A 72,089-nucleotide genomic window follows, 5' to 3' on the forward strand; every position below is an offset into this window, starting at 1 on the left:
TAACACAGTCTTTTATTTCAGAAATTTGTTTACAGTTCAAATTCGAATGGAATTCGATGTAAAATTTGATTCAAATTTGAATTTTGGAAATTCGGACAAATTTGTTTTATGCTGAACATTCGGTAAACTTTGTTTATACTGTAATTCGGGTATATCTGAATCTCCGAATAATGAAAAATTTGTCCGAATATTAACTCGGAACTAAACAAACCACACGTCTAAATATCATCCCACAGGGTGACACCACGGTAAAAGGGGAATCGATTATTCCATTATTACAACTTATTGGTGTGGGTCAGCATACTCAACACTGACCCTGAAAAAAGTAGGTACTTAATGCAACCACAAATTGTAATATTGTAAAATATTCTTTATTATGGATTTCAAAATTAGAAAAAAAGCACAAAAAGGCTCTTTACACCTCTACCCAACATTAAAATCGACGATGTGTCATTTCTACATTAGAGTTTGGGATACACAGTACGATATACTGTTAAGTACATTTTAAAGTATAAATCCACTTTTTTGAGAAAAAACTCCCCTCTGGGTGATCTACAGTATGTACAGTACATTGCAGGGATTTTAACAAACTTTGTTGCAGATTCCTAAATGTTATTCTGAAGAAATCACTTTGTTTCTCTGTGCCCCTGTGCTACGTGAGTCTAATGGGAGTGGTTTCATAATTATCAACCAGCTTCTGCTGCAGCTTGTTGTGAATTCATGAAGAAATATATTTTATATTTCTTGGCAGAAAACATGAGATGCTTAGGCCTCAAAAAGCAGATGAACTGTTGCCCTTTCGTCAACCTTTAGAACAAATTAGACGCTCTCATGTTTTTCCAAGTTTTACTACTACTTCAAATATTGAAGACTTTTACAAGCATGTATTGTAAGGAAAACTGTTGGAACAAAAAAAACTGCTTTTGTCACAAAACAAGGAGATATTTACATGGTATTGTGAATAAACAAAAACTGCCACAGGACACAAGGTTATGCAGACAATTCTCGCCTAGAGATAGCCTCACTTGGCTAACCTATTGTGTGCAAGTGGTGGACTGTTTAAATAGCTAACACTTTGGCTAACAAAACTCATTGTATGAACTTTTAGGATGGTTTAGACAAACAAGTCATTTCTAAACATCCAGTGAGACTGTTCACGGTCCCTCTCAACACGTTCGAGAAAGTTGAATATTGTGCCAGTCAAAAATATTTTAAGGCATCAATAAGGTTATAAGTCATTTTAAACTATCTCTGACATTGTAGGTCACAGAGACATTATAATGTTGGCGTCTGCGGACCCAACAACTTTGCTATGAAGAAAATGTATATGAAAGTGTGATTTTATAAGTAGAAGTGTTTTAAGTAACAAATTAGTACTAGGAAAAACATATAATCATGATTATAATTATATAAGAGTGTAACCTATACTTAGATAAACAAATGTTCAGTGGAGATACCAGAAGTTATACAGGTATCCATATAGATAATCATTTTTATGTAGTATTGATGAAAAATATAACAATGTGTGTATTTCCTAGATAGACCAGTTTTACAGATATACAGTTATATAACCAAGTTATGTAATGATGATTAATCAAACTTATACTGAGTGTATTTTACATTAGACCGATTACCAGAATATTTAAAGGTATATACTTATCCTTACCATTATACACCTTATGAAAATAGAACGTATTAATTTAAAAGGATGGACTCAAAACATGTGAGACACCTGGTGGTTGAAGGTGGTATTATTTGAACTCACTAAATTTCCAGAGGAAGTTAATATTTAAGTCTCCTAACCCAATGGGAATTGAGCCACGTCCTTTTGGGCAGAGCCATTATAATTTTTATGGTCTTATTATCTGAAATGGTATTTAGAGGCAAGTAAGAAAAGAACGGGAGGAGGAAGGAGAGAGCTCAGGGGGAGAGCTCAGGGATCCACCCTGAAGGGGGCACACTGGGGGAGACACACACACTCCCAGACTAACACTCATGCACCATGCATGAATTCATATCTTTACATTCATGAAGATTCCTCAACACCTAATACTTAGAACTCGGAGGTCATAAGAAGTAAATCCTCTGGAATCCTGGAATGGGTAATTATATCATGTTGATTTTATCTTGCATGTTCTCTCAAATATTGATATGTTCTCACAAATATTGATGTATTGAATATTATTCAACTGATAATCATTCTCCCGAATCAATAACCGACTGGTAGATTTTTCTCTAAAGATTCAAATTTTTCATTATATTTTTCTTTTTTGCATAGTTGCCACATTTATTGACAAAACAAACGTCTAATTTATTTCACAATTTTAATCACTTACTTACCTGCAGTATAGTAACGGTTGCACGTGTGAAATACAGATGTTCTGTTTAATTGTCAAGTTCACAAGGTTATTGATTCTACCGAGAAGTTATTATGGTGGTATTATGTCAAATGGACGGTACGCCCATTTTTGCAAGTGTTTTTATTGATTTTCAAGACGTTCATGTAACCCAATCGGTATCGTAATTTCATGTGATTATTTGTGTTTGTTTACCAATAAATTTCTATTTTGTATGACCACACGTCTCCGTGAATAAGTTTCACAAGCATAGACTGTGTCATATTGATTGATTTTGTATCTTAAAAATATCTTCGTTAAAAATTACTCAAGGATAATTATTGTGCGGGAAACCTGTCCTTTAAAAAGGCACAACTTATTCTGACTGAATATTCACTACAAGCTGTAGGGCTCTAATGAGGAAAACGGGGTCTGCATCCCTTTAGATGTGATTTCCTATTGGGAGTATCTTACCAGAAATAAAATTTTTGTTGCAGAGGATGGCAAAAATGTGACTTGTATCTTAGAGTAGACTTCTGAGAAAATCAGTGAGCCACTCGCACAAGTAGGAAATTACGTTTCTGGGGGGCGTTCTGTACACATTCTGTGTACAGAACGCCTCCAGGTAGCCATATTGCATTGCATTTTACAGAAATTTACTGCGGCTGCAAGTTGAAAAGGAAAGGTCATTTTTATTAACATTCATTTGCAATATAACTTGTGTCGCAATTGTATATTTGTTTACCCCATGAAAGTGGAGTCGCCCTTTAGGCTATACAGTGGGCTAACATCAACTAAACATGTGTCAATCTGTGCTGCTGGAGCAGGAGTGGATTGGTGAAACACCTGCTGTGCAGTGGTATACTACCAAGACATGGCGCCTCCCACTACAAGTGACTTGGATACACTGACCCGGTATCAACCAATGGACAAGTGAGTTTGTATGCCCCTGTGAGTAGCAAAGCTCGCAGTTTATGCTTTCCTTATGACAAGCTTAATCAGCCAACCTATCACACACGTGGGCAGCATGTTTGTTTAACCTGAGCCTATAGGACTAATGGCATCCTGATTTATCACTGGGAAGCATCCCTGATCCAGGACTGCACAGCTCATATGTTTCTATCTCAGTGCTGCTATAGTGACTTAACTGGCTGTGAGAATTAACAGTGTTGAATAGTGTATACAGTATGTACACAATGTTTTTGGGACTGTCATATCAATGCTAATGTTGCGACTGTTGAATTGAATTACCCTGGCTGTCATATACCTGGATTGACCTTCAGCAACTTTCGGGGGGAAGGAATACCTCTGTTTAAATGGCTATGTTCCTGTGCAGTTATCTTACCATCTGTTCACTTATTCTTGTGATGCTCCCTGGGGAGCAATAAGCCTGCCCTTATAGCTCCAGTGCTTACAGTTAATGCACCTTTTGCTCATTAGCGATTAACTACATAGGTGTTGTACCAATAGCTATTTGTAAATTCTTTCATAAGAATGTGCTGGCAGTCACTGTTACTTCACCACCTCATGCAGTCCCATTTTATATTGCATGCATTTTGATACACAAATACAGTATATACTCTGTTGTGAGCTTGGAAACATTGATGGTGGTTGTTGTGATATGGTGACCATACATTTTGCTGAGTTAAGACTCTGATTTTGGTTTTAGAATTGACAGTGTTGGCATTGTTAGTGTTGGGTGGAGGTGTAGATTCCCCTTTTGTGCTTTTTTCTGATTTTGAAGTCCATAATACAGAATATTTTTACAATATTACAATTTGTGGTCGCATAAAGTGCCTACTTTTTTCGGGGTCTTTCCCCCTATGTCTTACTTTACGTTTTTACATTTTCGGGCCTCAATAAATGAGATCTGGTGTCAGCACATCAGGATTGATCAATATTTAGATATACAGTATATACAATAGTTTGTGGACTCTATAACTTGACTAATAAACACGGATTTGGGTTATTTTCACCATGGAAATGTAACAGATTGCTTTTTGACCTACATTTATGAAGAAGATTATTTATTTGTACAATTTTTTAACAGAAACCAAGAAAGGCACTTTTTTCCTTTTATTTAGCAAAAAATAAAAACCCAGTAGTGATTAAATACCACCAAAAGAAAGCTCTATTTGTGTAAAAAAAAAAAAAAAAAAAAAAAAAAAAAAAGCTAACAATTTCCTGTGGGTACATTGTTGCATGACTGTGCAACTGTCATTCAAAGAATGACAGCGCTGGACTCTGGAAATTGGCCTGGGCAGGAAGGGGGTAAAAGTGCCCGGTATTGAAGTGGTTAAACCTCTCCCTCTTGCCCAGTTGATACATTTCCACAGGGTTAGAGAATTTCTTATATAAATGATCATAGGATAAAAGCAGTAGAAATCTCCATAGTTTACATTTTTAATATTTTATTGGTAGAATAGAAAAAAATTACACTTACAACTAATCAGGCAGGAGGAGCCACCCTTCAGTGAGTAAGTATGTTCCAAGCAGGCGGGACTGTACAAACACACAGAGGCACTGGGTATGGGTGGAGGTGGACAGAATCACAGGGGGATGCAGGCAAGGGTTTGTGGATCACTGAAGTATGTTGACAAGGCGTGCAATGGTGTTAGCAACAAGTAGCTGGCTAAAGTACTCAAGGAATCACACGGGTGCTAAAAAGGAACACAAAAAACACAATGGAAGCACATAGAAAATTATTCAATCCCTTGCAGCCCTGGGATGAATGAATCACAAGGCAGTAGATAACACAGTCCAATGAGGTAGGAGTGCACAGGAACACACAAAGGCATAGATGAGGAAACAGACTTAGGTGCTGGTGATGAGAGGCTGGCTGGAACATACAGAGAGACAAGTGATGATAAGTGGAGATTGGAGTAAAGAGGGCTGGTTGCAGGCTGGAGTACACAAGGATCAAAGAACCGAATGCATGTTGGAGTACACAAGAATCAAAAGTATGGATGCACAGGAACTTAAAGACTAAATGTAGGCTGGGATACACTGGGAACACACAGCTGAACAGACATTGAGGACTCTGGAGATCATAGAGGCAACACTGGGAGACACAGAAGTCCCTTGGGAACACTGGGTGTCCTGCTGTTAGCATGTGATTGCGTTCCAAGTGGCATGGTAGAAAAGACCAGCTGGTGGTAAAGTTTGAAAAATAACAAATAATAATAATAAGAATGAATTAAGATTGCTTTATATGACAGACCTTCCTCTTGCCAGCTGCTCACAGAAATAGTTTGTGCTCTGTAAATTATTTCAGGAAGAACAAATGTATTAGTCACTGGACAAATCAATTTAACATGCACACTTTTCTTAACTAATGATCTCTTGAGAAGTGTTTCATAAAACATATTCTGACGGTGACAGAACAAGAGATCCACTGTGTTTGCATTCGATATGTGGCAATTACAGACATTTTTTTTCTCTGATATATAATTATGTCATTTGCTTCTTGCATATGGTGGATAGTTCTTTGCTTATAAGTCTACTTGTATTATTGTTTTATTCATATCACTTTTAACAAGCCAGCAAGCAGATATGACTGGGAAAAGCTACCTCTAATTACAGTTCTTGCATGACCCCTACTGACTTTCAGGATGTATATTCTACTGATTCAGCACTGACAAATGTGTTTAATGATTGCAATTGCCTGCTATGTTGAAAGGTCATTTGTGCTTGTGTGTCTCCTTGACCTTTTTACTGAATTTGACAGTGTCCATCAACTATTTGTACAAGACAATTAGTATTTTGACAGTTGTAGTGTGTCTGTCTCACTAACCACGCCACTCCTTCTTTCTTGTCTTTCAACATACTGCACCTATTGATAAACAAATGTTACACAGGTTTTAATGCACTGCAAATATTGTTGACATGACATATTGTTCATTGTATGTAAAAGATTACATACTTTGGGGTCAAGTCACTAAGAGTTAAATAACGGCAAATAAAATGCAGTAAAATAGCTCTTGCATTAAATCAGTTTTGAAAGTGCAATTCGCTAAGAATTTTGCGTTAAATAACGAATGCGGTATTTGTTCAATTGAGCGATAATTACTGCATTTTTTCATGCAAAAATGTATCGCACGTGTCAGTGGTTAAGGTCATTTCTTGTGGGCGGAGCATAACTTCTACAGCTATGTCAGACTAAAGGAGAGAGAGACAGGATAGGAGGAGAAGACAAACATAGTGGAACACATGGTAAGTCTTCACAAGCACACTGTCCGCTTGCAAGCTTTGCATTAAAGATCCACCTTGTACACCACCACTAACAAAGTCTGCATGCACTTTGTGCAGCAATGCCTCCTCCATGCACACCACATCTATCAAACTCTCCATGCACACCACAGCTAGAAAACTCTGCATGCACCATTTCTGCAATACTGCCTTCTCCATGCATGCCACCTCTAGCAAACGCTGCATGCACTACATGCAGCAATGCCTCCTCAATGCACACCACAGATAGCAAACTCTGCATGCACCATTGCTGTAATGCCTCCTCCATGCATTCCACCACTAGCAAACTCTGCATGTACCATGTGCATCAATGCCTCCTCCATGCACACCACAGCTAGCAAACTCTGCATGCAGCAATGCCTCCTCCATGCACACCACAGATAGCTATCACTTCATGCACCATTGCTGTAATACTGCCTCCTATATGCATACCACCACTAGCAAACTCTGCATGCACCATTGCTGTAATACTGCCTCCTCCACGCACACCACAGCTAGCAAACTCTGGGGTGGGGCAATTGCATACAAGTATCTTGAGCCCACATAATTAATATCATTGACAAAATGCTTAACATTTTTGTTTAGAGGTTCCAATGCCGATCCAGGCACATTGCTACTTATGTCCGATAAGGAAGACTCTCAATTCCAACATGAATCATCAGACAATAAACTTGTTGCACCGTTTCCTCCTACAACACTGATCAAGTATAAAAACGCAGTGCATGGTGATGTTTTCATGACATAAAGCACAAGTATAGAGACCATTGCAGTTCCAACAATACCAGGAAGACCTGAAAGGGAGCAGAGAGAAGGAGAAGCCAAACCGTCTCCAGAACAAGAAATCTAGACAAGGAACAGTTACTATTTGATCAGGAACAAAGTCAACGTTTCCACCAAGCTCAGGAGAAACATAGGTGAATGCCTAAACATAATTTGATCTGTATAACAGATCAGCTCAAGGGTATAAATGTTGTTCTAAAAGATTTTCAAAACACCACTTTTGAGTAACCTAAAGAAAAAAATGGTGTTTTTCAAGCAGTCTAAGATGACATGTGCCTACTGTTAGACGTATTATTCCAGTGACAGCTGTAATAAGAATGATTCAGGTGTTAAAAATCTATCCTTGGTACAGCCTATTTTTTTTTTTTTTTTTTCTCTGATTTAATTTTTTTTATTTTAAATTGTTACTCTTTCATCTTTGAAAGTTATTTTGAGATTTATTATAACATTTTACGTTATAGCAATTTTATATGTTGTCCTGAAAATTCTTTATTTCTGCTATCACAAAGAATATTTATTTTAATTTTACATGTTTCAGTAATCTGTACATGGAGGCATTGAAATTTGAACTAGATTTTCAAATTTATGTCTCCTTAAATTGATGCTTGGGAATACAAACTCTGTCTTTTTCGTGTGAAATTGATGCGACTGAAAAATGCAGGCCTACTGGTCCACTCCTTTGCAAAATATATTTTCTCTTAATTCACCCATACAGCTATAAAAATTAAGCAAAGATGAACACTTATTTTTTTTTTCTAAATGAATGGCGTACTAGTGCAGTTTTATCTGCTCTGTACTGGATTCTTCTCTGGTTTTGGCCAAATTCCATCCTGCTGCCTGGGTAAATATTATCAAAGCTAAGGAGCACTTGACTGTCTCTGTTTTTGTGTGTGTTTTTTTTTTTTTTTTTTTTTTTTTTTTTTATTGTCAATTTAGTAACTTTTTATTGAAATGCTCTGTGTTATCCAATATTAAAGTGGTTGAATCTAGAGGGAAAATAAAGCTGGAGTAATTATCATGGTTGGTATACTCCATTGTTGCACTTTTTTGCAAACAACGTTTACTTTAAAAAAAGTTCAGTTTCAGCCAATGTTTTAAATATATTTGTGCTGCATGTCATGCCTTTTCCTTTTATTTTAAGGAACAATACTAGTGTACTTTGGAGGAATAATGCCCCATTTTGGCGGTTCTACTGTGGGTGGAATTGTGCCCCTTTCTTTGGGTGTCCTGCATTGAACAGTGTCCCATTTTGGTGGGTTGACTTGGCAAAGTTATGTTCCTTTCTGTGGGTATAATTGTGCCCCTTTCTGTGGCTGGATTAGTGCCCCTTTCTGTGGGTCTTCTGTGGGTAGAATTGTGCCGCTTTCTGTGGGTTAATTAGGGCCCCTTTCTGTGGGTAGAATTGTGCCCCTCTCTGTGGGTGGAATAGTGCCCCATTTTTTGCTGGGTCTCCTTCTTGTGTTCCATATTTGTGGGTCTATTGGGGAGGAACAGTGCCCAGTTTATGTGGGTCTCCTTGGGTGGTATAGTGCACCATTTGTGTGGGTGTCCAGGGGTAGAATAGTGCCCATTTGTGTGGGTGTCTAGGGGTGAAAGAGTGCCCCTTTTTGAGCGTGTCAGAGTCTGAAATAGTGCTGCAAAGTACCTTTTAAACATAATATAAATAACTGCTGTTTGAAGACCACTGTTTTATGGTTGGAAATGTGTCATATATCACATGCTGTTGCATTTGTTAAAATGGCTGATAACAAATATTTTTTTCTTCTTTTAATTTTTATAGTAAGTGTAGTTTACTATTATTTAAACGTGTTTTGTGTAATAACTGTTGGCATCAGAAAATCATACAGAAAAGTTGAAGAGGTGTGCTATTAACACCCATAGGGGAAGGTTTGAAAAGTTTCACTTTACCAGACATGTAAAAATAAATGTTATAGTCATATCTAAAATGTTACTCACCTGGTGAAGTACTTGTCAAGCAGTTGCTGCCAAAATACATAACCGCCAGGATTTTGAGACACTTTGGGTGTGATTATGTGCTCTTTGTCCTACATTAGCTCCAGATCAATGCCCTGCAGTGGACCAGCATGCCAGGCAATGTTGTGGAGGATGCAGCAGGCTAGGAACATATCCCCAACTTTATCCGAAACATATCTAAGGAAACCTCCGGATAGTGATATTCAGCAGAATCTGCTCTTCAGCACACCGAATGTCTGCTCAATGACTATTCTAATTCTCGAGTGGGCTGCATTGTACCTCAATTGGGCATGAGAGGTGCAATATGGGATGGATGTGAACAGCTAGGGCAAAAAAGGATATCAAGATTTACCTAGCATATAGAAAAAAAGGAAAGTTTGGCAGATTACAGAATTTGGAAAGATGTGCACATTAATGAAGAGTCACAGGTAAGAGCGTTGCAGAGGTGAGACAAAAAATTATCTTGCAGGTATGTAAACAATAAACATGCATAAATGAAAACATATATGAGAATTTTACACTACTTACCAAATAGCAAACCAACATCAAATGTTTTCTTTTCAAAATTCTCCAATGGTTGAGACTGCTGAAGGATATGGGCGTCATGTACTAAGACGGGGAATCCAGGCACCACATCCCAGAACAAAATACGGGCATCACACACCCACCTGTATGTTCATTGAATGATAGTCCTTGTGGTTCCTATAGATATGTTCCTTGTGGCTGGGTAGAAAGAGTGGAAAATGGGTGCAAGCAATTGCGACCATTACGTTTGGGATGGATGCCATGCTGTAAAATCCACTTTTAATACATTCCCACTCCTGGCGAGATGATGGCATATAGGTCAATGCAATCACATGGAAGCACTCATCCAAGGATTTGGGAAAACGACACCTTTGACATCCCAACAACATCACTGGCAACCATCTGGTAGGATGCCTTGCTGAGGAAATGTAGCTTGGCAAGCAAATTTGTCATGCCCAGTAAAACATGACTCCGCTGGGTGGTGGCCTCCAGTATGACGCATAGCCTCACGTACAGGAGAAGAATCGGCTCCTTGATCAGGTGAAACTTCTGAAATCATCCAGAAGGGTCCTCTCAGCAAAATGATGTGGAGTCATTGCAACGACCCTTCTTCTTCTCATACACCTTCTGAGCAGGTCAAACTGCAATAAATTGGACTTAAAAACCTCCATCAGTGTTTCTGCTGCAAATCGAACTCTCCCTCTCACAAGCAGGAAATACCGCACTTGATACCTCTATCAAAACATTGGTGTTAAATATTATGGGTCTTTATACTTCCTGTTCTATTTGTGAATTGGACCTTTTTTTGTTACTGCATGCAATAATTTTTGCAAATGAGTCATGTGACCGTATCGCATGCGATAAACCTTAGTGAATTGACCCCTTTGTTTAATATTTCATATACTTTCATACCTAAATAGTTTTCTTCACTAACCCATGTATATAACACATTGTGCATGGTATGATGGTTGAGAACAGACAATTAATGATAGACTAATAATATCACACACAGAGCAAATATTTAAAAAAAAAAACATAAACCAAACAGAAAAGACTGTCAAATTCAAATGGTACCTTTCGACAGAGGATAATTCTTGACAAGTACCTGCAACTTTATAAAACTCAATTTGTCTCTAGGGTAACAATGGATTATTATAGATGCCTTGGAGTAGACTATCACCCAAAAAATTCAAAGCAAGTGCAGAAAAATGTCTTTAGCTAACCCAGGGGTCTCCAAACTTTCCAAGCAAGGGGCCAGTTTACTGTCCTGCAGACTATATGAGGGTCAGACTGTGGTCATTGGGTGTAGAAAAGGTCCCATCAGTGGGGGAAAAAAGAATGCCCCATCTGTGGAGTCAGTGGGAGGAATTGTACCCCATCTTTGGTGTCATTGGGCCCAATTGTTGGTGTCATTGGAAGGAATTGTGCCCCATTGTTGGGTGTCATTGGGAGGAACTGTAACCCTTCATTGAGGTCAGTGGGAGGAATAGTGCCCCATCGTTGGTGTCATTAGGAGGAATTGTGCCTCTTCACTGGGGTCAGTGGGGGGAATTATGCCCCATTGTTGGTTTCAGTGGAGTAACTAGTGCCCCAAGGGCTGTATAAAAGCAAGCAACGTGCCACATCTAAGCCTCTGGGCCGCAGTTTGGAGACCACTGGGCTAACCTAATGATGCTATACAAGTATGTATGTTTATATGACAATAAGGGTAGACAAAGTTCTTTTAGCAGTGAGAATATTTGCTAACTTCTAAATGCTACTTTTTTATGACTAGCTTAAGGCTATAGATGGGTGAACAGTTCGAGCCAAGTGAAAGATCAGCCTGAACTTTGCATGTTCGCCTATTCGCCGAACATCCAAAATTGCAGGGCAGCTCGACGGGATCTTGACCACCGAGCTCCCCACAATCCACTGCTCACTTCACAGTGCATTCTAGGGCACCTGGTCAGGTGCAAGGCTTCACCAATTAGCACTGTCAGAGCCCTGATTGGACAAAGTGATAATTACTTTCTCCAATCACGGCTCAGTGCTCATAGTCCCACCCCACACTATAAAAGGTAACGTCCCATAGAAATCTCTTGTAGTGTGTTGGTGTGGAGATAGAGCAGGGCTCATTTTGCTACTAGCAGTTAGTGTTTTCACTTATTGTGACTCTGAGTGTAGAGTGTTTAGTTTAGTGTTAGTATAGTGTGTGAGAATAGTATGTTAGTGTAGTGTGTTCATGTAGTGCAGTGTTTAACCACTTGCAGACTGTACATTTAATGTGGCAGGGCAGCTGCTCTGCGCCAGATTACGTACCTAGTATGTGATCTGACATGCCTAGCTCTGGGAGGTGCGCCCAGCATCGGGTACCACGTACTCAATGTCCACTGACACCTGCCCATTACACAGGACACAGGCAGAATGGCAATCTGCCTATGTAAACAAGGCAGATTGTTGTTTTGTCAGAAGGGAAGGTATTGATCCTGTGTTTCTGCAAAGCAGGAACACCGATCTCTGCCTCCTCCTAGTCAAAGCACCTTTCCCCACAGTGAGTAAGCACAACCTAGTCACACAGTTAACCTTTTGATCGCCCCTGATGTTAACCTCCTTAGTACAGTGACAGTGCATATTTTTAGCACTGATCACTGTAATAATGTCACTGGTCCCCAAAAGGTGTTAAAAGTATCAGGTGTCCGATTTGTCCTCCGCAATATTGAAGTCACACTTATAAGTCGCTTATTGCCACCATTACTAGTAAAAAATAAAAGCAAAAAAAAAAATACCCCATAGTTTGTAGACACTAACTTTTGCACAAATCAATAAAATATACACTTATTGGGATTTTATTTTTACCAAAAATATGTAGCAGAATACATATTGGCTTAAACTGATGAAGAAATGTATTTTTTACATGTTTTTATTGGTTGTGTTTTAGAGCAGAAAGTTATTTTTTTCAAAATTGTTGGTCAGTCTTTGTTTATAGCACAAAAAATAAAAATGCAGAGGTGATCAAATACCACCAAAAGAATGCTCTATTTGTGGGAAATTTTATTTAGGTACAGTGTTGCATGACCGTGCAATTGTCAGTTAAAGTAACGCAGTGCCGTATTGCAAAAAAGGGCCTGGTCATGAAGGGGTGGGGGGGGAGGTTCGTAACATTTGAATGTAGAGTATTCGTGTCATTTTTTTAGTATAGTGTGTCAGTGTAGTATGTTAGTGGAGTGCAGTGTTTAATACAGCATTTCATAACATTTAGTGCTGTATACAGTGCTATTTACCTTTTTTTTGTTTTTTTGTTTCAATAATCTTTAATAAATAATTTTATAGAATACAGACAAATATGGTAGGTACACATGTAGGGTAATGCAACAGATTATCAAGGCATTGTAGCATGCTCAAGTTTATATCAGGTAGTCTATCTTACCATGGTATTTCTGTTTGTCCATATCTCCCATGACTTCTCAAATTTTGCACCTTGGAGGGAATTGATGACCAACATATGTTCAAAGGTATAATTCTGCTGGACCAGTGTTTTAACGTCTGATATGTTAATGGAGTCAGCTGACTTCCAATTACGCAGCACTAGTGTTCTGGCTGCCAGTAGTATATGAGTAACCACTGCCCTAAATGTGCTTGGATATGCTTCTATACCAAGGTGGAGGAGTGCTAGACCCGGATTCAGGGGTGAAATAATCCCTGTGATTGAGGCTAGAAGTTGAAACACTTGTTTCCAAAAGCTTTTAAGGTTGGGACAATCCCATAAGGTGTGTAGCAGGTAGCCTATTTTGCTATCTATTGGTTATTTTAAGCATCATCTCCCAGTGATTAACGCAATGCGTTGCTTTATATAATTCTCTAAAGGCAGATTGCCACTGGCTTGAAGTAAAGAAGGTATGTAAGTCTGTTTACCATTTCAGGATTGCATCTATTCTGCAGAATGTCCTCTTATCTTGGAGGATATTGTAGAAAAGGGATATACCTTTACCAATTGGATTAGGGGAGTTAAAGAATTTCCAAGCCTTGTTGTGTAAATGCAATTCTGGAATCGGGTGAAAGCTTAGAAAGTGTTTTAATATGTGAGCAAGTGAAGTGTACAGCTCTCAGGAGGTCAAACTCACTCACTAGGGTTTCAACCGTCTTGGGTGTAGAGTTGTGTATAAAGTTTTATATGCAGGTTATACCAGAGATGGGAATCCAGGTTTCTAGTAAGTTTAGAGGGTAATCATAGCCCAATTTTGTCTACATATTGGTGTTTTGGTTATGTAGCATTCTCCAAGCCATTAGGGATGATTGAATAGGAGGGGATAAAGTGGATAAGTCCCAAGGTTTCCAAAAGTCTCCCTTAAGGAGGGATATTAGGTCTCCAGTAGGAGCTAAGGAAGCCTCCACATCCAGCCATAGTGGGCCATCAACTTCTTTAAACCAATACTTGATATGATCCATCCTGACCGTCCAATAGTAGTCGCATATATCTACTAGACCCGCTCCCCCTACGGATTTGTGCAGAATTAAATTTGATCGTGAGCATCTAGCTTTTTTGCCGCTCCAGATAAATTTCCTCATTTGACTCAACAGGGATTTGACATATGAAGCGGGAATGGGGATAGGTAATACCCTAAAAAGACAGAAGTTGGGGTCATATTGTCATTTTGTAGGCTGCTAGTCTACCTGACCAAGAGTTCATGTTTTGATATATTTTTTTAGTTGAGTTTCTATGTTATGAATCAAGGACTTAAGGTTAGTGATGGCAATAGAGAAGGGGGAGGCTGTTAATGTAATTCCTAGGTAAGGTATCCCATGTGTGCTTCATGTATAGGGCAATGTGCGTTGAAGCATCTGTTTGGTCTTTCCGGTACTCCTAAGTCTAAAATTAGGGATTTCATGAAGTTAACTTTGTAGTAAGATATATTGCTGAACTGAGATAGTATCTGGTGTGTGAGTGGTAGTGATGTAGCTGGTTTGGTCAGGAGGAGAATTGCATAATCTGCGAATAGGTTTATGATATAGGATATGGAGCAGAACTTAATTTCCGGTAACAAGGGGATTTGAGCGAATTGCTTCTTCTAGGGGTTTGATCATTAGGTTAAAAATGGATGGGGATAGGGGGCATCGCTGTCGAGTCCCATTGGAAATGCCAAACATTTTGGATAGTAGACCTGACGTGTAAACCTGGGCCGTTGGGAATGGGTACAATGCTAGAATTGCAGCTAGAATATTGCCTTTTAATCCAAATTTGGATAGAACCATTGAAATATATCGCCAGTGGACCCTGTCGAATGCCTTCTCTGCGTCTATAGAAAGCAGAAGAGAAGGTGTTCGTATTTTTTCCACAAAATGTACAATATTCAAGATCCTTCTGGTGGCATCTGAGGTCTGCCGCCCTCTAACAAATCCCATCTGGTCTCTTTGTACTAGGGAATGAATGATGTCTGTGAGGCGTTTTGCTAGTAATTTGCCGTACACTTTGATATCTGTGTTTTAAGAGCAAAATTGGTCTAAAATTAGCTGGGGTACTAGGATCTTTCCCCGGCTTAGGTATTGTAACGACAAAAGCTCTCAGCATCTCTGGAGGAAATGAGGAGGTGAGGGCAGCCTTGGTAAATACTTTCTGCAGGTAGGGTTCTAGAGTTGTGTTGAAGATCTTAAAGTATTCATTGGAAAATCCGTCCAAGCCTGGCGAGTTTTCCATTGGGCAGTGATATGACAACTTTCTCAATTTCTGACACTGTAATATGAGTATTCAATGTTTTTGGAGGTGGGTCTCTGAGAGATGGTGAAGGTTCAGATTGCGTAGGAAGCATTGTATATCTTCCTCTTTAGGTTGGGGTGTTTGGGGGTCATCTCGTAAGTTGTAAAGTGTGCTATAGTAGTCAGCAAACTGGCTATATCCTGGGGGTTGATAATTTTGTGGTGCAGGGTGGGATGAAATAAGTGAGCAATTCTTCTTTTTGCTCTCACTGCTTTGATTCTATTGGCCAAGTATTTGCCTGCTCTATTAGCGTTTACATATGATTGCATTCTCAGGCGTAGGAGGTGTCTATCATATTGCTGTGTGAGCATGTTCAGTAGTTCCTCCTTGAGTTTTGTGAGGGTGTTGGAGGTGGTGGATCATTTGTTGTTAGATTCTAAAACATGGATCTCCGTATTAAGTTTAATGCCGCGTACACACGGTCGGACTTTTCGGCTACAAAAGTCCGACAACCCGTCTGACAGACTTTCGACTGACTTTTGGCAGACTTGAGTTGAACTTTCTAATGAACGGACTTGCCTACATACAATCACACAAAAGCCTAATACGCGGTGACGTACACCAAGTCTGATGAGACTATAAAACGGAAGTTCAATAGCCTGTACGACACCCTTTGGGCTCCTTCTGCTAATCTCGTGTTTATCTCGTGTTAGTAGAAGTTTGAGAGATGATTCGTGCTTGTGAGACTCGTATTTTTCAGTTCATTTTAACTGTTGTTCAGTCTGTGCTTGTGAGGTTTGTATCTGCTTTTCAGTGCGTTTGGTCAGTTGGCATTGAGCAATCTTTGTTTTATTGTCTGCTCATTGCTGATTTTCAGGTCGCTCTTCACAGGCCTTGCTGTTCTTCAGTGCGTTCTGTTAAGTGCGTTCTGACCAGCCGACCATTTTGAAGCCATGTTACCTGTACGTACTCGTCGTAGAGCTCGTGCATTGTATGTGCTTGGTGCTGTAGTTCATTCTTCAGCCCAAGACCAGTCCATGAACAAGGGGAGGAGGAGTTCATGGATGAAGAATTGGTTGCTCCAGCGTGACCAATTCTGTCACATGCCATTGCTCCGTGACATCCGTGAGAATAATCCTGAGGATTTCAGGAACTTTCTCCGGATGACGGACCCCGTTTTTGACCGTTTGGTGGCTTTGCTCACCCCTTATATCAGCAGGCAGGATACCTGCATGAGGCAAGCCATCACTCGAACAGAGGCTAGTCGCCACGTTGCGGTACTTGGCGACAGGGAGAAGCCAACAGGACCTTAAGTTCTCGACAGGCATCTCCCCCAGGCTCTGGGGATCATTATCCCAGAGACCTGTTCTGCCATCATTCAGGTCCTGCAGAAGGACTATATTAAGTTAAGAATTTTTATCCTTTATTCGCATCACATATTTTATTTAATGTTTGATAATGTAATGTATTTCTTAACTCAAACACTACTTGCCATCATTGCAATATAGTGTGAATGTCCCCTTTTTGTCCTCATGCATGCTGTCATTTTTTTCATGTTCTTTTTTGTCCTGTATGTATTCTTGCCTTCACTAACCTCCCCAGCATGCAATGCTGGGCACATATCCACCTAGTCTACTCACTTTGAATGTATTTTGTCAGCTGCATTGTAGTTTTTTCCCCTAAACTCCATCCAAATAGTGTGTGTGTCATTAACTCGATTTCCAATCCCCTCCCCCCCTAAACTCCATCCAAATAGTGTGTGTGTGTGTGTGTCATTAACGCGATTTCCAATCCCCATCCCCCCTAATAATTTGCTATAATGTTCTGTGGTGTTGATTTTAAAAAAGCAAATATATGTTGCACTCTGCAAGTGCATTTGCTCCAGGGCTTTAGTAAATGAGCAGAAGCTCTGCTGATTTCCATCATCCAATCATGTGCAAGCCACAAAGTGTTTGGATTAATTGCTCTTGCATGTGATTGGGTACTCCTTGCAACATGAAGCCTCTACCTTACCTCATTTACTAAGCTGTGGAGCAACTGCACTTGCAGAGTGCAACAACTGCACTTTTCAAAGTCTTGTAGCCTTTAGTAAATCAAACCCTGCGTGTCCTTAAACTTAATTTCTAATTTCACCACCCCCTAAAATGTAACAATCTAATAAGTGTGCCTTTCCATATTATTTAGTAAAGAATATTTAAATGATTTAATGTTTTATACTGATGCTGGGCAATAATGTTTTAAGTGTAATGTTCTTGCAATGTTCTTTTCAAAATTACTGAGTTTTGACTTCTTGTTTGATTCCCCAGTTTCCTTCAACGCCACAGGAATGGCAGACTGTGGCATCCCATTTTGCCACCCGTTGGGACTTTCCCAACTGTGGAGGGGCTATAGATGGGGAAACACGTCCACATCGTGCCACCACCCCATTCGGGGTCATACTCTTTTAATTATAAGGGGTTCCATAGTATTGTCTTAATGGCGGTGGTGTCGGCACAATATGACTTTCTGTATGTGGACGTGGGGAAGAATGGCCGGATGTCGGATGGAGGAGTATTTGCCCAGACGGAGTTTTACCAGCATCTCCAGAGTGGTGGCCTGGGATTGCCACCTGATGCGGATAACCTGGAAGGACTCCCTTTGTCTTCATAGCAGATGAAACCTTCGCTCTGAGCAAGCACCTCATGAGCCCATTCCCCCAAAGGACCCTCACCCCGGAGAGGGTTTTTAATTTCCGGCCAGCCGGTTCCGCCTGTTTCAGACATCAATAAACCTTGCGGAATACAAACTTAATTACATAATTTTAGCGTGCTGCATCCTGCACAACTTTTTGAACAAACATTCCCCAAATTATATTTTGCCAGTTGGGCCTGAGGCCGGACTTATTATTAGTGACAATCTGACGGGCCTGGATACTGTCCGTACTGGCTTGGCCCCAAAGTGCCCGTCAAGTTCGTGATCAATATGTAGATTATTTTATGGGTAGGGGGGCCATTGCAATGCCCCAAAATATTTAATTTGTAAAAAAAAAAAAATCTTGATCAAATCTTGAATTATATTTATTGCTTGCCTTTCTTTTTTGGCTTTCTCCTAGGTTATCATAGAACACAAGTAACTGATATTGAGCATTGAAAGAAGAAACCACACATTTTGTTAATTAATAGATTTTTTAATATTTGGTGTACAATATTCTGTGTACATTCACTTGTGCGCTTGTAAAAAATGTTTATTTCTAAATATAGATATATTTTTGACTTTTCAACAATATAATTAGGTCTTTTTTTTTTTTACATTATTTTTGTTTTAACAAACAGGCCTCCTATTTTTTTTTTTTTTCTTTGAAAACAGGCCTCTTCTTCTTCTTCTTCTTCTTCTTCTTTTTTTTTTTTTTTTTTTTTTTGTTCTTTTATTTTATAAAAACAGGCCTCTACTTTTTTTGTTTTTGGTAATAAAAACAGGCGTCCTTTTTTTGGATTCTATATTTTTGGAAACGGGCATATAATTTTAAGAATATAAAAGAGAAGGCCCAGAATGGATTCAGCAAACAAGGAAATGAAGAACATGATCGATGTTTTTTTGGTTGAAAAAGGGCATTTCGATTCTCTCCAAAACATTGATCATGTTCTTTATTTCCTGCTGCATACGATCCAGCTTAGATTACCTTACCATAAGCTGGTGTCTCAGACACTGACCTGGTGGGGTGCCCATGTCGCATACTTCAGAAACATTTTCAGGGGTGGCGCTGTTGCTTGATTCAAGCACAACCAGATCACCTAAAATAGAGTAGAAAATGTTATTTACAAAATATGCAGCCATACATAGATTACCGTAAGCTGGTGTGTCATCTCTCTCTATATCTGTCTGTCTCGAGAGAGAATACATTAAAAGATATAGGTCTGTATATATGTAACAAGGTTTATTAAAAGATTGTTTCAAACGATATAAACTCATACATTAAACAAAAGCACATGGAGCAGTATATAATGTAAAAAACAGAATATGAGGACATGACAAGTACTTTACTTTTTTTCAGCACTTTACAGATTAAAATAGAACGTCGGGGGCGGCCGACGCAGGCAGAGTTTCACACATGCGCAGTGTATAAAGAGAGGTATTACACATGTGTCGTACGTACGTTCTGTGCGTAGAGACAAGGGGGGCTGAAAATATGCATAAAGAAAAAACGTCAGGGGCGGGCAAAGCAGGCGGAGTTTCACGCATGCACAGTGTATAAAACGTTATTATTGTGTGCGTAGATGATAGTGAACTGCGACTCTATAAAACGAAGGTAATTTTAAATTTTGAAATTTGGTAAAAACTTTGTAGCAAGCAGCCTATATGGCTTGACAGATTGATGAGGCCTATGTTGGGATAAGATGATGAGGGTTTAGCAGAAACATAAGTGTTTTTTGTCTTGTGTCTTTATCTTTTACAGAAATTATGAATGCAAAATTTAAGGAGCCTGAATTTCTGTTGGCTTTTATTGATCAGTACAGAGAGATGAGGAATCTGTGGGAGGTCAAACACCCACGATATTATCTTAAGCATGCAAGGAAGTCAACGCTGGAGAGACTTCTGACATTTGTCCAGACGTACATCCCAGAAGCAACGATGGAGATGTTATTGAAAATTGGGATCTTGAGGAACATGTATAAGCGGAAGCATAACAAGATCCAGAATTCCATGAGATCAGGAGCATCAGCAGATTATGTATATGTACCCAGGCTGTGGTACTACAATACACTACGTTTTCTTGATGACCAGACTGAAGTCAGGGCATCACTTTCAACCCTTCCCTCCACCCTTCCATGCACTCTTTCATGCACCCTTCCCTCCACCCCAGCAGAGGCTGATGAGGACCAAGCTGGGTCTTCCATCCTGGAAGAACTGGATGTGACCATCTGGAGTCAGGTAAATTAATTTTAAAAATATTTACTGTCCTAATATTAATGATGTTAACTAGATGTTATAATTGATTAAAAGAATTTTATCCTAAAAATGATGTATACATATCAATTGACAGTAGTGGCCAAATATGTTTGTCACCTGCTTTTAAAAAATTATGGTGTCTGATTTCTAGACTCTTTTATTAATAGATGTATTAACATTGAATTTGCAAGTCATGAGAAGCAAATTGTGTGTTATTGATGAACCAAAAACAAACAACTAAAACTATGTCCCTTTTTTATACACAGGATGAGGTCAGCCAGGAGGAGGCCGGGCCCAGGTACAGCCAGGAGGAGGCCGGGCCCTGTGTCATCCGGGAGGAGGCCGGGCCCTGTGTCATCCGGGAGGAGGCCGGGCCCTGTGTCATCCGGGAGGAGGCCGGGCCCTGTGTCATCCGGGAGGAGGCCGGGCCCTGTGTCATCCGGGAGGAGGCCGGGCCCTGTGTCATCCGGGAGGAGGCCGGGCCCTGTGTCATCCGGGAGGAGGCCGGGCCCTGTGTCATCCGGGAGGAGGCCGGGCCCTGTGTCATCCGGGAGGAGGCCGGGCCCTGTGTCAGGCAGGAGGTGGCTAGGCCCAGTAGGTGCCTGACCCAATCCCAAGTGGCTCCCCTCCACCTTCCTCCAAAAAGGGCCAGGAAGAGGACGGTGACATAGGAGGCATCCCTGCACCTCATGAGAGAGGCCACCAATTTTTTGAAGAGGCCTATGGGTGCTATTTAGCCAGCAGGCTGCTTCAAATGGAGTGGGGCCAACGCCTCATTTGTGAAAAACTGTTTGCTGAAATGATACACAAGGGGCTGAAGGGCGAGCTAACTGCCAACACACAAATAAATCCTCCTCCTCCTCCTCCTCCTCCTCCTCCGGCTGAAGAGAAGAAAGTGATGACCTGGTTTTAGTCTGGTCTGACAGAAGACGCAGGCTGTTGTAGTACCACAGTCTGGGGACATCTGTCATCTGCTGCTGCTGTTGATCTCTGGGATTCCTGGACCAGATTGTGCTCCCTCTTATATGGACTCCTCAAGATCCCAATTTTCTTGTCCACAGGCTTTTGCCAGCGTTGACTTCCTCTTTATTTTACTTTTTACCATAAATAAATGGATATTTTAGTTTATGAAAAGACTGATTTAGAGACAATGTCAAATTAACAAGAGACAACAACCTCCTTGAGGTTGCAAAAACACAAAAAAAAAAAAAAAAATAATGTTCTAGTGGTAACTTTAAAAAAAAAAAAAAAAAAAAAATAACCAAAAAAGGTTCTTTGTGATAACTTTATATACAAAGAAAAAATCCAAAGAAAAAAAACAAAAATGCTTCTTCGTGGTAACTTAACCAAACAAAATAAAAAAAAAAAAAAGAGAAATGTATTTGAGTTCAATTTAAGAACTACAAAAAAAAAAAAATTGGTTCTTTGTGGTAACTTTACAAACCCCAAAAATAAAATAATGTAGATAAAATAATTTTGACAATAATCCTAAAACAAAATCTTGATGAAATCTAAAATAAAAGATGACTAACAAAAACAAAGTGTAAACATTAGTATGGAGATATGGCTTTTAAAAAAAAAAAAATACTATATCATTCATGAGATCAAAGAGAAAGAATCCAGAAATCAGTTTGGGAGAACTCTGTGTGAGTAGGAACAGCAAAACATCTTCGTTCTTATAGCATTATTAAAGAAGACATTAAATGCGCTGCATTCAACAATCACAGAATTTGCAGCTTGAGGAATTTGCTACCTACAATACGAACACTAGTTTTTTACTAGACCGAGTGCTTTCGTTTTGTTTTTTCTTCTGAGCATGCGTCGTTTTTTTTGTCCGCCAAACTAGCATACAGACGAGCAGATTTCTGGGTCTGGCGGAGTTACGACGTAAAGATTTGAAGCATGTTCCAAATCTAAAGTCCGTCAGATTTGTGGCTGGAAAAGTCCGCTGAAAGTCCGGGGAAGCCCACACATGATTGGATTGTCCGCCGGATTTGGTCCGTCGGTGTCCGTCGGACTTTTGTAGCCGAAAAGTCCGACCGTGTGTACGCGGCATATGAGAGTGTCTTTTTTTTTTTCCATAGCCCCTTGTTGTATGAGGATGCCTCTCATGAAAGCCTTATGGGCATTCCATAGAGTATAGGGGTCAGTTACTGAGGCTGCATTGTTAGTAAAGAAATCTTGGAGATGCTGAGAGATTATTGCAAGGCTTTGAGGCTCTTGTAGAAGCCTTGTGTTACAACGCTAGATGGGAGTAGAGGGGGGATCCCTTGTTCTGTAATTGTCATAGATATTGCAGCATGGTCAGATGTGATATCATATGTGTGGAGGACACCTTTTTGTAACAACCGTTTGTCTGTCAGTAACATGTCTATATGTGAGTAGGTGCAATGATTTGATGAGAAAAAAGTATAGTCCCTTTCATTGGCATGACATCCCCAGGTGTCATATATTTCTTCAGTATGAAGCAGGTGGCGTAGTGGTGCTGTTCATTTTTTAACTGAAGCGGTGAAGTCTAATTGCTGGTCTGCTGGAAGATTAAAGTCTCCGCATAGGAGAAGGTTTCCATATTTTAGAGATGTTATGTGCTTTAAGAGTTTGCGCAGGAAGCGAATTTGGTGAGAGTTAGGTGCATACGGCGCCACTATGGTATAAGGCTGTGCGTTAATGTCACACGTGAGGATGATGTATCTACCTTTGGCATCTAGAGCAGTTTCCTTGAGTTGGAAGGCAATCATGTTTTTAACTGCTAAGAGGATGCCTCTCCTTTTTTTTTTTTTTTTTTTTTTCTCCTGGGCGCATGCTAGGAAGACATGTGGGTATTCTTTGTGTGAACACTTGGGGGTCTTGGATGCTGCAAAATGAGTTTCTTGAATGCTCAGGATGTCCGCCTTGTGTTTACATGCTTCCTTGCACATAGAGAAATGTTTGGCTGGGTGGTTCAGCCCTCTAGCGTTCAGCAAAAGACATTTAAGTGACATTATTGTTTGTGTTGAATTTGAATGGTTTTAGTAGTAAATTACTTAGTTATGGTATGACATAGAGTGGCGTAGGAGAAACTTTTCTGGAGTTGTAGGATATTCGGTACCGTGGCTCAGCTGATCAGTGTGGGTCCCATCATGTGGCTTGTCTTCTCCAGGTTATGTACAAGATAGTCCTCAGGAGTGTGGGTTTAAAAGGCGTCAAACAAATGTTGTCTAATGACCCTGTGTGTACCAAACATGGGTGAGGGTAAAGGGAACAACATTAGAGTCAACAAAAGCAACAGGTAAGCAACCATAAAAAGAGGATCCGTTGGGGAATCCGTGAGCAGATTCTTTTGCTGGTGTTACCGAAGGGAAAGAGGAAAGGTGAATGAGCTTCCCCTTAGTCAGAGGGATTAGATATGCAGTGTTACTGAAGGTTTAGAGGCCCCGATGGTGTTTTGTTTTTTTTTGTTTTTTGGAGGATCTTTTGTGTGACACCACATGCCACTCATTCTGGAGCATTGTGGACTGTGCAGTTGGCGCAGTGGAAGGATACCATGGTGTGAGTACTTTGTATGCAGTCCTAAATGCTGTTACATTCAGTGAGGAAGATTTTGTTATGGACCATATCCCAGACCATTCTGCTGTATCAATAGTACAACATAGATCATTTTCCCTTTTTGGCACCATAAGAGGGTGGGGATGCATCAGGTTTAGGGATGAGCCGAACACCCCCCTGTTCGGTTCGCACCAGAACTTGCGAACAGGCAAAAAATTTGTGCGAACACCGTTAAAGTCTATGGGAAACGAACCTGAATAATCAAAAGTGCTAATTTTAAAGGCTTATATGCAAGTTATTGTCATAAATGTTTGGGGACCTGCCCCAGGGGACATGGATCAATGCGAAAAAAAATGTTTTAAAAACTGACATTTTTTCGGGAGCAGTGATTTTAATAATGCTTAAAGTGAAACCATAAAAGTGTAATATTCCTTTAAATTTCATACCTGGGAGGTGTCTATAGTATGCCTGTAAAGGGGCGCATGTTTCCTGTGTTTAGAACAGTCTGACAGCAAAATGACATTTCAAAGGAAAAAGTCATTTAAAAACTACTCGCGGCTTTTAATGAATTGCCAGTCTGACAATACACATAAGTTCATTGATAAAAACGGCATGGGAATTCCCCACATTCCCCACAGGGAACCCCGAACCAAAATTTAAAAAAAAAATGATGTGGGGGTCCCCCTAAATTCCATACCAGGCCCTTCAGGTCTGGTATAGATATTAAGGGGAACCCCGACCAAAATTTAAAAAAAAATGGCGTGGGGTCCCCCAAAAATCCATACCAGACCTTTATCCGAGCACGCAACCTGGCAGGCTGCAGGAAAAGAGGGGGGGTGAGAGCGCCCCCCCTCCTGAACCGTACCAGGCCACATGCCCTCAACATTGGGAGGGTGCTTTGGGGTAGCCCCCCAAAACACCTTGTCCCCATGTTGATGGGGACAAGGGCCTCATCCCCACAACCCTTGCCCAGTGGTTGTGGGGGTCTGCGGGGGGGCTTATCGGAATCTGGAAGCCCCCTTTAACAAGGGGACCCCCAGATCCCGGCCCTCCCCCCTGTGTGAAATGGTAAGGGGGTTCAAAATACTACCATTTCACAAAAAACTGTCAAATGTTAAAAATGACAAGAGACAGTTTTTGACAATTCCTTTATTTAAATGCTTCTGTCTTCTTCTGTCTTCTTCTGTCTTCTGTCTTCTTCTGTCTTCTCGTCCGGCATCTTGCTCCATGGCGTCTTCTTCCCTTCTTCGCCTCGGGCCGCTCCGCATACATAATGGCATGATAGGAGGCTCCCACTGTGTGACGCTTCTCCTCTTCTGATGGTTCTTAAATAACGGGGGTGAGGCCACCTGGTGACCCCACCCCCTCTGATGCACAGGGACTTGACAGGGACTTCCCTGTGGCATTCCCCGTGATGTCAGAAGGGGGTGGGGTTATGCAACAGGGTTACATTTGTACCCCATTATCATTTCACACAGCGGGGGGCGGGATCTGGGGGTCCCCTTGTTAAAGGGGGCTTCCAGATTCCAATAAGTCTCTCGCCCACAGACCCCCACAACCATCAGGCAAGGGTTGTGGGGATGAGGCCCTTGTCCCCATCAACATGGGGACAAGGTGTTTTGGGGGCTACCCCAAAGCATCCTCCCAATGTTGGGGGCATGTGGCCTGGTATGGTTCAGGAGGGGGGGCACTTTCTCATTTACCCCTCTTTTCCTGCAGCCTGCCAGGTTGCGTGCTCGGATAAGGGTCTGGTATGGATTTTTGGGGGGACCCCACGCCATTTTTTTTTTTTTTGGCTGGTGTTCCCCTTAATATCCATATCAGACCTGAAGGGCCTGGTATGGAATTTAGGGGGACCCCTACATCATTTTTTTTTTTTTTTTTTTTTTTTTTTTTTTTAATTTTGGCTCAGGGTCCCCCTGTGGGGAATTCCCATGCCATTTTTATCAATGAACCTTTATGTGTATTGTTGGACCGTCATTCATTAATAGCCGTGAGTAGTTTTAAATGACTTTTTTTTCCTTTGAAATGTAATTTTGCTGTCAGACTGTTCTAAGCACGGGAAACATACGCCCCTTTACAGGCACACTATAGACACCCCCCAGGTATGACATTTAAAGGAATATTACACTTTTAATATTTCACTTTAAAAACGTCAGTTTTTAAAACTTTTTTTTTGCATTGATCCATGTCCCCTGGGGCAGAACCCAGGTCCTCAAACACTTTTTATGACCATACCATGCATATAAGTCTTTAAAATTAGCACTTTTGATTTCTCCCATAGACTTTTAAAGGGTGTCCCGCTGCTTTCGAATTTGCTATGAACACCCCAAATTGTTCGCTGTTTGGCGAACTGGCGAACAGCCGATGTTCGAGTCGAACATGAGTTCGACTCGAACTCTAAGCTCATCCCTAATCAGGTTTAGTAACCAATTGAGAATAGAGTGATATAAACCTTCCCCTACAATGTGGATCTTTCCAGCTAATTTTTTCGTAAATTTACAGTTTTGTTACAGCAATCTTTATATTTAAAGAGGTAGTGTAGCAATGTTTAATTTGTAAATATCTAAATAATTCAGATTGGGGAAGCCCATAGGATTTTCTTAAATCTGAAAAAGGTAATATTAATAAATCTGAAACCAAATTGTGTAAGCTTGAGATACCAGCCATTGACAAGGCTCGGAAGGTCATGGGGGAAGTCCATGCTGGATAGAAGGACGGATTTTTGTGGAATGAAAGGAGTGGGTTATGTAAAGATTGTAGACCGTACATAGTTCTGTGTCTATCCCATAATGATAAAGAATGTTTAGTGATCAGGTTCAGAAGGTTCTTATGATCCCTTGGACGTAACCATAATATATTCAATATCAGGAAAGGGTCACAGTCCACTGCTTCTATTGCAACCCAGAGGGGGCGTTTCAGTAGTAGCTTGATATTTTGACAGTTGTGCCACTTGAGCAGCCTTATAATATGTCATGAAATTAGGAAAACCCAAGCCACCCAGCAATTTGGAGAGATATAAGGTTTCTTTAGGCAATCTTTGTTTAATTTGTCCCCAAGTGATTTGTATCGCTCTCTGCTGTATAAATCTCAAACAAATAAGCCAGAATGTGTATAGGGAGAACTCTAAATATAAAAATTTCGGAAGAATGGTCATTTTGATTAAATTGATTTTCCCGAACCAGGAAAGTGAAATAGATGACCATTTTGACAATAAACTTGTGATTTGTTTCAATAAGGCTGGATAATTGGCGGAAAATAGATTGTTGTGGTCTGTGGTGAGCTGGATACCTAAGTAAGGCCAACTGTGTGTAGCCTATTTAAAAGGAAATGCCTCATTAACAGTACACATTTTCTTATCAGATAATGAAATGTTCAATGCTGTTGATTTCTGCATTTAAGACCTGAAATAACTGAAAACCTGTTTAGGATGTACATAAGATTAGGGATAGAGATTTGTGGGGAGGATAAGGATAGAAAAATATTATCCGCAAATAAACACAACTTATGATGATATCCACCTAGTTTTATGCCTGTAATGGAAGGATCAGTTCTAATTCTCTGGGCCAATGATTCAATAAGCAGGGCGCATAGAAGAGGACAAAGAGGGCACCCTTGTCTTGTGCCCCTTCCTATAATAAATGCATCTGATTTATATCCCACATAATTAATATATACCTTAAGTTGATTCTATAATGCAGATATCCATTGTAGGAAATGAGGGCCAAAGCCCCATTTCTGAAAAGTAAAATGCATATAAGACCATGCTATAGAATCAAATGCTTTTTTAATGTTTAAGGAGAAAAAAACGGGATAGAATGTGACGTGTTTTAGCAAAGTGAGATAAAAGGACCGCCCGGCAGTTTTATTCCTTGCCAAACAGGCATAAAACCTACTTGGTCACGGTGTATAAGCTTTCCTATAAATCTATTCAATCTAGTGGCAAGAACCTTAGCTAGAATCTTGATGTCTAGGTTCAACAGAGAAATAGGATGACAGTTCAACCAAATTGTATTATCGGTGTGGGAAGCATGCATATAATTGCTGTCAATGTCTCCTGTCTAAAAGACTGACCTTTGAGGAGGGAATTGAAGGCATTGGCTAAAACAAGAGATAAAGTTTCTGCGGAAGAAATTGAATATAGAGCAGAGAACCCATCAGGTCCAGGTCATTTTTAAGTTTTAATGTTTTTATAGCATTATTATTATTTATTATTATTATTATTATTATTATTATTATTATTATTATTATTATTATTCAGGATTTATATAGCGCCAACAGTTTACGCAGCGCTTTACAATATAAAAGGGAGACAATACAGTTATAATATAATACAATACAATACAATAGGATTAAGAGGGCCCTGCTCAGAAGAGCTTACAATCTAATAGGGTTGAGCACTTCATAAGGCGGGATCTGATCTTCTAGCAAGTCTGCTTGTATTTTTAATAATGAGGGGAGACTGATATGGGAGAAAAATCATCTGCCTTAGAGGTATCCAGATCCTTTTCGGGTGAATATAATGTCGCTAAGATTGATCTAAATTTTTTTAGTATTTTCACAGGGTGATTAGAATGTATATCTCCGGAAATTTTCAGGCGTATTGGTTTAGAGGGTTTTCGGTAAGATTTGAGTGTACGAGGCAAAAGGTTATTAGCCTTAATGTAATGATAGAGGTTTTGTCCGATTAATGGTGAAACACCAAGTATAATTGGCACCACATCCAAAAGAATGTAATAGTTATGGTGTTATCTTTTCTGTGTTTTGTCAGCTGTTTCTGTAAGAAATAAATCAAACTCCAGTTTGGCCTTGTTCAATTTAAGCTTTCATTCTGGAAAAGGGTTATTTTTAAATGCCATATAACACAGTTAATATCTGCTTCTAATTTACTACACAGTGTTTTGTGCTCTCTATTAAACAGTGCAGCTTGTCTTAAACAAATCCCATGAAGAACTGGTGTGCCTCCCATAGGGTAAGTGGGGATATGTCAGGGGTGGAGTTATGTATTAGGTATTTCTTAAGAGCAGATTCAATTTCTATTTTTCATATTTTGAAGAAGAGTCTTTGAGATACCATGTGGGATAATGAGTAGACATGTGCACTGCCGAAAAAATTAGTTAATTTTTGTTTTTTGTTTTTTTTTGTTTTTTTCATTATGATTTGAAATTCAAAATTTGGAAATTCGGAAATGCGGAAATTCAAAAATTTGGAAATTCGAAAATCCAAAATCTGGAAATTAAAAATAATGACTAACTAACAATAACTAACTATTAAATTATAGGTATTGGAATTTCCTTTCAAATTTCGCTGTTAGTGAATGTTATGAATACAATAATATAATTATCCGAAATAACGAATGTTGCATCTAAATAAATGGCACGCAACAAATTAATAATCATTTTTTTTTATTGTTTATTATTAATAATTATGTTCCATTCGTTTAGATATGGCATTTGTTATTTTGGAAAATGTGTAACTTCGGATAAATTCATATTCGTTATGTTCACTAACAGCCAAATTTGAAAGGAAATTCCAATACTTATGATTGACTAGTTAGTAATAGTTAAGTTATTGTTATTATTTCAGATTTTCATTCTTCTTTTGAATTTTCGTTTATTTTCTGATTTTTGAATTACCGAATTTTCGAATTTCCAGATTTAGAATTTTCGAATTTCCGAATTTCGTAAATTTGGAAATTTTGAAAATTCAAAATCCGGAAAATTGAAAATTCATAAATTCAGAATTCTCTAAGCATGAGCTTTGGGAATCATAGAGGCTATGACAGTAAAAACTGCATTATGATCAGACCATGTGACCGGTATGATCTTAGATGCCAAGACATCAGGCACCATTTCTATGGTTAAGAACACATGGTCAATTTGTGAGAATTATGTGGATACGAATAATGTGTATATTGTCATTTGATCGGGTTCAATTTTGCCATGAAGGAGTATTTATTGGGGTGTTCGATTGTGATATTTGGGATTTGTCTAAGAAGGGCAGGAGGATCTGGTTCGAATCTCCACATATAATTACTGTGCCTATTTTGTGGGTTTCCACCACTTGCAAAAGATGTGAAAGGAATGGCATGGGTCTTTTATTAGGGGCATAATAGGATACTATTGTAACAGCAGAATGTGCTAAATGACCTGTAAGGATCAAGTATCTATACTCTGGGTCCTTAATCTCTTTTAAATTTATGAAGGGAAAGGTGTATTGCGCTGGAAGGCAATAAGTACACCACGCTGTTTGGTTGCAGCAGAAGCTGTAAATACCTGTGGATATAGTGCAATAAAGAATTTAGGAGTGGATTGAGTTAAAGGCATAAAATGTGTGCCTTCCTAGTAGAAAAGAGCGGAAAGCTTTGGTGCGTTTTTGTGAAAATATTGAGTCCCTGTACATTCAGGGATAATATATTTAAGGGGGTCGTGGGATTATGAATTTGTGAAATATAATATCTGATAGTCCTGAGCAATATTTGGACAAACCTACTTTCGGGGAAGGGGGGATAGAAAAAATAAGAGAATGGCAAGATCATGAGGGAAGTAAAGATCATAGATATCACATATATAAGGTTAAACATATATGTCCATATAACCTGGTCATTGGGGGGGGGGGGGGGGGGGAAGAAAAAGTCACCCTCCAAGGATACATTGGCTACTATCAGTTGTCCACTAGTAATATGAACTAACCGTGGGTAGCAAGTGGGGAACGTAGGGACCTATCTCAGAGGATAAGGAAAGCCAGTTACCAAATCATTATAAGGGTATGAGATAAAACCAGGATATATTATCCCAAACAAAAACTGTAAATCCTAATATTCCTGGATGGCATTATTAACCACTTCCCTCCCACCATATTACAAAATGATGTGCACAAAGTGGTTTAATTATCCTGACAGGATGTCATATGACGTCGGTCAGGATGCGCCGCTATTGCACTCCCCGGGGGCGTGCACCGCGGCGATCGGGGATGACGCTTGTCCCTCGGACACAGCTCATCCCTGATCAGGATTAACAGCCAATAAAATTGGCTGTTTACCATGTGATTGGCTGTGTCCAATCACAGCTGGTCACAAGTATAAACATTGTGGCGGTTTCCAGGGATCTCTCCTCCTCTCTCCTCACACACTGATCGTGTGAGGAGAGAGGAGAGATCTGTGAGTGTTACAATTTACTATTTTATTACTGTCTGCATAACATGGCCCCCCACTAAAGAGAACCTGTCACACAGAACATCTGAATCTGTCACAGCCCATCTGTCACACAGGCCGACATCAGTACCGCCATCAGTACCATCTAAATCTTTCACAGGCTGCCATCTGTACCGCCATCAGTCGCGCCATCAGTACCATCTGAATCTGCCACAGCCCATCTGCCACAGCCCATCTGTCACACAGGCCATCACCAATACCGCCATTGGTACCGCCATCAGTACCACCAACAGTACTGCCATCAGTACCGCCGCACAGCCCAGCCACAAGTACCTTCACACAGGCCTGTCAGTTCTGTCACACAGGCCCATCAGTGAGACGTCAGTACCACCACCAGTTCCTTCACACAGGCCCACCAAAATTACCTCCATCATGTCTCAAACAGTTTATACAGCTGAGGAGGCATATTACATCCTTACCATGTCAGATGATGAAAGCATCGGGGAGCTCCCATCATCCAATTCTGGTTCGGAATACGAGCCAGTAGAGGGTAGTGGATCGGAGTCCAAGTCAGAGGAGGAAACCATCCCTCCTAAAAGAATAAGGAGATCAGGACCAAGATCAAAAGACCTGCCTACCACCAGCAGCACCAGACCCCAGGACGAAGAGCCCAGTACCAGTACTGGAAGTACACGCCCAACCCAAAGAATCTAGGACCAGTCCTCCCCTCCTGATGCCCTGGCAGACCCCTTATGGTTGCCTGCCAACTCAGGATCCGCTATAATCCCCCCTTTCACCGCACAGCCAGATGTGCAGCCCAACACTTCAAATTTTTCACAACTGGACTTTTTTTATTTGTTTTTCCCTGAAGATATGTTGCAGTACATGGTGGACCAAAAAAATCTCTATGCAGAGCAATTTATTGTTGCAAACCCAATTCTTCCTACGCCGTATATGTTCCATTGACAACGTCTCACACTAGACTGATTCAAATTGTTTTTGGGCCTTACTTTTAATATGGGGCTTACAAAAAAAATTAACTGCATGCCTACTGGTCCACCAACCCCATTCACCACAGGCCTATATATTCTGCTGTCATGTCCAGGACACGTTACGATATGATTATGCGTTTCCTACATTTCAACGATAACTCACAGGGCCCTCCCCAAGATCATCCCAACCACTAAAAAATTGTATAAGATTTGCCCCCTAATAAATTCTTTTTCCAAACGATTTTCTGAAGTGTTTATCCCCGACCAAAATATTTGTGTAGATGAATCCCTTATCCACTTTACTGGATAAAGTTCAAGCAGTATATCCCAAGAGGGCCGGGTATGGGTTGAAATTGAACAGATTGTGTGATTGAGCCACTGGATATGTATACAACTTCCGGATTTATGAAGACAGACTCCCAGCTCCAGCTCCAGCCCCATGAGTGCCCCACATACAGTATATAGGAACCAGTGGTAAAATTGTCTGGGACCTTGCATACCCCAGTTCAAAAAAGGATACTACTTATATGTAGACAATTACTACAGCAGTTGCCCCTTTTCTGCCACCTGTATCGTAAACAAACCCTGGCCTGCGGTACCTTCCGAAAAAATAGGAAGGGCTTCCCACAGAGTTTCATATGATGACTACCATCCACAATGACACCTTGGTAGAGATTCAGAGAAGATGTGGCCCCGTAGTAAAGCCTGAATGTGTCAATGGCTACAATCTGTATATGGGGGGTGGATTTAAATTATCAGATGCTACAACCATATTTGTCAACATGCAAGTCCCATTATTAGTATAAGAAAATTGCATTTCATCTGTTTTCATATGGCCCTGTTCAATTCGTTTGTCTGCTATCAAGAAAACCAACCCATCATCTACCTCAAAATATATTGAAGACGTTGTCACTGCCCTGATTTACCAGCAAGGACCTGCCCCAGGAAGCATTCAATCTGGTATTGTGAGTCAACTTCATTGGCAAAATTTTCCCTATAACATTCCCCCCGCAGAATCCGGAAGAAGATGCCAAAAGAGATGTTGTGTATGCAGCAGTGAAGGAGTTAGAAGAGGTATCAGCTATTATTGTCCCCAATGTCCCTCCCAACCTGGTCTGCATATCGGTGATTGCTTCAGAAATTATCACACATCTATCAGATATTAGTTCTCCTTATTAGTAACAGACAGCTATTTCAAATACCTGTGTGGATCATTTGCCTGCTACCATGTTTCTACCCTCCATGTTAACTGACCCTGTCCTGTTTACAGGCGATGGCTTCGCCTGACGTTTTTTTTCGAAAAAAAAAAAAAGTTTTATTGAAACAATTTAAAGTTTAAACATTTTTCTGCAGGTTATAAAGCAATTCTGGGGAAATGCATATAACAAAGCTATATGGCTTATGAACATGTAAACACAACATGGCAGGCATTCATGCAAACTAAACAATGAACTCAGCGACTATCAATTGGGTGGAAAACCTTCTGTCTATACTACTCATGAGATTGCTCGTTGGGAAGGGTTGTGGCCTTTCCGCGGACGCAAGCCACCTATCCCAAATTTTGTTGTACTTGTCTGGACAACCTCTGTTGATGTATATGAATTTCTTGTAGGGAAGTGTGCTTCCAGTCATTGAAGCTGGGGGGAATGGGTCTCATCCACTGTCTGGCTATAATTTTCCTGGTAGAAAACCAATGTTTCATGCAGGAATGTTTTAGTGAATTTGTCTATCTCAGGGTCGGGGACTATCCCCAGGAGGCATTGTTTGGGGTCGAGGGTCAGAGGGGATCCCATGTCATCATGGAGGAAATCTACAATCTGCTTCCATAGACTCTGAAGGACCGGACATGTCCAAATTAAATTGAAGAATGTGCCCGTCTCCTGGTTACACATTGTACACAAGGTAGAAGACTGTTGCCTAAAGCAGGTAACTCTTAGGGGGGTAAGGTATGCTCGGTGCAATATGTACAACTGGGTCAACCTGTCCGAAAGTTTGGGGAATACAGTCTTGCATGAATCCAGTGCCTCACTCCACTCCTCATCCTCTAATGGGCCCACCTCTCTTTCCCATCTTGGTTTAAGGCTGTAAGCTAGCTACACGTCAGACGAAGCTACACACTCTTAGTTGTGAAACACGTTACATCATTTCCGCCTGGACGCCACGCTTAGGCACCATTCCCTATTGGTGCTCAGGGGCACATGACTCTATGGGAGAAATCCGATCATGTGATCATAGGGTACTAAGGAGGAACGGAAGAGGAGACCGCTGAGACTGCATACCGAAATGACCACTTGAACCTCTCAGGAATGTCAAGCTATGTGCACTCTGCACAAGGACCTTGAATACCACATAGCGGTGCAGCAATTCTGCGCGGAGGACGCCAGCCTTTGTACATGCACGATGGCACCAGTCTGAGATAACCGGTAAAGTAACCTGGTCTTTCTACTGCCTTGTCTATACAGCCCGATGTATTGAAATCTCTACAAGTTGATGACTGTTTCCTGCTACTTGCTGCTACGACTGTGATGCACTTCGACACAGCAGGATACCTAGGTACTACATGTCCCTCCACTGTAGACTATACGGACACACTATCTGATGTACATCAGCAAGATAATTTTTGACACAATTATCAGCTCTCAGATGCTTTATGGACATTTCAAGATCCCTCCCATAGCTTCCTGCCCTTCCTCCTTCCCCCTCCACCTCTGGGATTGATGTCAGCCCTGTAGCCCTACTCAGCATTGGCTCCTTTATGCCTCATTGGACAACAGGACTGACAACTCATTGTGCGTGCGGACGCTGGTTTTGTTTTGTTACATGTTTTTGTTTTATGTCTTTCTGTTCCCCCTGTCTGTAGACGCGGCAGATCCACCCTCACAGGTGGTCGGTGTCACTTTTATAATTACAGTACTGCACTGGGTCATCACCCTGCTACCTGTTAATATGTGTTCATGCCAATAAATTGCTACCTTTTGCTATTTAAACTTGGTCATTGCTCTTCCATTCAACCCTGCTTTTTTCTTTCCCCACCTGTTTGGGATACTTTTTTACTGTAAGCTAGCGTGGTTGATGTTGGGATTAGGAGCATAACATAAAACTCTGAGATCATCTTTTTGTGGATCGTCCCCCTTGACTACTGCCATAATGACATTGGGGGCAGACTGTGGCAAAGGTTGGGGAATTGAGTTTGAGCTAGATATAGTAATGTGTCATCTGCGTATAGACTAACTTTTTCAGTCAGGGATCCAAGGCAGAGACCCTGAATCTCGGGGTCTTCTCTGATGGAGATGGCAAGAGGCTCCACTGCCAGGGCGTAAAGGAGTGGAGACAGTGGGCAGCCCTGCCTAGTGCCCCTGGATAAGTCAAATGTCTGGGAGGTCATCCCATTGACCACTACCTTACCCTTGGGCACCAAATATAATAATTGAACCCACTTAATAAAATTAGGTCCGAATCCAAAGCTACGTTGGCATCCCCAAAGGTATCTCCACTCCACTGAGTCAAAGGCTTTGGCGGTGTCCAAAGCCACCACTACCCGGGACCCCACATTAGTATGTGTCGCTTGCAGGTTAATATACAATTTTATGAGATTGAAGGTGGTGTTACGTCCCGGCATGAATCCAGCTTGGTCTGCATGGATCAAGGTTATTATCACTTGGTTAAGGCGAAGGGCAAGTACTTGGCCAAAATCTTTATATCTACCTGGAGGAGTGATATGGGTCTGTAAGATTCCGGGAGGCCCGGGTCTTTGCCCAGTTTAGGAATGAGTATAATAACTGCCTTGCTCATCAATGGGGGTAGGGTGAAGCTATCGAATAGGTGGTTATAGAGGGACAATAATTTGGGAGTAAGTATCTCACTGTATTGGGCGTAGAATTCTATGGGTAACCCATTTGAACCTGGGGCCTTAGATCCGGCAAAGCTCACGATTGCCATGGTTACTTCATCTAGTGTAACAGGTGCGTCTAGCATAGCCATTTAGGTGTCATTTAACCGTGGGAAGGTGATTCCCGCTAGTAGATCCTCTAGTTGGGCTTCAGTCGTGGAGACCTGGGACGTGTAAAGCTGAGTAAAGAAGTCTCTAAATTTGGTGGTGACAGCTCAGGATTCTGTAATCTTCTCCCCATTGGGGAGAGTAAGTAAAATGACAGTAGGGGATCTATCTTCGCTATGTGCTAGATAGGCCAACAGTTTACCCGCTCTCTCCCCATACTCAAATAATTTTTGTCTGGGAAAGAAAAGTTTTCTCTTGGCTGTCTCGTGCTGAAGCTGGTTGACCACCTCTGGTTTGTAACTTGAGTTGGGCAGCTGCAGCAAGAGAGGGGTCTGTTATGTAACCCTGTTCAGAGGAGGACAAATCTCGCATTGCCCCGTCCAGTTCGGCTGTTGAATTAGCCTTCAGCCTGTTGATGCAGGAGGTCAGAGTTAGGCGTGCGTGTAATTTAAAGGTTTCCCACATTGTCTGGGGATGCAGATCTGTCATTCTCTAAAAAAAGGTTCTCCAACTGTCACCAAGCTCATCATCCTCTGACAGCAGAGTGAGCCAGAATGAATTTAGGCGCCACGTACAAAGCAGTTTGTCTGTTGGGATGGAAAGGCTAATCAGTATGGGCTATGGTCTGAAAGTAGTCTAGGGGAAAACTCCGCTCTCAGCAACCTTGGGGCAAGGGTATTGGAGATAAGTATGAAGTCTATGCGGGACATGGTATTATGATTGGCCAAGAAACATGAGTAAGCTCGATTGAGCAGGAACTTAAGGCACCAAGTGTCAAAGAGTCGAAGGATGATGAGCCATGTACAGCAAGTCCTCTGTAACTATAGTGAAACTAAATGGGCGAGGTACATAGAATGCCATAAAAAGGAAGGGTTCACCATATAATTTAACAGAAAGAAAAACATATCGTCCCTGTGGGTCAGACTTAACATCACATAGCTCAAAATGTACCTTCTTGGCAATCAAGACACAGACTCCGCATGCATGGGAGGAGTGGGATGAATGATAGGCCCACCCGATCCATGGCCGGCGGAGTGCCATCTGAAGCCGACCCTCCACATGTCTCCACCAACACCACAATGTCGGCACGTTGTTTTTTAAAAAATGAGAAAACTATAGCTCTCTTTACCCTGTCCCCAATCCCACATACATTCCAAGTAAGCAGTTTTATCGAGGCCATAGGTCAGAGATTGAGACATATTGTGTAACAGAATTGGCCTGTCCCTCACCCAGTTGGGCATATGATCCACATTCCTGGTCTAGTGTGAAAACATTGTGCATATCATGTAAATAAAAGGTTTGCCATCTATACATTATCATTATTCACTTGTATTGCATTCCATCAAGTACAAACTAACCTTCCGCTTCCCCCCCTCCCCATCCTACATCTTCCCCAACCGATGGGGGTATGTACCCAAAACAAAAAGTAAATGACAACCGGGAGCGGGTAAATGCAGAGTGTCCTGCTGCTATGTGAATAGACTGCGGTGATTGGTCTGCATGAACGGTGAAGGTGACATGAGGCCTACGAATCAAGAGCAACAGGCTCTTCTTGTACTGTGAACCAAAAGTACAGCATGGGGTCAATGGGAACCAAAGCGCTGCAGTCACATGTTAGAGGGATGCCTGCTCCGGTTGCTGGGGAGTGAATATTTTCTGTATTATGCAAATGGGATGTAGGACTGATTGTGCTCCGTGATTATAATCTCCAGTGCATGTCTAGGGACCGACCAGTCAATAGAAGGCCCTGTATTTAGGAGACCCTATTTGCAAGTTGTAGGAAGATGGAATTTAAGGCATGGGAAGGCAAAGGGGGGTCTCAGGAGATTCCAAGGGTGAGGAGCAAAAGGGTGTGTGCCGTGGGCAACCAAGGGGGAACAACAAGAAAGTAACATACCAGGTTTCAGTGCATTTGCAGACTCTCATGACGGTGTGCAATATGTGGGTAATGGCGACCAATGATCAGTAGTGCCGATGAACATGTTTGGCCAGGTCACTCCGCTGCCCTTCTGGAGGGCTCTGGGCGCTCCAACCAGGTAAGGACTTGCTCAGGATTCTCAAAGAAGAACACTCGGCCATCTCTCTCGACCCGGTGATGAGCTGGAAACAATATAGAATATTTGAGATGTTGTATATGGAGCCTCCTCTTCGCCTCCATGAAGCCCTGGAGGCGGCGCTGAACCTCGGCTGAGAAGTCAGGGAAGATGGCGATCCTAGAGTTTCCAAGGTGGATGTTACCTTTTTTCCCTAGCCATGCACAGAGCTGCATCTCTGTCTTTGTAGTTCAAGAATTTCGCTATGAACCTGCGAGGGGGAGTTCCGTGGGGAGGAGGTTTGGCGGGCATACAGTGAGCCCTCTCCACCGCCAGGGTGGGGGAGAAGGCCTTGCGGCCATAGGTGTCAACAAGAAGTTGCTCCAGGAAGGTGGTGGGATCTATTTTCTCAGATCCCTCGGGGAGCCAGATGAATCGGAGGTTGCACCTCCTGAGCCTATTCTCCATGTTGTCTTGTTTGCTCAGGATCTGGTTGATTTGGAGCTGCATATTATCCGAGTTGATCTGGAGTTGCGTTAAGGCATCCTCCGCCACGCCTATGCGGGTCTCAGCTGTGGTGACCCGCTCACGTCGTTTTTGGAAGTCCTGTCGGATAAGCCAAATATCTACCTTGACCTCCTCTATTTGGACTGTTAAAGATGTCTGGCAGAATGTGATTGCCTCGAGCACTCTTGCTGTGTTGCTGCCCGGAGCGTCCTGCTCGCTTCACCATCTTCAGCAGCACTTTCCTTTTTCCTGGTGGCGATTATTGGTTTAACTTCACCAGGGCGGCCTTCGGTGTTTTTGGCGAGTCATATCTTATATCCACGGTGGTCCCCCTCCTCACTGTATTTGGCTAATTAGAGTATTTTGACAGGTATAGGGCCATGAGGCAAAAGGGCCTGGAGGTAGTGCTGAATATTAGGCCCGGTGAAGTAAAATGTCCGTGGACTTCCAGAGCTAGGCCAAAGCCGCGGTCTTTTCTGGGTGTGGTACCCTCGTGTGTGGCTTCTGTATGGTGGGAGGGTAATGAAGCCTCTGTTGCCGATGTGTAGGGTCTTCCAGGGGTCCTGCTGGGTTGGTACAGGGCGCGAGCAGGAGGTAATTCTGGTCCGCAGGCCGGGTGTAGCAAGATGGCCGTGGACTTCCAAGACTAGGCCGAAGCTGCGGTCTTTCCTACTTGTGGAGGCCGCAATATGGTCGGATGCTGGCTGCGGGTGTTCAGGGTCCTCAGGGGGTCCCGCTAGGCTAATGCAGGATATTTCTGGAGTACAGGATAAGCGGGGAAAAGAGTATTGGACGGAGCACAAAGCAAGCACGTCCTACTCCATTCTATGCCAGGCTACACCCCTCCTAGCACATCCTACTCCATTCTTCTTTTTTTTTTTTTTTTTTTTTTTTTTATAATTGTAATTTTGTTTGAAAAAAAAAACACATTATAGATATAACATGTATGTCACAAATTGTACATCCAAAAATAAAAAAAAAACAAAAAGGAGAAAGCAAGGAAATAATAATAAAAATGAAAGAACAAATACAAAATATAAGTACAAATAGGTTTAGGATATAAAAACAGGTTCCAAGGGTCTGTATTAGGAGTTTCTAACGTACCATGAGTAGAGGACATTAGTAGTTAACAAATGGCAAAGGCCAACTTCATCGGGTATATAAACATAAGTAGCATCTCACAATGAAAGGATCAGTACAAGCACATTATCCAGAGAAAAGGAGACAGAAATACAAATGTAGAGGAACACAGTCTTTCTACCTTAATTATTCCAACATCATTCAGCTCACATGGTCTCCGTATTGCGATTGGTCCCAGGGCTCCCAAATTTTATTAAATTGAGAAACCAAATCGTGTACCTTGGCCGTGAGGAATTCCATTCTCGTAATCTCTGCTACAGTTTGAAGGAACTGCAGGTGAGATGGAGGGGTAGTAGACAACCAACACACTGGGATGACCCTCTTAGCAGCCAGGAGAATATAGGAGATCAAACGTTTAGTTGGTTTGGAAATGCCTGGAAAGGGGAGTCCCAGTAGGTAATGATTAGGGTCTAAGGGGAGGTGTAGGCCTGTTACGGACTGAAGTGTTCATTGTATTTCTATCCAAAATGCCTGTAGAAGCGAACAGGTTCAAAAAATATGAAAGTGTGAGCCTGTCTCCGTACCACACCTCCAACACCTAGATGAGAGGGAAGGATCTATATGATGAATACGCTCCGGGTCCTGTACCAGAACATCAGGATCTTTACCGCCGTCTCTCTCTGGGCAACACATTCGGAAGACTTAAAAGTTGATACCCCTATTTTTGCCCATAGCTTCATGGGGATAAAACGTCCCAGTAATACACTCCACTTTCGCATATATAGGTGAGATTCAGGTAGTACCTGTGTGGATTCATGTAAGATATGGTATATAGAGGATATTAAATGAAGTTGGTGAGGGCCCTCAGCACATAGGTGTTGAAAGGGAGTGGGCATGTCCAAGGTTAGAGTCGGGGATAGTGAGTGGAAGAAATGTCTAATTTGGAGATAGAAATAGATTTTGAGGGATCAAAAATTTTTCTTGCAATGTAGCAAAGGTATAGAATTTGCGTGAGACCGGATGTACCAGATTGCGTAACTGAAAGAGGGGAGTCTGCAACCAAGGCAATAATCGCCCAAAGGCTAGGCTATCTGGTAGAACCGGATTCAACAATATATTGCATAGGGGGGGACAAGCTGAGGAGAGTGGGTATTTCGACACACATTTACCCCATAAGGACAAGGTAAATATCATTGGTGGTAAGCACATATGTTTCAATACAGGATCAGTTAACAGGGAGCAGGACCACACCATAGAGCAAGGGTGAACCGGATATATAGCACCCCTCTCAATTTCAGACCAACAACTTGGGGCCTTCTGACAGGACCAAGAGATCACCGCCCGAAGATGGGAGGCATAATAGTACCTGATTATGTCAGGGGCCCCTAAGCCTCCTTGGGATTTTAGGGAGAAAACCACAGAGCTAGCTATCCGATGCGTCCTATTATTCCAAATAAATTTCAAAAGTTGACTAATAGGTACTGCTACTGGTAGAGTTTCAAAGAAATATAGTGACCGTGGTAACACTGACATTTTCAGGACGTTAATTCTACCTAGCATGGTGATAGGATATGTGGCCCACTGATGAAGGCATCGCTATATATCCCGAAAACAAAGGGGGGAAGATAGTGGAGTATATGCTAAAATAAGAGGAGGTAAGCTTAATACCCAGGTATGTGAGAGCTTGAGAGCACCATTTATAGGGGTATGTGCTTTTAAGTTGCGTTAGGGTATCTGGTGGAATATGCAAAGGAAGCACTTCAGTCTTGGTAGTATTAATTTTATATCCTGATATGGACCCAAATATATTCAAAAGAGCGTGTAATGATAGTGAAATGACGGGATTCGTCAGTGTCAAAAGAATGTCGTCGGCAAAGAGTGATAACTTGTACTCCCTTTGTCTCATCACCACCCCCCAGATGTCAGGATGGAACCTTATTGCCTCAGCCATGGACTCCAGGCAGAGGATGAAAATGAGGGGAGATAAAGGACACCCCTGCCTAGTGCCATTTGACATGGAAAAACAAGGGGATAAAAAGGAGGCCATCTACACCTGTGCAGATGTATGAGTATATAAGGCCCGTATAGCTTCAAGGAAAGGACCCTGAAATCCAAATCTCAAAAGCGTAGAGAACATATAGGGCCAGCTTAGGCGATCAAACGCCTTTTGGGCATCTAAACTCAAAATAAGGGCTGGGCGAGGGAATTTGTTCAACAGATCAATCAGGTCTATGATAGGCCTTGTGTTATCACCAGCATGTCTGGAGGGCATGAAACCCACCTGATCTCTATTGATCAATTTTGGTATGAATTGGGATATCCTAGATGACAAAATTTTAGTGAATATCTTTTATAGTCTGAATTAAATAGGGCTATGGGTCTATAGTTATTGGGTACAGAGGGATCCTTTCCTGGTTTTGGAATGACTGATATGTAGGAGTGAGTGAACTGAGTATGTGGGATATCACCTTGTAATAACGTACCAAAGAGATTCAACATATGTGGCATTAAGGTGGGCAAAAAGGTTTTGTAATAGAGGTTTGTTAGTGCGTCAGGACTCGGGGCCTTGTGTAGGGGAAGACCTTTGACTATTCTAGCTAGCTCCTCAGGGGAAATAGGTGCATTAAGTTTCTCTAGGTCTGAAGATGTTAGTTTAGGCAAGGATAGGTCTTTAAAAAAAATGGTCAAATTTATCCTGCGTGAACTTAAAATGTTTTTCGGATGTAAGACAGTTATAAAGCTCCCTATAGAAGTCTCCAAAGGTCTTAGTCATAGTTTGAGGACAGTGGGTAAGCTTGCCATTTTTTTGAATTAATAATTCAGGGAAAGAATGAAACGGTCGTGGGTGTAGCTTATTAACTAACATTCTATGTGGCTTATTTGAGAATTCATAACATTTTTGTTTAGCCCATATTAGGGATTTTGCTGCTTTACTATATGCTAGTGATTTTAGCTGGTTTCTTAGTGCCACTATCCTGCAGAGGCCCTCAACTGTTGGCGAGCCCACAAGACCACGCTCCGCGCCTCAGTTCAGCTAATAGAGATATCCGATGACCCTCGCTATCCTTCTTCAGGCAGGAGCCCTCAGCAATGCAGAAGCCGCGAAAACAGGTCTTGTGAGCCTCCCAAAGTGTCGAGACTTTTTTTAAGGAGCCTACATTCAGTTTGAAAAATTTGGTCAGTCTCTCCCTAATAGGCATGGAGTTAAGAAGGTGTTCATTAAGCCGCCAGTGGCAGGTCTTAGTGTTAGAGTTTTGCAGTAAAAGGTCTAGTGAAATAGGGGCGTGGTCTGACCACGTAATAGGCAAGATATTGGCATCAATTATATGGGGGAGTAGAGGTGACGTGACAAAGAAATGGTCCAGTCTAGAATACATCTTGTGAGCCATGGAATTGAAAGAATATTGCTTTTGTGTAGGGTGTTTAATTCTCCAGGCATCTAACAGACGATGAGACCTAATCAATTTCCTAAAGGAGGTGGCCTGGGAGATCACCCTCTGAGATGGAGTGTCCCCAAAGAGTGTGTCTATCTCTTCTATGGGACATAATTAAATTAAAATCACCCCCTATTATCATAAGGGGTCGAGAGTATTGCTGCAGCTTACAAAAAAACTTCTCTAGAAAAACAGTCTGTCCAGAGTTGGGTGCATATATATTTACCAGCGTGAACTTAGATGACAAATATTCACACACCAGGATGACAAACCTCCCGTGGGGGTCGATGTACTTGTCTTTGATCTTAATAGGGCAGGATTTTTTAATTAGTATAGCAACTCCAGCCTTGCCAGTAGTGTCAGATGCCATATAAGAATTAGGAAAATGTTTAGATGCAAATTTCTTCGAACCCCCAGCTCGGAAATGAGTCTCCTGAATCAGCACAACATCAGCATTCGACCTTTTAAAGTCTTTAACCACTTGCCGACCGGGCCATAGCCAGAGGATCCGGCGCATCACGGATCACGGTAAACGGCCGCTCATCGCGGCCGTTTACCATGCGATCGCCCTGTCAAATGATGGAGCAATCGCATGTAAACAGACCGGCATCATGTCATGACGCCGGTTCCTCCCTCCCCTCTCTGTACCGATTGGTACAGTGCGAGGGGAGAGGGGGAGGGATCGGATGGCAGCACCGCTGTGGGCTGCATGTGTAGTGCCCACAGCGGTGCTCAGTGACAATTGCAGTCACATCCATCCATCCATCCCTCCATGCTCAGCCATCCCTGCAATATACCCTGCAATACTCTGCATTATGCCCCGCAATACTCTGCATTATGCCCCGCAATACTCTGCATTATGCCCCGCAATACTCTGCATTATGCCCCTGCAATACTCTGCAATACTCTGCAATTTTTAACCAGTTCCCGCCCACCATCATATGACGTCCTTGACTTTGAGTGGGGATATCTGAATGATGCCTGCAGCTACAGGTATCATTCAGATAAAGGCTTTTTCAGCCGGCGATTCCCTACACCATAAGAATGATCATAGTGGCTGTTCCACTGCTTGATCATTCTTATGGGAGGTGAGAGGGGACGCCCCCCTTCCCGCCACCCTCCGGTGCTTCTACCGACTCACCGCTACAATCGAAGCCAGGATCTTTTTTTTTTTTTTTTTTTTTTTTTTTTTTTTTATTTCAGGCTTCCCAGCCTAGAGGTGAGATGTGGGGTCTTATTGACCCCCCATATCTCACTGTAAAGAGGACCTGTCATGCCATATTCCTATTACAAGGATGTTTACATTCCTTGTAATAGAAATAAAAGTGATCAAAAATTTTTTTGGGGGGAAAAAAGTGTCAAACTAAAATAAAGTAAAATGAACAATAAAAAATTTTTTAAAGTGCCCCTGTCCATGTGCTCGCATGCAGAAGCGAACACATACATAAGTCCGGCCCACATATGAAAACGGTGTTCAAACCACACATGTGAGGTATCGCTGTGAACGTTGGAGCGAGAGCAATAATTTTGGTCCTAGACCTTCTCTGTAACTCAAAACATGTAACCAGTAAAAAATTTTAAAGCGTCACCTATGGAGAATTTTAAGTAGCGAAGTTTGGCACCATTCCACGAGCGTGTGCAATTTTGAAGGGTGACATGTTAGGCATCTATTTACTCGGCGTAACTTCATCTTTCACATTATGCAAAAACATTGGGTTAACTTTACTGTTTTGTTTTTTTTAAAGCACAACAGTTTTTTTTTCCCAAAAAAAGCGTTCAAAAAATTGCTGCGCAAATACCATGCGAGATAAAAAGTTGCAACAACCGTCATTGTATTTTCTAGGGTCTTTGCTAAAAAAAAAAATATATATATATATATATATATATATATATATATATATATATATATATATATATATATATATATATATATTATATATTTTGGGGTTCTATGTAATTTTCTAGCAAATAAATTATTATTTTTACATGTAGGAGAGAAATATAAGAATTGGCCTGGGTGCTCCAGAACGCCTGGAGGTGCTCCCTGCATGTTGGGCCTCTGTATGTGGCCACGCTGTGTAAAGGTCTCACACATGTGGTATCGCCATACTCAGGAGTAATAGAATGTGTTTTGGGGTGTAATTTGTTGTATGCATATGCTGTGTGTGAGAAATAACCTTCTAATATGACAATTTTGTGAAAAAAAAAAAAAGAAAAAAAATCTTGATTTTGCAAAGAATTGTGGGAAAAGATGACAATTTAAAAAAAACTCACCATGCATCTTTTCAAATACCTTGGAATGTCTTCTTTCCAAATAGGTGTTATTTGGGGGGTATTTGTACTCTTCTGGCATGTTAGGGTCTCAAGAATTTAAATAGGCCGTCAGTACTTCAGGTGTGATCAATTTCCAGATATTGGCACCATAGCTTTTGGACTCTCTAACATTCACAAAGACCAAATAATATACACCAAGTTGTACTTATTTTTACCAAAGATATGTAGCAGTATAAATTTTGGCCAAAATTTACGAAGAAAAATTACTAATTTGCTAAATTTTATAACAAACAAAGAAATTCATTTTTTTACCAAATTTTCAGTCTTTTTTTCTTTTATAGTGCAAAAAATAAAAAACCCAACGGTGATTAAATACCACCAAAATAAATCTCTATTTGTGTGAAAAAAGGACAAAAATTTCATATGGGTACAGTGTTTTATGACTGAGTAATTGTCATTCAAAGTGTGAGAGCACCGAAAGCTGAAAATTGGTCTGGTTAGGAAGGGGGTTTAAGTGCCCAGTGGTTAAGGGCAATCCATCACTTCTTGATGGAGTGTATGCCCTTAACTATATGTGATAATATTTTTAACGCCATAGTATATTGACAATGTAGTTGCAGATAGAGACCCTATACCGATGCAACTGTAGCTCTCTTAGTGGAAATATTGCCCTATACCTGTATAGAGATATATGAATTTGTAACAGACCATGGAAATACGTAAATAAAAAATGACAATAGAAAAAAAAAAGAAAAAAACACAAACCAATTTTGGTGAGACCCAGGAGGGGTCTGAAGTAATAAAAAAGAAAAAACAGAGTCAATACACCTGAGCAATATAGACTACTCAGGAGTCCTAGACAAAAGTCTTGGACAATTTGAGGCCACTTGGCGAGTCCCATCAGATGGAGATGCAGGGAGGAGGGATCCATCTGCTCTCCAGCAGGAGAGTAGCGACTTGAAAAAAAGGTACATAAAAATGTACATGTGAATGTAAACATGTCCCTTTTCTTCCCGTAACATTGTGAAGGACAAGAAAGCAGAATATAGAAACAAAATATGTACACTTTCTATATATACTAAAAGACTGTACCCCATGTGTATGCAGAGTAATGTCTCCAATTTCAGTAGAAACGATCCATCTAGTGTCCAGAACAAAAACAGCTAATAACCTATGTAAAAAAAAAAAAGAAAGTGTAAAAATTGTATTCTGTCACTAGGGCGCAGGCACATCGGCCTGTAAATTAAAGCCGAGCATACCTGTCATCTTTTCAAGGAGGATGTCTGGATGAGCATTGAGGGGTGGAAAAGGATTTCTTCTGTTTGTTTTGAACCGGGGTCCACATCCTACCCTACTCCATTCTATGCCAGGCCACGCCCCTTCGCCTGCCATTTTAACCACATTTCCGACTTCCACGTACCCCAACCTCGGCCTGTTAATTGACCATGTTTTTGCATGCCACTTGGACATATGTGAGGGGCTTCAGAATAGCGTAGAGAAAATCAGTTTTTGTTTTTCTGTGTTCCCAGAACAGGGCCTGGTTGCCCTGAGGCTTCAAAGATATTTGGGTGGGGGAAGCATCTACCCCTGTCCCCCTGGCCCTAAGCTTGATGGTCCTTCCTGCTGCCTGGACCAATACTTTGGCTGTGCTGACCATATCACTGCCTATAATGATCCAGGACTTTATGGACTTTGTTTCTTCCTGCTGCTTGGACCAACACTTTGGCTGTGTTGACCATATCTCTGCCTGCTGCCTCTACTGACTATGGACAGTATTTCTGCCTGGACATCTCTGCCTGCTACCTGGACCAATGCTTTGGCTGTGCTTTGGCTGTGCTGACAGTATTTCTGCCTGTACTAACTATGGACAGTATTCCTGCCTGCTGCCTGGACGATTGCTTTTGCTGTCACTGACCACATCCCTGGACCGATGCTCTCCTCTGTGGACCACTGGACTACTAAAACCACAGGTAATCTTTTGTTATTTGGTATGTATATGCTATGTGTTAGAAATATGCAGGTCCTTCAGAAATGTGATCGGTAGTCAGGAAATTATATGTGTGATTTATGCTCCTAGAATGCCTGGAGGTGCTACTTGGATGTTGGGCCTCTGTATGTTGCCACGCTGTGTAAAAGTCTCACACATGTGGTATCGCTATACTCAGGATGAGTAGCAGAAGGTATTTTAGGGTGTCATTTTTGCTATGTACATGCTATGTGTTGAAAATGGCTTATAAATGGACAACTTTGTGTAAAAAAAAAAAAAAAAAAAAAAAAAAAGTGTGTTCATTTTTTTTTTTTTCCCATATTTTCCGAAAACTTCTGAAAAAAAATGAACCGTTCAAAAGACTTATTATGCCTCATAGATTATACGTTGGGGGTGTTTGCTTTCCAAAATGGGGTCATTTTGTGGGCATTTCTTGGTTTTCATAATCCTCCAAATGGGTCTGCAGCATTAAATTTTCATCTTTGAGATTTTCAATCTCTGCTATATAGTTCACAGTATAGTTTTCCGTGTCATCAACACGTGTTTCAAGCTCTGACAAGTGATGGCCAAGCTCCCTAATTTCTTTAGTGAGACTAGTGGTTATGTGGTCAGAAGTATGCTTTAAGGTCTTTTAAAGCATGTTTTAATTTTGTTTTAACATTGCTGGGGATATATGTTCACTCTGAGAGGAATCTTCCCTACACACAGAATCCCATTCTTCTTCTTCTGAATTGTTCAGTACCTGTGTTGTTGCCTTTTAAGGCTCTCACAGCGCTGCGTGAGGTAACTGAGGAGAATGTCGGTGGTGTCATTTTAGCTATAGAATGGGCCGGTGTGTTTTGCAGTTTCTCTTCCTCATATCCCACAGAGGATCACTTGTAGCTAAAATGCCGGCTCCCTGAACTCAATGGGCACAGGTATGTACTATTTGAGTGCGGATGTCTTGCAAACAGCCAATAATATAAGGTTTTTAACTTCCTCTGAGAGAGGAGCTTCAGGCAGGCATGTCTGCTCCGCTCAGCTCTGCCCACTTCCCCGTTCCCCCTTTTTTATAGTTTTTACATTTCTGTCAGCGTCAGTCCTCAATTTGAAATGCACCATATACAACTTTTCATTGAATAAAGTGCATCCAATTACATTTCCCATCTATAAAATTTGGATAATAAGCCCCCCATCATGTCTTGGAGGCCAACAAGGTAGGGAGGAAGGCAGACATTCCCATGCCTCTATGAGTGGGGCAGCAGCATCTGTATTCATAGGCAAAGTTGGATGTGGTCCATCCTCATGCAGGGCACCTTGCACCCTTGATTAGTGACGCAATGCATTGGGTGGAGCCAGGTGATGTCACCACTGAGACCGGAAGTGCCTTATATTTCTGAAGCTAAACAATGTTATTTTAAATGTAAGTTGCTGCTTTTATTAAAATACTTTTATTGAGATTCTGCACATGGAGATCCATTTTATTGCATGTGAGCTTAGTACGGAGGAGCGTGTAGTGGAGGAGATATAAAGTATTCATTAGAATTCCCTGTGTATATTGAGAAGCTTATGGTTGATGAGTGTTTCAAGGAAAAGGAGCCTATGGCTGTTGACACTTAAAGAGTGATAACAGAGGTGCAACTAGACCTGTAGGGGTCTTCTCTTGAGGTGAGAGGCTGGGGCACACTATAATCACGGATGGTGGAAGCTCTTCACTTATAAAGATTTTTGAACATTATTTATGTGTACGTTTTCAATGGTGACACCACTTTATGAACATTTATTTTTTGCACTAAAGTTTTTTGCACGAATCACTTTATATATGCATATTTTTTTTGCATAGAGCACTTTATATATTTCATTGAAATTGTTTTTGCACTTCATTTAAGTATCTGCAGTGAGTCACTTCATTTAAGTATCTGCAATATAGAGTTGATGATTTATTTATTGAAGTTTATGCACTTTTTCTTGTATTGAGGAAGTGCCACATCATTTGTTTTATATACTATTATATATGCTGATCATACCGGGTGCCAGTCTTAAGCCTCGTACACACGATCGGTTTTTCGTCAGGTAATTATGTGATGACAGACTGTTTGCCTAAAATCCGACCGTTAGTATGCTCCTTTAGACAATTGTTGTCCAACTTTACGCCAACAAATGTTGGATGGCAGTCTAGTAAATTTTTGGCAGACAACGATCTGTTGTCAGATTTTTGTATCGTGTGTACACAAGTCCGTCACACAAGTCCAAAGTAAAAACACGCATGCTCAGAATCAGTGCTCACCAAACACGACATTAGAAGAAAGTGCCCAAAGGGTGGAGCTTAAGAGCTGAAATTCCTCTTATTACGTCATTAGGTTTGTGTTTGTTAGCCAACAATTGTGTACCGTTTGTATGCAAGACAAGTTCCTGGCACACACCCTTCGGACAAAAGTCTGATGCTTTGTTGGCAAACAATCTGATCATGTGTACGAGGCTTTAGGCAACTTAAAATGTGAGTATATCCTATTTTTTATCACATGCTATTTTAATAAATTATGGTTTTACACTATGGCAGCCTCCCTCTGTCATTTCTCTCTCCCTATCCATGGAGGACTATTTCAAGTATAGCTGACCTGGATTACATCATCTAGGGTTTACCTTATCCCCAGAAGCGCAAGTGACCACACTAGCAATAGATGGTCAATTCATAAGGGTGAGCTCAAATCCATGTGGGGCACCTCTGTCTGAACACTGAATTGGAGCACCTTTTATCTTAACTATTAGACATGTGCATTCGTTTTCGTCCGAATTTCAGGTATTTTCGTTATCGTTTAAAGTGCAGAATCCGAAAAACAAAAAATCCAACATAAACAAATGCTTTATTTTCATTTTCGTTGCTACAACAGTTCGCTATAGATAGGAGATTCGACATGATGACAATAACAATCTGTGTCCATCAAACCTGTGATCGCATGTGCCTAACCTTAACTCTATTAGTCAAAGATTATTCTACATAGAGAGAAAAGATTCGACATAGAGAAAAGATTCAACGTAGAGGAGAAAAGATAAATAAAAATAATGATGATGATGAATGTTATTGGCTGATTGTAACCAAAGAGGAGGAGCAGTAAAATAGCTAGAACGAAGTACACACGTACTTTGGCTTATGGTGTCTGTTGAAAGTTCTAAGAAGATTTGACGGAGCAGGTAAACTATACGGCATTGTACAGTTTAGCTGCTCCATCAAATCTTCTTTGAACATTCGACAGACACCATAAGCCTTCAATGACAGATTTGACCTTAATTTGGATTTTCGGACAAATGCAATTTTTAACAAAAAATGAAATACTGTATTTATTGGCATATAACACTCACTTTTTCACCATGAAAATCGAGTGCAAATAGCGTGTGCGTGTTATACGCCAATACTTCAATTTTAGCTGCCTTCGGAGGGGGCAGGGAGGGGGGCGGGACGAGCGCCGTCAGATTACATACAGTGAGAATCTCCTGTTTACTTGGCGGCCTCTGTAATAGAAAGTCCCGTCTCCTGGGCCACCATTGGACCACTGTTCTGTCTATCATAGGAGATTCTCACTGTATGTAATCTGTCGGCGCTCATCCCGCCCCCTCCCTGTCCCCTCTAGGCTGCAGATGGGCATCGATCAGGCTGCACTGCTGGCAGTGGTGAGGCTGCTGCATTGATGGCAGTGGTGAGGCTGCTGCATTGATGGCAGTGGTGAGGCTGCTGCATTGATGGCAGTGGTGAGGCTGCTGCATTGATGGCACTTGTGAGGCTGCAGATGGGCATTGATCAGGCTGCATTGATGGCAATGGAGAGGCTGCAGATGGGCACTGACCCTTATTTTGCTTCAAAGTTCCTTATTAAAAATGTACGTTTTTTTTCCTGAAACTTCCCTCTTAAAATGAATGTGCGTATTATACGCCGATAAATACGGTAAATAAAAACGAATTTCGGGAGTAAATAAATAAATTTATTTTTTGGACGAAAACTAAATTCCGAAACAAAATATTTGAGTGTGCACATGTCTATTACCTATGCATGAGCACTTTATTTCACAATGAAGTGGGACTGTTAATATACCATTGCAAATCATATTGCATTCTTTCACGTATCAATGTTTTTTATGCTTTGATACTTGCTGAGCACATGTTCAACCCTCTTTTTATTTCACTGTGATGCAATCAGTTCACATTCACACTGCTGCTGAGCAGAACACCCCCGCCCCCCCAGTTCGGTTAGCAGCAGAACATGCAAACAGCCAAACAATTTGTACGAACATGCGAACACCGTTAAAGTCTATGGGACGTGAAAGTGAAAATTTTAAAGGCTTATATGCAAGTTGTTGCCATAAAAATTGTTTGCCCCAGGGAACATGTATCAATGCACAAAAATGTTTTAAAAACTGTTTTTTTTTTTTTTTTTTTTTTTTTTTTTTTTTTTTGGGAGCAGTGATTTTAGTAATGCTTAAAGTGAAACAATAAAAATGAAATATTCCTTTAGATATTGTGTCTGGGGGGTGTCCTTAGTATGCCTGTAAAGTAGCGGATCTTTCCCATGTTTATAACCGTGTCACAGCAAAATGACATTTCTAAAGGAAAAAATGTCATTTAAAACTGCTCGCAGCTGTAATGTATTGTCGGATCCCGGCAATATAGATAAAAATACCAAAAAAAAATCCATACCAGCCTTTCAGGTCTGGTATGGATATTAAGGGGAACCCCGCACCAAAATGTTTTAAAGAATGGCATGGGGGTCCCCCAGGCACTATATACTCAGATTATCAGTGTATATATACTATATGGCCTGCCCTATATACTCTTCAGAAAATTGGGCCTTAGGTGTTGGTGGTACCAGAACACTGTAAGCCCTCAGTTACTCTTGTTGGGCACGGGAATGGGCCCTGCTGTGAAATATTATATCAAGAATTGTATTTACATGCCCCTGTAAAACAGGGGCAGAAAAATTGGGCCTTTGGTTTTGGTGGTGCCAGAACACTGTAAGCCCTCACAGTTACTCTTGTTGGGTGCAGGAACGGGCCCTGCTGTGAAATATTAGATCAAGAATTGTAATTACATGCCCCTGTTAAACAGGGGCAGACAAATTAGGCCTTGGGTGGTGGTGCCACAACACTGTAACCCCTCACAGATACTCTTGTTGGGCGAAGGAACAGGCCCTGTTGTGAAATATTAGATCAAAAATTAATATTGTTAAACAGGGACAGAAAAATTGGGCCTTGGGTGGTGGTGGTGCCCTAAACCAAAAATATTGTTTGAAGCTAGCATCATCAAGATTGAGGAGGAATAGGATAGTCATCATAGGCAGTCTTCAAGGGATCCCACATCCGTAACAAATTCAATCAGTTACATCAGCATCAGGTGTTTGATAGCTGCTGATCCAAGACTGATTCATTTTTGTGAATGTGAGCCTATCAATGGAGTCTGTGGACAGGCGCAATCTTCGATCTGTTACAAACCCTCCAGCAGCACTGAATGTGCATTCAGAAAGCATGCTGAATGCAGGACAGGCCAGTAGCTCGATTGCATATTGAGCAAGTTCTGGCCAGTGGTCCATGCTTAAGATCTAGTAAGCCAGTGGATGCTCTGTTGGAAAAGTCTCCAAGTCTGCTCTTGCCCCTAGATATTCCTGCACCATATAATGCAGATGCTTTAACCGATCAGACCTTGGCGCTGAGGACTGAAAAATTATTAAACCACCCTGGCGGTAATCCCGAGCATGACTCAGGGTTGATTTTCTCTGCCAGGAGCGGTAACCCTGAGTCACGCTCGAGGGAATGTTGCAGAGCCTTCAGCAGAGTCTCCTTACCTTCTCCTGGCGATCCAGCAACGTCCTCCACTGTGATTGCCAGCGAGATCACCGCCGAGAGATCTGAACGGCATCTGACTTCTTAGTTCCCTTCCCTGCGAGCAGCAGCGGCACATGGGAGCGGAACTGGGTGGGAAATTCAAAAGTGACACACATAAGAGGTGATACATTGTAATCTGAGAGGATTACACTGTATCATCTCAGATCTGACACAAGATTACTGTACAGTGTCCCTTGCCTGTCATTTTCCTGTCATTTGTGCCCATAAAATTTTTGTAAACATGGCATCAAAGCGCCACTTTACTAAAAAAGCGCTTTTGGACCAGTTGAGTGACAGCGACACAGAGTTGCTCACAGAACAGTATAGTGAGTCGTGGGGAGATTTGTCGTCTGACACTGATCTGTCAAGTGACAACGGTGATGATCCTGCACCTGACCTCAGCGATGTGTGCACTTGGTGCCCAATAGACTGCGAAACGGACCAGGTAGCGCCCCCAAGATTCCCCTTCACTGGATCACCTGGGATGAAGGTAGATGTTGAGAGTGACAACCCTCTGGCATACCTGCAATTATTCCTCACTGAGGAGGTAATTGAAAAAATTGTCACAGAGACAAATCGCTACAAAGAGCAGCAATCCGCTACGCTGCATGCCAGGTTTTCCAGAAGCAGAAGGTGAGAACCGTTGACCAAAGAGGACATCTGGCAGTTTCTAGGACTCATCATTCTTCAGGGGGTGGTGGGAAAACCGCTCCAGAAATGGTACTGGACCACCAATAAGTTACCGTCCACTCCGTTTTTTGGCACCGTGATGTCAGAATTTCCACTTCACGAACAATGAAGAATTTGATGAGGCCACGCATCCTGCGCCCAAACTAAAAAAAATCTGGGAGATATAACAAATTATTGTGACCAATTTCCAGCGGACCTACGTGCCAGAAAGGGACGTCAGCATGGATGAAAGTTTGATGGCCTACAAAGGACGCCTAAGCTGGATACAGTTTATTGTATCCAAAAGAGCACGGTTTGGCATCAAATCCTACATACTCTGCGAGTCATCCACTGGGTACATCTGGAATTCGGTCATTTACACCAGTAAAGGCACAAAGTTCAACCCCAGATACAGCGGCTATGGGATGGCCACATCATCTGTCCTTACACTGTTGGAGCCATTGCTGAACCAGGGATATTGTGTGACCATGGACAATTTCTACACATCTCCGGAACTGTATGAGGTTTTGCTACAAAACAAGACTTATGCCTATGGTACCGTTAGGCCTAACCGACGTGACATGCCATCTATGTTTGCCAAGAATAAACTAAAAACTGGAGAAATGGTTGCCTGACAGAAGGGTAAGATGATGGCAATGCGATGGCTAAACAAGGATGTGTGTCTCATGAGTACTGTGCACAATTCCCTCACTGCCATGGTCCACACAAAAGGTGGGAAAGATGTGCTGAAGCCGCAAGTCGTGATAGACTATAATACAATGGGAGGTGTCGACAGAGCCGATCAGGCAATGACATTTTATCCGGCTATGCGCAAACAGCCAAAAAAAATATTATAATAAGATTTTTAGGCATCTTCTGGAACAATGCCTTTGGAATGCATATATCCTGTACAGAGCAAAGAGTGACAAGCCTCTTGTTCATTCAGATTTCATCTGGAAGGTGGCTGAGCAGATTTGCCAACCACCAGACGCCATCAGTAGCTGTGAACAGACCAGGACGACGTGCTGTTGACGTTGCCAACCCAGAACGCCTGACTGGTCATCACTTTATGGACTACATACTGCCAACTGCAAAAAAGGCCACACCTACCAGGATGTGCATGGTTTGCTGTTCAAAGAGAGATGGCAATGGAAAGAGTGCAAAAAGAAAGCAGGTTCCATTGTTCTGGTTGTGACGTCGGACTTTGTGCTGTACCTTGTTTCAAAATTTATCACGCTCAGGATGTTTATTGAATTTTCTTTGTTTGACAAATTTCATTATTCTGTATTACATTATTGAATAAAATTATATTATTTATTAGATTATAATTCATGATTTTGTGTTTTCAAACGTTATCAGATATGGGATGTCTACTAGAGTCTTGTTTGGTCAGGTTTAAGTAAGTATTTACTAAGAATTGCAGGCCTACGATACATAACGCCAAATTTCCGTGCAAAAAATTGTATCGCTTTTGGTACAAAATTCTTGACATAATCATACCCCAGGGAGGTTAAAGGCATTGGTCAGCCAGCCACCTACTCCACCACTTTTTCCTCTGACTGAACGAAGCCTCAGCAACACGTTGTCCAACACCAGGAAATGGTAACTTCCCAGGGTCTGGAAATACGTTGTACAATCCTTTCTTCAAGGCGTCCTGAAGATATTTCATCCTCTGCTCCCTTCTGCGAAGGCAGGATGAGTTCTGCAACCTTACCCTTGTAATGTGGATCAAGAAGGGTTGCCATCCCGTAATGAGCCCTCTTCTTGATACCACAAATCCTAGGGTCCTTTCGCAGGCTTTGCAAAATCAGGGAGGCCATGCAGCGTAAGTTTGCAGAGGCATTAAATTCTGAGTCTGTCAGGAAAGGTTTCACCTGCTGGTGGCATTGTCACATCTTTGAACCGCAGTACTGGTGTCCACCAGCGGGTGTCTCCTGCCAGTCTGGAGCCAACATCTCCTGCAATCAGGTGCCACCTGAGACTGATTGCAGGAGGTGTGTATATATACCCGGCAGATGGCCCTGACCTGTGTTCCTGAATCCTGTACCTTGTGACCTGTATTCCTGAATCTTGTACCTGTACCTTGTGTCCTGTATTCCTGAACCCTGCATCCATCCCTGGAATGTTATCCAACTGAGCGCTGGCATTGTATGACTGGCGGAAATGACCACAGACTTTTCTGGCCTGCCTCAGGAGATCCTGTAAGCCTGGGTAACTGCTCAAGAACCGCTGCACTACCAAATTCAGGACGTGTACCAAACATGGAACATGGGTCAAGTATCCCTGTTGGAGGGTGGAGAGAAGGCTGGTGCCATTGTCACATACAACCATTCCTGGCTGACGCTGGCATGGCGTCAACCACCTCTCAGCCTGCCCCTGCAGACCTGACAGAATCTCTGCCCCAGTGTGGCTCCTGTCCCCCCCCTAGGCAGACCAACTCAAGCACTGCATGGCATCTTTTAGCCTGACTGCTTGCGTAGCCCCTTGAACGCTTACAGAGCACCGCTGGTTCAGAGGAAAAATCTGCAGAAGAGGCCATAGAGGAAGAAGAGGAGGGGGTGTAGGAGAGAGCTGTGGCAGAATCACCACCAGCTCTTTTGGAGGCACAGTGGTGATAAACACAGTACCACTAGGATCTTGATTATGACACAGATCATAATGCTTGGATAAACTGTGCTTAGGAAACCTTTTTTTATATTGGCCACATGTTCACTCAATCGCACATGTAACATCCATATCGTGTGACCAAAATATTGAAGCCTACATGGGCACCGGACAATGTACACGACATTCCTAGTTGTACAGGTAATAAAGGGTTTAATAGGGAACTCCTCATTTGTGGAAGAGGACTGAAACAACTCTGTCCTTCTGTGCATATGTGCATTAATTTTACTTATGGGGCACTTCCTACAAGGGAAGAAGACCCCTGTGACAGGTACTCGGGTACTCGGATGGGTTGTGACAGGTACTCGGGTACTCGGATGGGTTGTGACAGGTACTCGGTTACTCGGATGGGTTGTGACAGGTACTCGGTTACTCGGATGGGTTGTGACAGGTACTCGGTTACTCGGATGGGTTGTGACAGGTACTCGGTTACTCGGATGGGTTGTGACAGGTACTCGGTTACTCGGATGGGTTGTGACAGGTACTCGGTTACTCGGATGGGTTGTGACAGGTACTCGGTTACTCGGATGGGTTGTGACAGGTACTCGGTTACTCGGATGGGTTGTGACAGGTACTCGGTTACTCGGATGGGTTGTGACAGGTACTCGGGTACTCGGATGGGTTGTGACAGGTACTCGGGTACTCGGATGGGTTGTGACAGGTACTCGGGTACTCGGATGGGTTGTGACAGGTACTCGGGTACTCGGATGGGTTGTGACAGGTACTCGGGTACTCGGATGGGTTGTGACAGGTACTCGGGTACTCGGATGGGTTGTGACAGGTACTCGGGTACTCGGATGGGTTGTGACAGGTACTCGGGTACTCAGATGGGCTGTTACAGGTACTCAGATGGACTGTGACAGATACTCAGGTAATCAGATGGGCTGTGACGGGTACTCAGGTACTCGGGTATTCAGATGGACTGTGACAGGTACTGAGGTACTTGGGTACTCAGGTGGACTGTGACAGGTACTCAGATGGGCTGTGACAGGTACTCAGGTACTCAGGTACTCGGGTACTCAGATGGACCGTGACAGGTACTCTGCTACGAAGATTGGCTGTGACAGGTACTTGGGTACTCAGATGGGCTGTGACAGGTACTTGGGTACTCAGATGGACTGTGACAGGTACTCGGGTACTAAGATGGGTTGTGACAGGTACTCGGTTACTCAGATGGGCTGTGACAGGTACTCAGGTACTCGGGTATTCAGATGGACTGTGACAGGTACTGAGGTACTTGGGTACTCAGGTGGACTGTGACAGGTACTCAGATGGGCTGTGACAGGTACTCGGGTACTCAGATGGACCATGACAGGTACTCGGGTACGAAGATTGGCTGTGACAGGTACTCGGTTACTCAGACGGGCTGTGACAGGTACTCAGGTACTCGAGTACTCAGATGGACCGTGACGGGTACTCGGGTACTCAGATGGGCTGTGACGGGTACTCAGGTACTCAGATGGACTGTGAAAGGTACTCGGGTACTAAGATGGGCTGTGACAGGTACTCAGTTACTCAGATGGGTTGTGACAGGTACTCAGGTACTCGGTTATTCAGATGGGCTGTTACAGGTACTGAGATGGACTGTGACAGATACTCAGGTACTTGGGTAATCAGATGGACTGTGACAGGTACTTGGGTACTCAGATGGACTGTGACAGGCATTGAGTTACTCGGGTACTCAGATGGACTGTGACAGATACTTGGGTACTCAGATGGGCTATGACAGGTACTCAGGTATTTAGATGGACTGTGACAGGTACTCAGGTACTCTGCTACTAAGATGGGCTGTGACAGGTACTCAGGTACTCAGATGGGCTGTGCCAGGTACTAAGGTACTTGGGTACTCAGATGGACTGTGACAGGTACTCAGGTACTCGGGTACTCAGATGGGCTGTGATATGTACTTGGGTACTAAGATGGACTGTGACAGGTACTGAGCTACACGGGTATTCAGATGGACTGTGACAGGTACTCAGGTACTCAGATGGGCTGTGACAGGTACTTGGGTACTCAGATGGGCTGTGACAGGTATTGAGGTACTCGGGTATTCAGATGGACTGTGACCGGTACTTGGGTACTCAGATGGACTGTGACAGGCACTGAGGTACTCAGATGGGCTGTGACAGGTACTCGGGTACTCAGATGGACTGTGACAGGTACTCAGTTACTCGGGTAATTAGATGGGCTGTGACAGCTACTCGGGTACTCAGATGGGCTGTGACAGGTACTCAAGTACTTGGGTACTCAGGTGGGTTGTGACAGGTACTCAGGTACTCAGATGGGCTGTGACAGGTACTAAGGTACTCGGGTACTCAGATGGACTGTGACAGGTACTCAGGTACTCGGGTACTCAGATGGGCTGTGACAGGTACTTGGGTACTAAGATGGACTGTGACAGGCACTGAGGTACTCAGGTACTCAGATGGATTGTGACAGGTACTCAGATGGGCTGTGACAGCTACTCGGGTACTCAGATGGGCTGCGACAGGTACTCAGATGGGCTGCGACAGGTACTCAGATGGGCTGTGACGGGTACTCAGATGGGCTGTGACGGGTACTCAGATGGGCTGTGACGGGTACTCAGATGGGCTGTGACGGGTGCTCAGATGGGCGGTGACGGGTACTCAGATGGGCGGTGACGGGTACTTTGATGGGCGGTGACGGGTACTTTGATGGGCGGTGACGGGTACTTTGATGGGCGATGACGGGTACTTTGATGGGCGATGACGGGTACTTTGATGGGCGATGACGGGTACTTTGATGGGCGATGACGGGTACTTTGATGGGCGATGACGGGTACTTTGATGGGCGATGACGGGTACTTTGATGGGCGATGACGGGTACTTTGATGGGCGATGACGGGTACTTTGATGGGTGATGACGGGTACTTTGATGGGTGATGACGGGTACTTTGATGGGTGATGACGGGTACTTTGATGGGTGATGACGGGTACTTTGATGGGTGATGACGGGTACTTTGATGGGTGATGACGGGTACTTTGATGGGTGATGACGGGTACTTTGATGGGTGATGACGGGTACTTTGATGGGTGATGACGGGTACTTTGATGGGTGATGACGGGTACTTTGATGGGTGATGACGGGTACTTTGATGGGTGATGACGGGTACTTTGATGGGTGATGACGGGTACTTTGATGGGTGATGACGGGTACTTTGATGGGTGATGACGGGTACTTTGATGGGTGATGACGGGTACTTTGGCTAGTGACAGGTCCTCTTTATTAGGGGGGTAATCAGTGTGGTTGGTGTACATTAAGCGGTAACGAGATGTTACCACAATCTCCTTCTCACACATGATCGATGTGTGAGGAGGAGAACCTGGTAGCATCTTGTTACTGCGATTTGTTGACATTCTGTGACCGGCTGTTATTGGACACAGCCAGTCACATGGTAAAGAGCCAATGCTGGCATGGAGGGAGGCCCCCGCTGTGTGACGCGTCTCCTCGTCTGACGGTTCTTAAATAACGGGGGTGTGGGGCCACCCGGTGACCCCGCCCCCCTCTGATGCACGGGACATGACGGGACTTCCCTGTGGCATTCCCCGTGACGTCACAGGGAAGTCCCGTCAAGTCACCGTGCATCAGAGGGGGGCGGTGACCCCGCCCCCCGTTATTTAAGAACCGTCAGACGAGGAGACGCCGTCACACAGCGGGAGCCTCCCTCCATGCCAGCATGGATGCGGAGCGGCCCGGAGAAGAAAATGAAGATCGGGGTTACTGGGATCGGGGTTGGGCTGTGTCAGGGTGACAAGCCTCGTCCCTGATCGCCACTCTGCACGTGCCCTAGGGGCGTGCACGAGCGCCGTGCATGTAGACAGTACATGTGACTGGCTGTGATTGGACACAGCCGGTCATGTGGTAAAGAGCCATTTTTTATTGGCTCTTTACACGGATCTGGGATGAGCTGTGTCCTAGGGAAAATGGTTAACAAAAAAAAATGGGTGTCCAAACTTTTTTCAAAGAGGGCCAGATTTGATGAAGTGAACATGTGTGAGTGCCGACCATTTTGCCTGACATTCTTTGAACCATTAGTTGTGTTAGACCGAGCATTAATACACTGCACATATATATTCTCTATCTCTTTTGTGGCCCCAGTGTTTTCTCGAGCGCCGCTCAGGACTAAGGATGAGCTTGGGCGTGTTATTTGGATATACCGTATTTATCATTGTATAACATGTGCCTTCACTCTTTAATACAAAGTCCCACATGATAGACAGAACAGTCGTCCAATGGCAGCCCAGGAGATGGGACTTCCTATTACAGACGCCGCCATGTAAACAGGATATTCTCCTGTATGTTATCATTCCGCCCCCTCCCTGTCCCCTCCGATGTAGTGCCGATAAATACAGTATATATCTTTTGTGGCTCTGAGGGCCACAAAAGATATAGATATCCAAATTATGAGGGGGCCACATTAAATCGGAATGGGGGCCACAATTGACCCACGGGTGAGACTTTGGACATGCCTGGCTTAAACCATAGGTTGAATAGGGTAAATCATCAAATAATTTTGGGACAATTTTGGACAAAATTTGAGCAAATGTATTGATAGATATAGGCCTCGTTAATCTTTTTAGATTGTTTAAATTCTGAACAGTTTTCTTTTTTAATATTTCAAGTGCCATAAAATGTAGCAGCTGATATTACTGTTTCAAATGATTTCTAACAGGAGAGAAGGTCAGTGCACTGAGCTGTAAATTTTATTGGAACACCTCAGGTATATCAGATTTATTTTTATATACAGTATAAAAAAAAGTAAGATCAAATTGGTATGAAACAAACAGTGTTATAATATGAAAATATTTTATGTTTGAATTCATACATATTAGTTGGTCATGGATTTGTTGCAATTTAGTTATTAAGAGACAAAACTCAGGTTTGTTGTATATTTACTGTTATATTTCAAGGTATTCTACATGTCCTATATTTGTTATTAAAGTTACAGTACTTCTAAGTAAATAGTGACAGGTTTTCAATACAATAATTGGAGGTTGTGACCTCAAAATCAAATATGATGCATCTGTGGTTGTTCATTACTTTCCAGGTGGATTTTTTCTTACCAACTCGAGAATCTTGAATTCTTTATTTTGTAAGATATTACTTGAAAAACGTAAGGCAATGCAATCTTTTTAGCACTTTTTAAAGATCCCTTTTTATTTTGTATCTATCTACTTGAAAATGAATTATCTTTTAGGGATAAATAAGAAGTTTGATAACTTAAAGCAATCAGCCAGAATTCTTCCAGTACTGGGATGACATCAACAGAGTAAATTCTGATTAGTTGCTGTGAACAACTGTAAGTAACATTATATTTATAAATAGTGATGGGTAAATATGCTTGTTTTCAATTTGCAGGCCATTCATCAAACTCAAAATAAATTCTGTAAACTGTAAACTTTAATCCAAACCCCATTAAAGCAAAGGGGTGGGGTGAATTTTGAAAATCAATTGTAGCAAGGGAGGTGGGAACTGCTGAAAGGCACATACAGTATACTAATGCAAAAACAAAAAAAGTAAAATGCCATTCAGCTGGCAGAGGACCCTCTGTTTTATGCAATCTTATGGTAAACATGGTAAAAGTGTAAAATGTTCAAATCACATTCTTGGGAGATGCGTTTAAGCCGTACATGGATTAATGTAAAAATACGTTGTTTTTTTTTACTTTCACAATATTCACTGACTCCCATACTAAATCAGAACTCCAATCAGATTCATTATAACTCAAAAAAGTACATTTATGTAATGTTGGCTGCAACCCTGTAATAGGACAGAATTGAGCAGTAGAAGTTGCAATCACAATAGATCCAAAAGAAATGTTTAATTCTATAAAAAAATAAAAATAACGCAAATAAAGCTAAATGCAAATTGCCAAAGAGTGGGAAACAGATTCTGTCAGGAATCAGCAGCAGGATGGTAAAATCTGTGCAGCTACATAAAAAAAACTGGGACCAAACCATATACAGGATATTTAAAATAAGATTTATTCACAGTAAACCAAAATCCAACCTGAATCCATCCAGCACACAGCAATCATAAAGATATAAGTGATCCAAAAACCCAGTGACAGAATACCTAACTAAGCAACCTAACAAACAGAAAGCCTAACTAGCAATTAATTATATACCATATGTACAAAATGGGGAATACAGTAAAACTGGAAGTGCAGAGAGCAGATGGGAAGCAGGAACCAAAACTGGGATAAGGAACAATGGTAAGCAGGTACAAGGCAGAAGGGTACAGGTTACAGGGCAGGAACAAGATCAGGATCAATAGCAAACAGTATCTGGCAACAGCACAACACTGGAGCGAGAAGCACTAGAAGGGGGGGACTTAAATACCTTCCCATCAGCCAGCATCAAGTGGAAACAAATTAACCAGTGTTGAGCGAATGGTTTGGCTCGAGCATGAGTTTGGGCCGAACATCGGCTGTTCAGGCTGTTCGTCCAACAACCCTGAATTTGTAGGGTGTCCAATGGGTATTCTCCCCACCGAATGCCCTGCAATGCACTGTGCACTACACAGTGCATTTTGTAACCTGATTGGGCAAAGCTTTGCCCAATCAGGGCACAGTATTACCTGTTTTTTTAAGGAAAAAATTGCTGGTTAAAAATAAAAGAACAAAATGCCATTTTTTTTTAAAAAATGGCATGGGTTTCCCCTCAAAATCCATACTAGATCATTATCTGTGCGTTCAGCCTTGCAGGTCAGGAAAGGGGGGATAAGCAAGCGCCCCCCTCCACCTGAACCATACCAGGCCACATGCCTTCAACATAGGAGGGTGGGTGCTTTGGCCCCCCCACCCCAAAGCACCTTGTCCCCATCCCCACATCCATGGCCGGTGGTTGTGGGGGTCTGTGAGCAGGGGGTTTATCAGAATCTGTAAGTCCCTTTTAACAAGGGGGCCCCCCAGATCCTGCCCCCATGTGAATGAGTATCGGGTACATAATACCCCTAACCATTCACCCAAAAAGTGTCAAAGTAATAAAAATACACAGTTTTTGACAATTTCCTTATTTAAAAATAAAAAAAGTGTCCCCCGATATAAATCCATCGTCAATCACGCCGCACCCAAAAAATAAAAAAACGCTCCTGCCAACATGAAGGCTGCCTGGGAAAGGGGCGGGTCACTTGGCTACATCACCTGGTGGCACCACCCACTTGCTGACCCAGCATGCACCAGTCCGTTACGTTAAAACGGGACAGTGCCACCATGTGATCTAGCCAGGTGACCCTGTCCCTTTTCCTATATGACAAATGTCAAACGGCAGAGCCTGCAGCAAGCAGCCAACCTTCATGTCGGTGCAAGCTTTTTTTATCTTTCAGGTGTGGCGAGTGGCATGATTGACGATGTTCACATAGGAGGGGTGGGATCTGGAGGCTTCCAGATTCTGAAAAGCCCCCAGCCTGCAGACCCCTACAGCCACGGTTTTGGGAAGGAGGCCCTTGTCCCCATCAACATGGGGACAGGCAACATGGGGACAAGGTGCTTTGGGATGGAGGGCAGATTCCCCCTGACCCCAAAGCACCCACCCTCCAATGTTGAGGGCATGTGGCCTAGTGAGGTTCAGGAGGGGGAGGCGCTTGCTCACCCCCCCTTTCCTGATCTGCCAGGCTGCATGCCCGGATAAGCATCTGGTATAAATTTTTGGGGGGTCTATTCCATTTTTTTAAAAAGACCTGAAGGGCCTGGTATAGACTTGGGGGGAACCCCACGCCATTTTTACCGTTATTTTTTTGATAGCCAAGTGTCGGCAATTGCAAAAAATTAGTCATATTAAATGTGCTTTTACTTTTTTTTTTCTATATATGTTATATATATATGCTACAGATGCATCACTTTATAGGCGGATTAAGGAGACCCCCCCCCCCCCCCCCCCCGGCACTATATTTAAAGGAGTTTTTCATTTTTATTGTTGCACTTTAGGTATCATTAAAATCACTGCTCCTGAAAAAAATTTACATTGATACATGTCCCCTAGGGCAGTACCCAGATCCCCATACCCCTTTTATGATTTTATGACCAATTACTTGCACATAAATTGGCACTTTTGATTTTTCCAGTTCAGCTCCCATAGACATCAATGGGGTTACCATAGAACTTTTCCCATGTTCGGGAGTTCTGGAGTGCTGCAAACTGAACAGGGGGGTGTTCGCCCATCTCTACTAATTACTGGGATCTGCTGACTGTCAGAAGGCAACCACTGGTGGACTCTGGAACTACAACCTTCCACTCTGGGACACAGTTCCAGTAACAGGTGATCCAGATCACAACAGATTCACAGTATAGCACTTGTGGTCTTCTTTTGTGAGCCTTACCTCACTGTATTGTCTACAAAGTTTAATAAACTGTCAATACAAAGTAGATAAAAACACTTCAAAACCACAACCCAGCATTCTATAAATGAGGCAGTTGTTATGCTTAAATAAAAATTGCAGTGCCATATGCAATAGCCAGATGTAGTTAATATAGCACAGTGGCTGGAGAGTATACAAGCAGCTTGACCAGTTTGCAATGTAACATGGAGAGTCAAGGCAGTTTTTATCAAGAAATAGATTTCATTATTTTCGGGACAGCAGCCAGAAATATAGTAAAACCTGTTGCACATTATGTAAGCAACTTTACTAGGCCACAATGTAAATGGGAGGGATGGAGCATGTTTTATTCTACTTTGGCTGCTTTTTCTCCTATCTAACTGTCATGAACCTTGGAATACTGGATTGTCATGAAGCTTGGAATACTGAAGTATTTCTCCTTTGATTCTAATACACAGTGGGGGGTCTTCTGCCCTGTTTTAAGGCTAACCCCCTCCAGACGGCTCCATGGTCTGGAAGGAGGGCATTGTTCTGTGTTTGACCATTTATTTATGTACTTTAATTACCCCCTGGGGCTTCTCTGCGTCATTACACATATCAGTCCTCCTATTCAAGCTATCGGACCAATCTCTGCTGACCCTGTTTCAAGTCCTCGTTTGCATGGACAAGAGGACCTGAGTGAAGACTAGTGTACTTTACAATTGACCAATAGGAAAGTGGTTGTTGGGGGCAGGGTGTTCAAACTGCTGTGTATAAAAGTGTGTTGTGTGCATCAATAAAAGTGAGATTCCTGTTTGAACTTACATACAGCCTGCCTGGTGTTTGTTCTGAGCTATCACAACTGGATTAGAACGGCACATAGCTGTAGTTCGAATCCCGGAGCATCGGATGATCGAACATCAGATGTTGCGATCTGCAATCTGATTAATAGCCACAGAGAAGTGTTGGGAGAGTGGAACCGAGCAAGCAGGGGCTCATTACACTGTATTTGTGATAAAAAAAACTTGGGTGTCCCATAATTTCCTTCAATTAAACTGTGATAAGACTGAAGGCATGCTTATTGGCATTCCCCATCAATTACGTAAGGCCAATCCTAATAGCTTATCTATAGATGGTACTGTACTTGAGCTTTAGTTTATATTGAAAAATCTAAAGGTTGATATTTGATACTATTTTAACCTTTGAGCCACATGCACAAAATGTTGTCAGAACATCTTTTTTCCACTTGAAACATTGCTCGGCTGTGTCCTATGCCATCATACACTGTAGCTGAAAAGCTGATCCATACATTTGTGTTCTCCCGACAACTGCATTGATTTTGCCACATACCTGGCAGCTGAGCCTGACATGCAGAGGGAAGGCCTCTCATACATCATCTTCCATGTGGTGGGTGTGTCACCAGGGTGGACCAGAAGGTCCAGCAGATTCCTGGCTGGTGGCAGCAGGGACCAGGCAGGTGCATGCAAGCAGAAGAGACACAGGGTGCATAGTCAGACAATTGGTAATAGATGGTCAGATGCAGATATATATATGACAGGCAAAAAATAGTCAGGGAACATACAGAGATTGGCAACGTGAGTTCAGGCAGATAAGCAAGAGACAAGAAGGAAAGTGCAGATACAGGCCAGGGTCAAGGTAGAAGAGGTTCAACGGGGTCAGAGGCAAGCCAGTTCAAATACAGGAATAACAGGATCAGGTTCAGGAACACAGGTACAGCTGCAGATCAGACAGCAAAGCATTAGTGCAACTGCTCACTTATACATGGCATTTGGTGCCAACGTTTATTGGTGTGAGCGCGTGTACATTGGTACATGCGCGTGTGCATTGGTGCGTGTATGCACAAATATGTCCTTGCATGCGCACATTTGTGTGCCTGGCATGATGGGTACTTGCGGGACCACGCCTGCACGTGCATTTGCATCCGCCCTTGAGCATTAGTAGCACTATGGCCCGCACGTCCCTGACAGCTCTACTCAGTGGTAGGGATGGGCGAACGGTTCGACCTGAGCATATGTTCAGGCCGAACTTTGGTTGTTCGGGCGAACACCGAAGAATATGCGGTGTTCGGGGCAAATTTGAAAGCCGCCGGAACACCGTTAAAGTCTATGGGACACTAACATGAAAAATCAAAAGTGCTCATTTTAAAGGCTTATATGCAAGTTATTGTCATAAAAAGTGTTTGGGGACCTGGGTCCTGTCCCAGGGGACATGCATCAATGCAAAAAAAGTAAAAAAAAGTCAGTTTTTTCAGGGGTAGTGTTTGTTTTAATGCTTAAAGTGAAACAATAAAAATGAAATATTCCTTTAAATATCATGCCTGGGGGTGTCTATAGTATGCCTGTAAAGTGGCGCATTTTTTCAGTGTTTAAAACAGTACCAAAGCAAAATGACATTTCTAAAGGAAAAATTGTCATTTAAAACTGATTGCGACTTTAATGAATTGTCGGGTCTCGGCAATATTGATAAAACTCATTGGAAAAAAATGGCATGCCCCCCAGTCCATTACCAGGCCCTTTTGGGTCTGGTTATGAATATTAAGGGGAACCCTGAGGCAAAAATTTTTAAAAAATTGCGTGGGGGTCCCCATACCAGGACCTTCATGCCCATCAACATATGGTGTGGCAGCGGTGATCAGAGATACTGGCCGGGGACAGTTTGTACAAAAAGTACAGTGGAACCTTGGATTACAGGCATAATCCATTCCAGGAGAATGCTTATAATCCAAAGCACTCCCATATCAAAGCGAGTTTCTCCAAAGAAGTCAATGGAAACGAAGATAATTCGTTCCACATTGACTTCTATTGCATGCAATACCACATATGGCCAGAGGTGGGGGGGCACTGGAGAGACTTGGAAATACTCAGTCTTCTCAGATGCACTTGGAAACCCACTGAAAGGTTTGGAAACACTCGGAAGTGAGTATTTCTGAGTATTTCCGAGTGGCTCTGAAACCGACTGAAAGGTTTGGAAACACTCGGGAACTGAGTATTTCCGAGTTTGTTCGAGTATTTCCGAGCGGCTCAGAACGGCTCCGAGTGTCACTGGCGCCCCCGTACCTCTGACCAAATGCATACCACAGAGGCTTGAATCCTGCTCATTTTGCGAAACAACGCTCGCAAACTGAGTCAGAATTTTTAAAAAATAATAGCTCGTATTGCAAAATGCTCGTTAACCGCGTTACTCACAATCGGAGGTTCCACTGTAATCATTTTGTATTACATTTTTTAAATACTGACTGTCGCCAAAATAGTTTAGTGTCACCACAATGATACTGTGATTGCTTGTTACAGTGATGATCACTGTAACAGCAATGGTTTGAACTGTCATAACTCATTGCTTACTATTGCGATGCTGTGATTAGCCACAGCTATCACATGGTACAGGGTGCTCTAATTGGCTCATGTACCTGGTGATCACTGGTGACCAATCACAGATCACACACAGAAGTAAACAATGATATCATGAATAAATTCCACATCGCACAGCGATCACGTGGTATCTGGGCCACTCATAGTGGCTCAATACCAAGTACTACAATCCGCAGATCATGCCACAGTGTGCATGAGCAGGGTGATGTACGGGTATTGTCAATATTCCTATCGGGCACGTTCCTGGAAAGTATGGCTCTTAAAATAGTGGCTGCTGTTGCGATTACCAGTTGGGTCCTGGAAACAACAAGCACATGAACATATTCGCCAGCATACCATGGATCAACACTTCCATCCAAAGGTTTCTTTTTTTGAGAGAGATCACATCACAGAGATAAGTGCGACATTTTGGAGCCGTGCAGGGCCCCTTTGTCGAGCATGTGATAGAGTGCAACAGTGTCAGAGCAGAATATAAATACATTACCCACCAATCAGAACATGCAAAAATGGAAAAAATAGAAAAGAATGGTACCGTCCCCCACCCTGTGACGTTAATCTGATGTCAGAATTCTGCCAAAAATGTCAAAAACATAAAAGGCAGCAAAATAACTTTAAGTAGCCTGGGGTAATCAATCTCTAATATCGCGGGATACTGCCCGCATGTAGAGCATCAGTGTACATGTAATAGATCGGGCAAATCTACCAGATGCGCCTGATTACAAATAAGTAGTCACTAGGACCCAGCGATTTACTGTATGGGAGCTCCGGCCACCAATCACCGCATGGTGCTCTTAGCAACAGGGTGATGGGAGAATGCCTAACTGCGGGGCTGCTTTTACCACAGAAAACAAGTGACGTACGGCCAGCACCGCAATAGGTAACCAACAGTGCAGAAAATAGTGCAAGCGTGAAGGAGCCAGGTTGGGAAAGGCAAGAAAAACAGAGTGATACAAAAGTGGGAGAAAGATGTGCGATGAATAAGACAAAAATAGAAGAAGTACTAAAAAGGAAAGATGAAGGGGGAATGGGGAGAAAACAAAAGAGAAAAATTAGAAAGAGAAAAGCATCAAGGGAGAGAAAAGGAAAGAAAGACAAAAGAAAAATGAAGCACAACAGACATGAAACAGGGGGAAAAAAGGAAAAAGACAAAGGAAAAAAAGGGTAAAATGCCAAACGGAGTGGAGAAAAAGGGGAAAAAGGATCAAACTGGCAGCAGAATGTAGCTTAAACATTTTACAATCTGACAGGGCCCTAGGACCTACTATCAGAACCAAACTCATGATAGCGTATAAATGTGGTAGGACACTGCGTGACCATTTGGTACAGGCAGATCCCAGACAGAAATACGCCAAAGTTCTACCCAAGATATCTCAGAAAACGGGTTGTTATAAATGTTACAACTGCAATGTGTGCAATTCTCTTATTTGTGGCAGTCACTTTTCACATCCACATAAGGGTAATCAGTATCAGATACGAGAGTATTTTAATTGCAACACAGATTTTTCTGTGTACATTTTGAGGTGCCCTTGTGCATTGACATATGTAGGAAAAACTGTTGGCCCTTTTAAGAAACAATTTCAGAAGCACAGAAGTGACATCAGGGTAGCCTTGGCCAAAACTGAAAAGGGTAAACAGGCTGACCCTAACAAACCCGCAGCAGTACACTTTGTGACATCTAAGCACCAAATCCATGAACTACGAGGGATGGTGATCGAACAAGTCAAACCACCCAATAGGGGTGAGACCGGTCACTATTCTGCCACGAGGCATATTGGATACGCACATTGGGCACGGTACAGCCTGGTGGTCTCAACACCAACCTTTCTCTTACATGCTTTATTGACAACAGATAATAATCTCTTCATCATTTTTATTTTTCTTCCTTTGCATATTTGTCCTTGATATACACAATAATGTGACACCGTACATTTTAATATTATTTTTATTATGCATTTTTATTTTTATATTTATATATTATTTTTATTTTTTCGTATATTATTTTTTTCATATTTACTTTTATTTTTACTTTTATTTTTTTTTTTTTCAAAATTGTATTTTTTATTGAGTTTAAAAGAACAGGTAAATTGTTACATACTGTAGAGTGTTTTAATATCAATATGCTTTTTGATATTCGTGCAAAGAAATAAAAGGTACCAATAAACAATGTCCATACATACAGAGCACAGGGGTGATCTGCAAAGCACACAGGTAAGTAATAGGAATCAAAACACAAAGAATGTTCATAAAAGTAAAAAGACTAAAGGGTTTTTGTAAAGGGATATGATAAGAAACAGAAGACTCCGGAAGGTACCAAATGGCACGCATAGAAACAAGGGGGGGGGGACATAATCAGGGATAGTACAATGTTAATACAATTTATGATGTGACAGTTGGCTTAGGGATCCCATATTCAGATTGATCCCAAGGTTCCCAGACTTTATTAAATTGGGAGATAGTATCATGTACAGAGGCCGTTAGATATTCCATCCTCTGAATCTCAGCCACCAGGTGGAGAAATCTGGACCATGGAGGAGGTGTGTTAGACAACCAGCACAATGGAATAAGGCTTTTGGCAGCTAGCAAAATATAGGAAATTAGCAGATTGACTTTGTTTAGTTATGCCTGAAAAAGGAAGACCCAGTAGATAATATAAGGGATCAAGCAGAAGGGACACGTCCACCACCTTTTGTATTAGGAGCCCTACTTCATGCCAAAAGGGCTGTATCATAGAACATTGCCAAAAAATATGAAATAAGAAACCTGTGTCAGTCCCGCAGCGCCAGCAACGTGACGAAACTGTGGAATCATATTTATGAATGACATTTTATACCAAAACATAGTTTCATAGTAACATAGTTAGTAAGGTTGAATAAAGACACCAGTCCATCCAGTTCAACCTGAGTGAGTGTGGTTGCGTGTCTACAATTATCCCTATTTATTTAAGGTACCCATATAGCGCCATCAATTAATGCAGCGATCCACATACATTGCACCCTATCCTCAAGTGGCCCACAATCCAAGGTCCCAAACTCGCATTCATATACTAGGGCCAATTTTGGACAGAAGCCAATTAACCTACCAGCATGTCTTTGGAGTGTGGGAGGAAACCAGAGTACCCGGAGAAAACCCACGCAGGCACAGGGAGAACATGCAAACTCCAGGCAGGTAGTGTAGTGGTTGGGATTCGAACCAGCGACCCTTTTTACTGCTAGGTTAGAGTGCTACCCACTACACCACTGTGCTGCCGTGAGAACCTTACTAGATGTTTCCCTTTGGGTTACACATTTGGAGAACTTAAAAGTAGAGGACCAGATCCTGTCCCATACCTGGACCGTAATAGGTCTACCTATTAAATGGGACCATCTCCTCGTGTAGTGATGTGTGGTCTCGGTAAGAGGGGTCGACTCATGGAGGATACGGTGGATGGAGGATATTAAATGTAGTTGTTGAGGACCCTGGGCGCATAAATACTCAAAAGCAGTTGGTTTATCGAGAGTCAGGGTTGGAGATTTTGAGTGAAAGAAATGTCTGACCTGTAAATAAAAATGAAAAAGTTGAGGGGGTATATCATATTTCTCACGTAGAGTATCAAAATTATGTAATCTCCGCATGGTAGGATGAACCAAATTTCGGAGCTGAAAGAGGGGGACATTAAGCCATGGGACAACCCTACCCAGGGACAAACTATCTAGTATGATTGGGTTAAACAGCACATTAACAAGAGGAGAGCAAGGTGAGGCAAGAAGAAAGCCTTTAAGGC

The sequence above is a fragment of the Aquarana catesbeiana genome, linkage group LG01, assembly GCF_042186555.1.
Source record: "Aquarana catesbeiana isolate 2022-GZ linkage group LG01, ASM4218655v1, whole genome shotgun sequence".
NCBI classification, from domain to species: Eukaryota; Metazoa; Chordata; class Amphibia; order Anura; family Ranidae; genus Aquarana; species Aquarana catesbeiana.